This window comes from Crocodylus siamensis, chromosome 13, assembly GCF_052110815.1.
Source record: "Crocodylus siamensis isolate JL-2025a chromosome 13, ASM5211081v1, whole genome shotgun sequence".
In the NCBI taxonomy this organism is placed as follows: domain Eukaryota; kingdom Metazoa; phylum Chordata; order Crocodylia; family Crocodylidae; genus Crocodylus; species Crocodylus siamensis.
The window spans coordinates 7,091,845-7,162,246 of NC_143407.1; the positions used below are offsets into that span (position 1 = coordinate 7,091,845).

Consider the following 70,402-nt stretch of genomic DNA (forward strand, 5'->3'; position numbering starts at 1 on the left):
AACTCTGCCTGATCAGATGGAAAACATAACAAAAACATTGCAAAACCGTTTTCGAAAGCAATTAACCCACCCTCGTTAGCCCACACCCTCCTATGCAATCACCCCCTAGGAAGAGCCTGCTTTAAGCCACCCAACGGTGGCAGTAAAATGGGAAATTTAGGGATGTGTTGAAACATGTTATCGTGGTGGTTTTTATCGGGCGTTTTAGGACATGCCGTGTCAGAACCCACTGGCAGATTATAGGCTATGATCATGCTGGGACATGCTAGGGCCTAATGAGGTTAAGACATGAGTCACCAGATTGCTCAATGGGAGGACGTGCCAAATTTTAGATCATGTTGGCTTAGAGTAGGCTAGAGCGTGTCAGATTCGGGTAGAGTATTTTTGAACAAGTTGGAACGTGCCACGACATGGCACAACTTGTCGGGGAGCGTTGCATCAAGGTCGAACGTGCTCGGACATATGAGCTGATGTGAGGAGATGCCAAATTCAATGACCATAGGACAGTCCAGGCTTATCAGAGCTGGTGAGGGTGCAATGACTCGCAGTCCACCCTGGAGCAACGGTACTGATCTCACCAGAGTTTTGTCCACTTACACCCAGGCTGATTCATAGGGGTGTGTTTAGCCTGGCAGCACTGGCAAATCCCAGAAACAAGGCAACTGAGACACCTGAGACCAGCCCTGAGTATGCTGCTAATAAGTTCATCTGAGACTGAGGGTCTGAGATGCTTTGGCAATGTTGCCCTAATTTGGAGATCTGGTGCACGTGGATTGGGAGTGCACGGGTCATGCTTCTCGGCAGCGTAGACAACTCTGCGTATCTGAGATACTGGTCTCTCACTCAGCGTGCTATTTTTTATTCTTTTTTTGGCAGCTGGAGGAATAGTAAATGGGGTTTGAGGAAGCCAAGTTGAATGCGGGGGGGAGGAGCAGGGTGAAGGGAGACCGACTTTGAGAAGGTGTCTGTAGCCAGCAAAAGTAAACTTCCCAGATCCCATGGATGGGTGTGTTCAAAATACGCCTGAAGTCCTCCAGCGAATAGAAGTGCTGCCTGTGCTTTGTTTTTGCAGAGCAGACAGCCAAAGCAAACAGGCAGGTTTTCTGCCCTCAGGCCTGTTAGCAAGGGAAGGGGAACTGAGGAGCATTAATGCTGGATTTGCATTCAGTTTGGTGTGAAACTGCTCAGATATTGGAAGGCCTGGCATATACGTGCTTTAGGTGAGTCATTTTTATACAAGCTCAGGGTAATCTTAGCTTGAGAGAAATTCTGCTTGCACCAATATCTTTCTTAGGGCCTGTGCTGTGCTTCCTCATAATATTTCATCCGAGGTTTCCAAAGGCCTTAGCGACACATTAATGATCCTTTGACACTCACTGCACTATTATCCCCATTTTACAGAGGGTGAAGCTGAGGCGCAGAGAGGCAGGCATGGCTGTTTGTTTAAGCTCGCACAAAAGACTGCCTGATTCTCATCCCCGTGCTCCGAGTTACTATATCACTTCACTAGATCAACGCAAGCTTGGTGAGTGCTACAGTATTTACTGCCAAGTAGGTTAGATACTTGTCTAACCTGAAAGCCTAATAGTCAGGGATAACTCCTTTTTTCCTGGGATCAGCAACTATTAATAGTTCCAGCAGAACCTGAAGGCACCTTTCATTCTAGGTGCTGTATAAACTCTGCTGGAGCCTTTCCCTGGGTTTTAGAGCAGAACTGTGATGAAAGACAGGGTTTGGTTTAAGAGATGACCGAGGGAAAACAATTGGTCCCAGGTCCACGGCAGATTCAGGAACAGAATGTAGTCCCCTGAGTCCTATTCTAGTACTAGCCCCATCGACTCTCTAGGAAGGGAAACCCACTTTTTCAGAGGATACCCTGAGCTCAGAGGTGCCATTGCATTCATCTGTCTCCTCACCACATGTACTGAATGGGCACGTCTACACGTGCATTTACTGTGCAGTAGCTGACTTTTATGTCGGTGTCTACACATGCAGGTGTGACTGCATGGACTGACTTGGGACTAAAAAGCTAGTTCCAAGTCAGTCCACACAGTGTTGCTGCACAGTAACGTGTCTACACGTGACTCAGTACTCAGTAACTACTTGGGCGTAAATTTGCTACCTGCATTACGCAGGAAGAAATTTATGCCCAAATCGGCAGAAGTTGCCACAGTTACTGCACAGTACAGGCACGCACGTGTAGGTGGCATACCCGTACTGTGCAGTACTTTTCGGTTACTGTGCAGTAACGGTGCATGTGTAGCAAGGGAAAACCAAAACAATCCCCTGCATCTAAGCTCGCTCTCCTTTAGCCCATAAGCGGTGGGGGCAGAGGTTATCTTTGCTGTTGCGTATTGTACTGTCCTGAGCAAACCCTTGGGGCTAAACTAATAATAACAGGTGCTGGTTTGTGGGATGCTTCTTCCGCAGGGCCTGTTCTACAGGCCGAGGTTGTTGCAGGAGGAAGCGAAGCAAGAAAACAGACCTGGACGAGGAAGAGCGAACGGGGAAATAACAGAAGAGATCAAGGTGAGCCTACAGCTTTGCACGACAAACCGCCCTGGGAGGTGGTACTGGGATGCAGCTCGTTCTCTTGAGGTGACCGAACTCCAGTGGTGTCTGAGGATTTGGGATCCCTGTTACCCTTTTTGTCAGTATATAGCTGATCCCACAGTGTGATCCACCCACTTCCTCGTGCTGCCTCACCACAGTTGCAGGCTGGGTCTTCTGTCCTCTGCCATCTGGCTGAGAGGGTAAATGGAGGCTGACTCTCCTCCCCCGGCTTGGGACTCCCCGGTGAAAGGGAGGAGAGGAGATAAGCTGGGAGCATGGCAATTCAAGTGGAAGAGGGGAGCAAAGCCAATTTTTTGTTACCTCTTGAGAAAGGGGCCTGGATCCAGTCCCCACACCCAGGCACCCCGTGCCTTGGAGGGTGCCCGACCCGGGGCCGAGGGCGTGCAGCCTTGCTGTGGTTGACTCTTAGCCACATGCCGGCTGACTTCATGCCTCCTTCCTACAAGACAGACTCCCGCCTCAACGGGAGCCCTGCAGGCAGCCTGAGGCTTCCCTGACACAGAGTCCGCCTGGCACAGAGGAGCTGGGATCAAAGCTGCAGTGAATGATGTCCTGGGCGAGCCCCCGGGTGTTGTTTTAAGAGGAATAAACCTTGTTGGCTAGAAAGGGTCCATTAGCCGGGCTTGTGAAGGGAGGGCTGCTCGGGAGGAAGGGGCAAGTCTGCAGGATGCACCACACCGGGGCGCGTCTAACGGCACAGGCAGAAGGCAGCTCCTGTGTCCAGGGTCTCCACGATCACTGATTTCTTTCTGTCCCCGTGCCCTTTCCCCTCCTCTTGCTCCCCAGGCCTTGGTCTTGGGGCTGTTCTGTGTCTTAGCACAGCACGAGAGCACTCGAGGGCTTTCCTCCATGACGAACCCCCTGTCCTGAAGAATCAAAGTCCGTCTAGACTGCGGGACTGGGAGATGACTAGTCTGAGGTCCTCCATCAAACTAGGCCCTGCCCTCCAGACTAGTGGGGGCGAAGCTTTTTGGCTGACGTGCCACAAATTACCCTCCCCAAGTGTTACTCCTCTGCCTGCTCTGCTTTCTGCTCCCTGCTCTGTGCTCCCTGCTTCATCTTCTGCTCTGCTTTCTGCTTCCTGCCCTATCCACCGCTGTGCTGCCCGCCTCCTCCTTGACCTGCCACGTGCCATACACAGGGGTCGCTCGTAGCAGTCGTGCCCCAGGTTGGCCCCCCTCGCGCCAGACCATGCTGCCCCCTCATCGAGCGGGACGCCAGGTGGTCTCCCTATCTCCCCATGCTGCAAGCTGTTCTTGGTTGACTTTCTCCATGAGGCTGTTCTCCTTTACAATAAGGGGCTGGATACTCAAAGCGGGGCCTGTCGCTCTGGGCTGATTACCATTTCTTGTTCCTTGGGAAGAGCATCGTAACCCTTGGGAAAGGCTCCTTCCGAAAGTACCACGCTCTTTGGAGCAACAGCAGGGGTTATCTTCCAGAGGCCGCATGCAAAGGTTAAGTTTTAGGCAATATCATTACAATAATCATAATGCAGCAGGGAAGACCTGGCATTGAATCCACTGAATTGCATGGTTTGAACTACTCTGCTTGTGAGTCACTCGAGCATCTTAAACTGATGCTTGGCTATAATTGCAAGACCTTTTGAATCTCTGGTTTTCTTTTGGGGCAAAACTTTGAGGCGAGGGCTGAGACGATGCCAGTTTGGGTTCCCTGACCTTGCCTGTCTGCTGATCTTTTTCTCTCCAAGGTCTGATAGGAAGGGGAGCTGTGCTTAGTGGCTAGTCAAGGGCTGGGACCTGGTTACAGAAGTTTAATAAACCTATTTAACCTAAATCAGTTAAGTCTTATACTACATGCATCCAGGTTTATCTTAAACTGGTTTCAGCCATGTTGAAAATGGTTTATGTGCATTGAACTTCTGTTGAGTTACAGATTTGAACTGGTTTCTGATCACGTATACGGTTTATGTGTAACTTCTGTCTCTAGCCTGGGAGCTCTGTGCCTCGCTTTGCGGCAGGCTGCCATCTGACCCTTAGCAACTCATTGAATCGGTCTATGTGCCCCATTTTCCCAGCTATAAATTGGTGATAATACTTCCCTGGTTCCCAGAGAGATTATGAGTCTTAATTCCTTGTTTGTCAGCTGCTTTGAGATCCTCGGGGAGAAGGGGCCCGGAGAGACACCATTTAACAAGGGGTGAGAGTTTCCATCCTCTCTACAATTTGCTTCACTTGCATTGGAGAAGGGGCCTTCCTGTAGCTTTTGTCTGGTGCATTTTAGGGTGCTGGAGTTGGAACAAGTGCCTGGGAGAAACCCTGGTGTGTGCGTGTTGTGTGTGCTTTAGCACCTCTGCTTGTAGCAGAGACAAAAGGACCGGGGAGTGTCCTTTCTCCAGCTGCCCCCTCCTCCTGAACTCTGCGAGCCTGGCAGATGTTAGCTGGACCCCGTCTCCAGGGGAGACCCTCGCACATACACACACATGCTTGCAGCCAGCGGGGTTCCCCCCCACCCCACACACTCTGAATACGGTTCTCATGCAGCGGGACGGTAGCGGGGCTCGCATTATGGAGAGGACAAAACCCCAGCCGCCCACGCCGGGGCAGGGCCGCGGGTGTGCTGATCCCCTTCTTCTGGTGTCAGACTGAAAAACTGCCAGGTCCGGCGGAGGGAAGAATGAAAAGCAAAGCCCTGTCCAGCAGACTCCTGACCTGGTGAGAAGCCAGCCTGCGGAAAAACCGGCGCAAGCCTCGCAGGCAGCGCCAGCGCCCCGTGCCTTTATGTGCGGCGGTCCCTACTGCGGAGCTGCGGCACAGCTCAGTAGCGAGGGGACGACATGTCTTTTGAGGCAGAAACAAAGCCTGTCTTGATATTTATGGCATGCGCTGTTCCCGCATAATGCCGTGTGGCGCGCTGGGCCGCGAGACAGATGGCGAATTAAACAAAAGCGGGGAGACGAGAATAAGAGCCAAACAGATTGGGAATTTCCTGCCGCCTCCTCCTCCATGTCCCCCTGCACCCTAAAAATACTCCTGGATTTCTTTTCTCAGCGGCGGGGAGGCAGGGGGAGAGCGCCCGGCGTGTTCTTAAAATGCTCTGGGGAGATCCCGTCGCCTCGCGGCAGGACACGCTGAGTCAGGCCTTGGCAGGGAAGACAGCGAGGTACAGTGGTTAGAGCAAAAACTAGGAGGGGAGGGGAATGCGAGCTTTTGAGTAAGCCAGCAGTGCAGCTGACCTTCTGAGGGCGCAGTGCAAAGGGTCGGTTGTGGGCCCCTGTTGCTGACCAGACAACCGTACCAAAGCATAATCGCACCGCGACAAGGCTTGAAGCCCTGAGCGACTGCAGTTTGCACTGCCTTGATGGGACAAGGAATCACTTCTGCTCCCAATTTGGGCTAGTTGACCTGGCATAAATCATTTAACTGCTCCGTGCCTCAGTATCCCCTTCTGCAGAAGGCAGGGGGTAGCATTTTATTACTTCACAGAAATGCTGTGAGAATGAAGCGGACTTTGCTAGAGACCGTCGAGGTCCTTAAATCAAAGGCGCTTCAGTGCACAGCGCTTATGATTTATTTGCTTGCGAGGACGTGAAGCCCTCCGTGCTCTTTGTTACCTCTTTCCAGAAGCATGGCAGCTGCTAGCACCCCAACGTCACTCTGCTGAGTTGCAGCTTACGCTGATCATAAAACTATTTATGCTTTGGTCTTCACTAGTACCCTCTTCCGGAAGATCCCAACGAACTCTGCAGTATTGATGTGACAGAGGTTTTCTCTTCCTGATCTGCTGGTGGCGGGCATACGTGCAAGTTTGCACCTTAGTTACATGTGCAAGTCCAAAGCAAAAGTGCTGCAGAGAGTCTCTCCGAATTAACACGGATGTAACGGGAAGCAGAATTTGGCTTTTAATAGTGAACATGAACTATGCACCCTACTGTAGCCCCTTCACCACTTATTTCCAAGTCTTTCAGTACGCTCCAGTAATCTGAAGGGAGCACACCGCAGAAAAGAAAAGCAGAAAGCACGAGGCACCTCTGCGTGCATGGGTGTGTGCGTGCCTCTGTGTGTGTACATTGCCTTTTGTCGTGACTCTCATTCAGATTCTGCAAGCACTTACTCACATGGTTAACTTTAGGCATGTGAGGAGTCCCACAATAAGCGTTTGTCAGATCTCACGGCCTTGGGCTAGTCATCTATTTCTGCCTGGCATTGTTCTGTGCCAGCCCTAGGGTTAATCATTTTACTAGATGAAACGCTCGTTGCCTCGTCTACTTCTTGTTATTTGTTCTTTTTCTTGGGAAAAATCATTTGCGGGGCTTGTTTCTAAACACAAAGCTGGTGCTTCCCGGACAATAAAACAGAACGGACGCCAGCAATGTTGGGAAGCGTTTTAGGTCGTGATGGAGGGATGTTAGACAAGGCAGTGGGGAAGATCTAGGTCAGGATGCTCCAAAGAAACCGCTGATTTCTAGAAGCCCAGCTTTGAAGGTGCTGGGGGACAGCACGGGGCTCGGGGTACAAGTGAAATCCTAAGGGCCGTGTCTACATGAGACGCTGCCTGTGCAGCTGTTACTGTGCAGCCATTTAATACTTGCATAGCCGAGTACTAAATGACCGCGCAGTAAGTGGCATTACTGCGCAGTCGTGTCCCTGCACGGCTGAGTAGCGATGTACGACCGCATGGTTCATGCCCCGTGATGCTACCGCACAGAAATAGCGAGCTGCAGCGCAGTAAGCGTCTCGTGTAGGCGCGCCCAAGGTGTTGGGACATCCTGCCCGTTTGGGCTGCCCTTGGGGGTTGAGTGGTTTTGAAAACCCGGGACTTTTGGAGGAGCCCAGTTCCTCTGGCAGTTTCCCTTGGGCGGCGGGTCACCTAATAGGGCACCCCAGAAAATCCAGTGTTTGGGGGTGATTTGCAGGGCCGGATCGGCGTCACAGGCGAGGCGGGAGGCGGCCGCGGGGGCTGGCCCGTCTGCAGCAGGAGCCCCGTGGCACATCGCACCCTTCCTGGAGGGGAAAGGGACTGGATGTTACGGGTGTGTCGAAGGAAGCAGACAAAGCCCAGGGCTGCCTCCTTGCATCCCCACGGCCCTCGAGGGCAGCCTCCTGCACCAGCTGGGGCCTTCCCGCCAGACTCTGCCTCCTGCTCCCAGCAACAGGCTGAGGCTGAGCTTCCCCGGCTGCCCCCCCGCTCCCCGCAGCCTGGCTCCACCTTGCCAACAGGCCTGTGATTGGGCTGCGGGGGAGGCCGGCAGACCAATGCAGGCTTCCTCTTTTCGGGGGGATAAAAGCCGGAGGGGGGAGGCGCGACTCCGGCCATGCTGGGGCTGGTGCCCGCTGCAGGGCCAGCACGGTGGAGAAAGGCCCCTTAGAAATCAACAGGCCTTGAAGCCGCCGTGGCCTTTGGGGACGGGGAAGGGGGGGCTGGCAGCTGCCTGTTATCACCCGCGCGGTGCAGTCGGCGCTTTCTGCTTGCAGCCTGGTTTCCCAGCGCCGACCCGCTTTGCAAGCCCGGACTTTGTTTTGTGAAGGGAGCCGTGCACTAAAGCCCCGTTGCCAGCCTTGCTGACGCAGCTGGATTAGGCAGGACAGGAGGCGTCCTCCCCCCTTTCCCTGGGGGGCTGTTTTTTCTTTAATCGCCAGACAAATGTACCAGGAGGGATCTGTGGCCGACTCAGGAACAGGCCATGCTGGGGGGAGGCGCGGCAAAGAAAAGGGCCCTTGCCTCTTCCCCGAACTCTTTGGAAGCTAAATATGAACCGGCTGATATAAACTGGCTTTGCTCCATGCGGATTCAAGGGGCCAGGATCCTTGCTTGGGCAAATCTAAAAAAAATCCTATTTGTGGGGGGGCTTTCCACCGTATAACTGTGCCACGGTACCTCGGCCCGGGACCCGGTCCGAAAAAGCGAATTCAGAAAGGGCTGATCCAACGTCAGAGCCGCCCATTCGCCCGCCCGGACCCACAGCAAAACCCAGGGCATCTTTTCACCTTTCTTTCCCCCCCACTTCTTTTTCAATCTGAGTCAAAGGGGGTACAGGATGGGTCAGCGGTCCGAGGCCTGCAGCACAAACATCTCGGGGTGCCCGGCGCTCCTGTCCACCAGTGTTGTTTTTGGAAGGGGAGCTCGTTGCGTTCAGGCAAAAATCTGACCGGGGAACAAAGAGCGGTGTGTCCAGGGCACTTCGGCAGCTTCCGAGCACAGGAAGGGGAGGGTGGCGCAGGGCGGCTGGAAGGGAAGGAATTTACAGCCCTCGTTGAAACGGGAAAGTTATCCTGCAAACACACGCTCCCCCTTCCCTCCAAAGCAGGGCTCCCTGCACTGCTTCAGGGTTCCTGTCTCCCATTCCTATCCCAACTGGCCTGCTTTGATCTGGATGAATGGGCGCTATTATGGAGGAGGGAGGACAGGCAGTGAGCCTTGTTGGATGGTTACACGCTGGGCTCAGAGGGGGGTTGCCACTTGCAAAATGGCTGGAGCAGATATGGGCAGCCTAGAGCATGCTGTTCGTCCCTGGGTAGGACTGCAGCCCAACTGGAGCAAGAGGCAGTCTCTTGCATCCCACGGTCTCAGGCTGAGCCTGATCCCTTCTGCAGAGAAGCAGTCTCTGAACCTCTGGCATGCAAGGGCAGGATTTGGGGGGTTTGGTTAGTCCCAAGCAGCCCCGACCTGTTCACTAAAACAGACGTTTCTGAGCATCGGTACCCTAGCAAAGCTAGGCAGGCAGGCCCTGCTGTCTGCTGCTGTGGGAAGCTAATCCTGAGGGTGCAGAGGACTGCCTGCAAGCTACCGAGTGTCGGCACGGTGCTCTGTGCTGGCTTTTGTGGCAGAGACTGTTTCTAGCAGCGTGCTGTACACTCAATATGCTGGAGATGGACAAACTTCCTATAACTCCGCTCAGAGCAGCTACTGAAATCCCTGCGTTAGGCTCCTGCTGCTTCAGTTCACCGTGCTCCAGAGCCTAGCACAAATCCGTAATGCCAGGGGATATATGGTAGGACATATCTGCTCCCATCACGTGCTGGGGAGTAGCAGCTTAGACCCCTCTCCAAGCCCCAGAGAGGGGAGGGAGGTATGCTACCCCAGCATCTGAGGTGTGCATGGTTGGGTAGGTGGTCACAGTCTGCTGAAATTTTCTCCTTGGACATACTGGCTTTGTCTTTGCTATAGAGACTTCACGTAATGTCAGGTTTAGTGGCAGAGGGCTCCCGGGCAGGGTGGGCGAAGGAGCAGATGCTCGCTGAGATACAGGGGCAGGTCACATGTCTCTCACAGCTATGGCTGCAAGCTGCCTGCAGATGCAGGCAGACAATGCTGCTTTGGTTACACCTGCTTCATAGTTCCAGGATTTCCTCTGCAATCAGAAGGGCTAAAAACTGTCCTGTAATGAAAACAGTGCTTCTGACATGCATATTGCTGGTTCTGGGGCTCTAGGCCAGAGATGCTACTGTTGGTGCTGTCACGCATTTCTGACTGGCGCAGTAGTACAATGGCCGATGAGAGGCCTGGAAGTGTTTGGAAATTAGACAGACAGAAATAAGAGCTGGACTCTGACATTAGCGGCCCCAAATTTCCTGTATACATGATTAACCTATTTTCTTGACCCCACTCCCTCCAGATCCTGCCCAGCTGTGCTGCACTGGTCCTGCAGATTCAGGCACTGGCCTGGGTGATGACGCATCTCGTTTTCTGGGTCAGGTTGCAAGCTGATCTCCTTGTCCTGGGCCATGGGGTGTCCGTTGTCAGCACCACTTGTGTGGGCTGCCACGAGACAGGCTTTGCCAATCTCTCCCACTTCCTGTTGTGTCGCCTGGGCTCTGCGCACCTGTGTCGAGACAACTGGGTCAGGGCTGGCTGTAACTGCCTTTCCTCTGCTGTTCCCGTTTGCTCTCTGGCTCAGCTGACCTGACTCTCCAGTCGCCAGCAGGTCAAGAGCGGCCACCCTGCCGTGCAGATGAGCACCTGCAGGGCCTCCCGACGAGGGGCCGAGGACCGCGGCTCCCCGGGCTGGCCTCGAACCATTGCTCTTCTGGCTGTGACCCAGATGGCACAGACCAGGGATTCTCTCGGGGGCCGTGACCGCTGGGCTCGTATTGTGCGTGGTCAATATTCCCACTGATGCTTCTACCTCGTGTCTCCGCTCCTGACACCGTCCACCTCCAGGGACCTCCATTCTTCCCCCCAGGGGGCTTCTACAGGGGTGAGCTGCAAGTGCTAGTAGTTGTCACCACCAGAGCTGGGGGGGGCACGGGCTCTTGGGCCTCTTCGGCAGGGCACGCTGAGCAGCCAGGGCAAGAGATAACGTGAGCCTGGCATTGCTTGGTCCTGGAGACAGCTTGGCTGGAGGATTCTCAGCTGAAGGCAATGTGATAACGGGTTTGTGAAGACATCAGGCCTGGAGACAGGTGGCCCAGGTAGCGGTGCTGTAGCACCCCCAAACACGGTCAAAGTAAGGCAACCCACCTGGAGATCTCTGACTCCATGGTGGCGATTGATCTCTCTTTTCTCTCCTAAGAAGAACCTAGTCTTAGGAAGAAGTCCTGCATGTAAAGCACATTCATCCTGTCCCTTCAGCTTCCCCTCTAAAGAGAGGTGCTCCTTGGACTCCTTGTCTCCTGCTTTGCTCAAGTGTTTTCAGCTCGTAGCTGGTTTCTGATCTATTCCCACCTTCCCTGACCTGGGATCCTTTCTCATCAGAAGCCACTTATACCCTATTTGCCAACATTTGCCACTTATACCCTATTTGCCAACATTTGCCACTTATACCCTTATTTGCCAGCATACTCTATCTTGCTGTCCCACAGGGCAGGGGCAGATTGGGTCCAGATGGGGGTATTTGAGGTGACCTTGGAGCCAGATTCATCCTCGATTTGAGTCTTCCAGATGCAATGCTCTTCCTGGGAGTGCGAGCTCCTTGCCCAGTTTCAGGCCTGCCCGTTCCTCCTGAGCAAACAGCCAGCAGCTAGGTTTCATGTCCATCGCTCACTGCTCAGCTGTGACTCTGTGTTGACTCAGAGGCATCTGTGGCTGCAGAGGCCAGTTCTCAGGGATCGGCCCTTGTTCTGCCGGTGGGGTGTGGGGGCCCTTGTCACTTTTCAAAGGCCTGGTGTTCTTTGTAGTAGAGGCTAATGTTTAGGGGCACAGGGCATTATGGGGTATTTGAGGCTGAATGATGGGCTTTTCCCAGCTCAGGCTCTATAAAAAGAGCAAACAAATGCATGTGATGTGCAATGCTGTCACCTAGCGTCAGAATACGGCAGCAAGCAGAAAGCAATGATTCCTCATCATCATAAATGTGCATGTAGCATAGAGGTGGATCCTGGCTACATCACCGGATGAGGGTTTGGGGATGATCACTGCATGCGGCTGCAAACTCTGGGAGATACCACGATGATGGTTTCAGGGCCGGCAAGAGAGAGTCCTTTCTTTTTGGCCTTGAATGACTGGTGTCACTGCGAATGGAGACCTATCCACTGCACTGCAGGTGAGCACCCCGGTGAGAGTCTCCTATAGCTTCCCACTGTGAGGATCTCGGCAATTTATGGTGACAGGGGATTGCTCTCAGGCTCTCCCTCTAGCTTGTTCCTTCAGCCTTTTGGCTAGGGGTAAATGACATTAGTGGGTTTCTGAACTCAAGATCTCTGGACTTGAGGTCTGCACGTAGGATGCCTGCCATGGATTTGGGAACATCTGAAGCTCCAGACTAAAGTCTGGCAGGTAGGATGCTTGCCTGTGGCAGTGCTGCACAGATTTGAATGACTGAGCTCTGCTCACCTGATAGACTTCGGAACTGATTTGGCTGGAGCCACAAAATATATATATATGTATATACACACACGCACCTCATATATATACACACCTCTGGGAGTCAGAGGTATATCTATAAAGACCTGACTCCCAGTACTTGGGAAAGTTTGCATTTGGGCCCAAAACTTCAGTGGAGATTTATGCCAGCTTAGTGTATGGCTATACTCACCTGTGACAGATTTGTGTGCGTCTTGTGGTAGGCCTGAGGAGCCCCCAGTCTTGGATCTTGACTTCTTTGTGCTAGGGGCTGTACAAATACAGACATTAAGGCACAGATTGAGCTTTCAATGGTGGCCTCTGGGCTTTTGGTGCCCACCTGGATGCCATTGTAGAGTTTGATATCCAGAGGTGTTGAGCACCTTAAGCGTAATTGAAGCCAAAAGGAACTGAAGGGGCTTAGTGCCAGAGCAGATTAGGCCATGCTTACCAAAATCATAATTAGTGATTTGTTTGATCTGGGTCAGAAAGCTGTTTCTGAGGACAAAGGACCTGAAATTTTTGAGCAATTCTATAATAATTAAGTCTATTGCTGTCTCAGAACAGGTCAACCCTTGGATCCCTCATAGCCGCAGTCCTGGCAAGCAACCTGGGAAGGTGACTATAGCGTTAAAATTTAAATCTAAAATTTTGGGGCAAAGTCATGGCAGTTGATTTTGAAACTTTGGCAAGGGCCCTTCTGATAGACTTATTTCAGGGAGTTATTCAGAGCTTTTCTTCTCCTGGGCTCTGCTGGACAGCTGCTCTCAAAGCAGCTTCCACTATAACAGCCTTTGGTGCCAATCTTGTCTCCCTTCATCCCATTGTAGTATATTGGGTTATTTGGGTGACAGTTTCTACCCTGTGCACTCCAAGGATAAGAATGAATGACAGAGGGGACACTAGAGTGAATAAAAGCAGCACACTCTGACCCAAAGTGGATTTCATAATAACACGTATTTCTTCCATTGCACTTTTTCCCATTGTGTCCAAAAATGCTTTCCAAAGGGCCTATGGATCACTGTATCCCCTTCTGCCAGTGGGTAACAATAGTGCAGAGACGTGAAATACTTTGCCCAGGGTCAAAGAGTAGGAGAACCAGAGCCAGACCCTCGTTCTCAGGGCTGGACTATTGCAAGCCACTGTCTCCAGCCAAAGCTGCCAGCATGTTTAGCAGTATCTGGGGAGGGGTCACTCAAATGAAATTATGACCCACCAACCAGGCCAGTCAGAAACACCATCAGCCGTAGCAGGCTGCCTCTTTCCCCCACTCCTCAAACCTTCCTAGCCTTATTCCTGTTCCTGTTGATCTGATCTATCTATCTATCGATCTATCTATCTATCTATCTACTGTCAACATTTCAGCTGGTAAAATAAAGCTACGGAATGGCAGCTTGGACAATGAGATTGTCTGAATACTTCTGGATTTATATAATTGCTGTCCATATGAATTTTTATAGCATCTACTAGCTTAACTATTAACCCCCGCCCGCCCCCAACAAAAACCAGCCTGAAAAGCAGGGCATATACCAGGACATGAAGTACTTAAGAGTGCTCCAGGAAACGTAGACTTAAATTACCTTTCCAGTTTGACTGCCATACCCTTTTTCCCTCCCTGGCAACTGGCAGTCGATTTTTAACATATATATATTTATTTATATATATATTTTTCCCTTTAGCTGAGGTACACCAATATTTATAGGAGCCAACACGTGGACAGTATTTGAATGGCAGCTGGGCTACTTAGAAAGCGGGGGAAAGCCACGTAGACTTGTGCAGTATCAGGTCTGGGCCACTAGTGGGCAAAACTAGCCTGGGTTGTATTTGCAGGAAGATCAGGGCTTAGCAGAGCTGGTGGGGAACAGGAGCCCTGCGGCAAGAGTGGCTGTTATGGTTCCCGGCATGTGTCTGAAGTCATTTTGATTCGTTTCCTCCCCTGGGGGGTAGCATGTACGCAGGGTAGCGGAGCTTGAGGGAATTTGTTTCGTACTGACATCATGGGATGCACCCACTGAGATATGACCCCATGGGGTCTGCATGTGATGATGAGAGACGGCTGGTATCCTAAGAAGTGTAAAATCTAAATAGACAAAGGGTCAGAAGAGAGGCACGGAGAAGGGAAGGGACTTGGCCGAGGTCACCCAGCAGGCCAGTGGCAGAGCCAGGAATAGCATCAGAGGTTTCTGGCTCCCTGTCCTCTGAGTCAGTGCCTGAAAGCAGCACCCTGACCCCTGGCTCTTGCAAGGCTTGCAGGCATGTTTAGCATTATCTAGAGAAGGTGACTTTCTGCCCCTAATAGAGCCTGTAAATTCTCTGGAGCTGGGACTGTTAGCTACGTGGTTTGAGGGAGAACACAGTGAGGCCTGATGCACAGCTGGGGCCTCTGGGGTGCTGTGAAGTTAAGAAAAAATAATGGAGCTATTTGCAGGCGGCTGTTTAGCAGCGTGCCGTCCTTGGCTCGTTTTTCAGGCAAGTCAGCGGAGCTGGGGCAATCTGCATCAGTTGCAAAGATACCCCAGCCAGTTCGGGCTCCTTTAAGGCATCTTGGGCTCGGGACCCAAACCTGCTAATCGTTTTTAGCCTTAGATTCTGAGAATATTTGTTTCAGGCTCATCTCCGGTCACCGCCCAGATATGCAGACCCTGGCTTTTGCATGTTTTCATTCCACGAACACGTATCATGCAATTATAGAAAGGGTTTTATTGCTCAGTATGATAATTACAGCTCATGCTTTGATGATAGTACAGGTTTATTTTATATTGTTAGCATGCAGTTTAAATGCAGAAGGTTTTGATGACTTCCCTTTAATGAGCTTCCCATGTTCCCCTGGAAGCTCCCCAACCCCTTGTTCTCTCACTAACATGTCCAGTAAACCGTGCCTGGCACTTCAAATTCACCGCCACAAGTCCTTTTGCAATGAGACCCCAGTTCTCTCCGCGGAGGGAAAAGGAGTTTTGAACCAAAGACTAGGGGTGCTTAGATCTGCCTGTCTGCCCTGGGGGATTTCTCAGGAGAAATTCAGAGCGAACAACGATACAGCCAGACAGGCACTGCAGTACTTAACGAATGCACATCACCACCATGGGAAGGAACAGGGGGAATTTGCAATAAGGACAAGTTCAGGCAGCTCCTTTCATTTAGTTGCTGCATCTGAATGGGTAGACCCAGAGGCCTGACACTCCCAGCTTCAGAGCGTCAGTCTGTCTGAGTGGTAAAATCTCGACTTCGTTGAATTACAGTGAGTCCCTCCTGGCATTCTCGTGTCAAAGCAGGTGGCTTTCTAGTTGGAACTGGCTCTGAAGGCTGCTCCCATGAACTGTGCCGTTCTTTACCTGCAGCCAAGTGACAGCTGGAAACAAGAATGTGATGCATGTGCTAAAAGTGGTGATTAGTAAAGCTGGAGTCCGCTGGAGCAGAAAGTAATGAGAAACCATCTCCTTGCCAGTGAGAACCACAGCACTGTCTCCTCCTGTTACCAGCTAATATGTTGAATGGAGGTGATGTGGAAAAGGCCGCTTATGGAATGATGCTTCCAGCCAGCGCCTGCCTAAGTTCTGCCATCTTGCTGCCTCGATTGCAGGAGCCTGTTATATTGAGCCAGAAGCCTCTGACTCGGTGCAACTGGAAACGCACACTTCTGCGGCCTCACACTTCCTCTCTGCCCCGGGGGAAGGGGAAAAATCTCTTCTGATTTATCCTATAAACATCCCTTGCAGGACAAGGTGGGATGTGAAAGATGTGGACCCACATGCGCCCCCGAGTCCCTGGCTAATGCTGTTTCAAGCATCCATAACTTTTTTCCATCTACTCAGTCTAATAAAAGATAGCACATCTGCTCAAAAAACCTTCCCTGCCTATGTCCTTAGACCAACACAGCTACAACCAAAAAGCAAGCATCCATAGAGGCAGCCCAACACAGCTGTTTAGCCACGTCCACTTCTTCTGCCCTTCCCTCCAAAGGTGTTTGCATCTGTGCATCAAATGTTAGTACAGGAGATGAAGGGCTGATTTCCCATGGTGGCAGAAACAGGCAGATGCTGGGGTGATGGGCGTTATCAAATGCAGTAGGGCAAGATGATGGGGGCCATTCAATAGGAAGGATTATAACAGATCAGCCGAGCGTTTCCATCCAATTCTGTGTCCTGCTTCTGATCAAGGCCAGCACTAGCTGCTTCAAGAAGATGAAAGAAACCTCCATGGGCAAGTCTTGTGTGACCTATCTCTAAGGGTAGTTTTTTTTCCCCAGACCAAGCAGTTAAATCACTGGCCTGTGTGTAGAAGCAGGAAGGTTTTATAATCCTACGAGTTTCACCATGGTGGGGAGCAGGGGTTACTGATTTTGCACCACTGTCACTGAGATCAGGAGTGGTGACTGGGCCTGGATCGTTAAAAAGTGGGGATGATTTTCACTTGCAGTTGATGGGGTTATACTTGCTTTAGGGCCACTTCATGCTGTTCTTGTGGTTCAAAGAGGCCGTAACATAAAAGAGGATCTTAAGAGGATCCATTAAGCTCCATTAAGGATCAAAAGAGGAGCTTAATGGATCTCCAGCTTGCAATCCAGCTGGCAACACCTGAATGGTAGATATTGCCGTGAGGATATCATCTACCAATAGGCCCTCTTGGTTTAGCAGTGTTTTGAGGGTGGATGAAAAAGACGGGGCTCAAAAATGTACCAAGGAAACATGTTGCTCTGTTTTGGGCTCTCAAATTCTCTTCCCCGTTTCCCACGAGGGCAATTCACCATCCAGCATCACCCCCTCCATCTTGCCAGCTACGTGGAAGCCTGCAGTGCACTTTCGGGACAGTGTAACCCAACAATTTAGCTGCCTTAAGCAGAGGGAACCAAAATATGAGAATTAAAGAATAAGTCCCTCGACGGGTGTGAATGCGCCCGACTCCGCTGATATCAAAGCAGCGACAGCCCTGTACAGTGGGGAGGTTCTGGCCCATCTGGTTTTCTGTTAGATTTTTTTTCTCCCTCCCTCCTTCTCTTTTTGTCTTTCAATCTCTCTGTGGGTGCCTCTTGCTTCCCTGTTCTGCTTTTCTGCACTACTCCTTTTCTTAAAATTGGGTTTAATCCTATCCTCTCGGAGTCCCTCCTGTGCAGAGCATAAGCGCCAAAGCCGTCCCAGCTGGAGCCCAACTTTCCAGAGTGTGTTGAAGTGGGCCACCAGGAATCCTGCTCCACCCAGCCCAGTTGTGCCAGTGGGAGACAGGTGCAGACAGACAAGGTTGAGAAGGAAGAGAACTGATTGTTCAGTTAGTGAGAGAACCACTGGGGTTTTGCAGGACGAAGCGGAGACCTCGTCCCATGCTGGTGGAGCCCAGTTAGACTAGAAGGGGCAGCACCTAGTGAGCGCAGTCAATGAATCAACCCTCCAGAGCAGGCGAGGAACCCCTGCGTAGGCTGCTATTGACACCCATATTATGCTATTGCAGAAGCCAAATCAAACCATCAAGCAGCGTTAAAATGAGACTGAAGGCCTTCGCCCAGCATGGGTCACTGGATCTGGGGTGGCATTGCCCTGAGGACAGGGGGAGAGGCCAGGGATCCAGGGCTTGGGGTTAAATCTCAATGACACTAGCCCGCCGCAGGCAGAGTGGTGCATCGGGGGGCATCGCGTTGCGCTGGATCTCGTTCCCATCCAGTCGTAAGACCTGGAGCCTGGAATAGTTCATGACATCCACGACTGTGCAGAAGCTGCTGATGGAGAATTCTGTGGGGAGAGAAGAAGACGGAGAGCTGAGACAGCCGGAGCCCAGATCCATCTAGCAGGTTGTCTTAGCTAGATTCATACCATTGGTAATAAGCCGTAACGTGCATTTATTAGTATGGTGCATGCTACTGCCTAGAGCCAACTGCTAAGAACCACTCACGCACAGCACATTCACTTGGGTCACAGGCAGGGCTTGCGTGCAGATTGTTTTCAACAAAGTCACTGTCCTCAAAAATGCATAATGATTTTGGGGGGCTTGAGAACTGGATTTCAGAGTGCTGAGCCCAAACCCTGTGAAAATCAGACCCCTTTCAACTAGGGCAACCAGTATCACAGGTCATTGCAGAAAATCCTGACCATAAGTCCTTACCCCTTGAGCAAAAGAAGTAATTCTTCTAGCTCATATCAATAATAAGCTTTTTTGTGGACCAGGCATGAGATGGGGACAACTCTCACTTTTTCTGGCGTGCTTTAGGAGTAGCCCTGCTGATGTCAATGGAGCATGACTGCTATCACAGAGGAGTGATTCAGACCCCCTGTTTGTATTAATGGGGTGAAACCAGATGTATCGGAGGTCACAGCTGGGTCTATCTCCTTGTCTTCAGCAAGATCCCTCTGAGGACAGTTACGGGTGCTGTGCTCCCAGCTCAGCTATTATAAAGTATTTGGCAACCCTGACAAGCCCCAGGTGGGTCACGGGGAGGTGGGGGGGTGCATGTTTCAGAGGAGGGTGGGAGATTAGGTTGTAGCCGTGTTGCTCTAAGGACATAGGCGGACAAGGTTCTTTGGCTAGAGGTGATATCTTACACCGAGTAGCTGGAAAAAATGTTCTTTGCAAGCTTTCGGGCACAGGGGAAGGTGGCAGGGCCCGGCTTCCTCTGCAGGCTCTGGGACAGGAGTGAGCAGCCAGGGGGCAGCAACACTCCAGGACTTGGGAGACGTGCAAGAAATACCTGGGGGAGGAGGAGAACAAAGAGAACTCCTTAGCACAGCTTTTCCCTGTGCAAAGCTGGAGGGGCAGGGAGGTGATGGCTGTTCAGAGGTAAATTCCAGCAGTACAGTGAGAGTCAGGAGGCAGGTGGAGGGAATGGGCCTGGAATCTCCTGCCAGCACTTCCAGTGCTAATAGAAACTCATATGTGGATTTGCTAAAGCATTGCCCAGTGGTTAGAGCCAGGGACCTGGGACACAGGATTCATGCATGCTCTTCCTGCCTCTGCTACTGTTTCACTGTGCAACTTGGTCAAATCACTTTGCCCCTCTCTTGCCCAGGTGCAACACCAGGAAAGTAATACAGCCCTACCCTATTGCTTCTAATACGGTGGTGCCCTGATGTCCTGGGTTCTGTACATACCTGTAATAAGAGAGATTCCTGCCTCAAACGCCTCTCAGGCTGAGCAGACTGGACAAAGGCTGAGACAGGAAATTCAGGGGGAATGACCTGCCCCAGGCCGCACAAGGCAGAGCCAAGATTCAAGCCACAATCCGTATCTTCCCAGTTCTGTTTCCTGTCGGCTGGGCCACGTTACCTCGATTTAAATTATTGGCTTTGTAAAGTTGTTTGTGATCCCCGGATGAAAAGGCAGCAGACAAAGACCCAATATTATTCTTCAACTGAGGTGTGGTATAGGGAAGACTTTGACAGCCTCGGAGGGACCACCACCACTATCGTAAAGCCTCAGCAGAGGCCAGATATGTATGTATTACAAACCCTGAACACTGATTCCCTTGATCCGCTGCGTCCCTTGCTCACTACAGGGGGCAAGAAGGAAGAAGCAGGGGCTTTCTGCACAACTCGTTAAACTTGAAAGGTCAAATGCAAAACCTGCAGTAAAAATGAATGAATAAGCAGAGCAGCTTGAGATCCAGAACAATTTAATGGCATCTGTGGACACATTTAGCAAGTGCATTTTTTTTTTTTAAGCAAACATTTGGAAACTGGCTCCTGTCTCAGCTATCCATCACTTCCCCAGCGTGGGGCTGCGTGTCTCCTCTGCCACAGCTGACGGCATCACTAACACTTAATTAAAAGAGTGCACACAATGTAGCGAGCTGCTCACAGTCCTGTGACACCACCGCTGCTTAACGAAGATCGTGACCTCGGGGCTTGATGGGTGAGCAAAGTGGGAATGGATTTTTCCAGCTGTTTCGGGTTTTTTTGAAAAAAAAAAAAGAGTCTGTTCTGTTTTGTTTTCTCATTTGAGAGAATATAGGTCCTGGAAGAAGATGCCACATGGCAGTTTCTGGAGCTAAAACTGTGGAGCGCAGGAAATGGTGCCGCAAGCTTTTTTGCTAGTGGTGTCACTAGCAGTAACCTGGAGGGACTTTTTCTAGTGTCTATCCTAAGATGGTCCCCGTTACAGAAGTGTCCGAGCCCCTCGCTGTCCTTGTAGAATACCAGGGGGAGGTCAGTGCTCCTATCCCCACGTCACGAGTGACTGATCAAGGTCAGACAAAAAGTCGGTCGTGTAGGTAGCAATTTGTCCGGACAACCTGGCTCCGAGTCATCAGCAGCCTCAGAAGAAGCCATCTCAGAGACTGGGTACAGAAATGGGAGGCTGTACACTGGGACACAAGAGATCTGGTTTTAATCCCAGCTCAGCCACCCTCTCCTTTGCCTGCCTTGTCTATTTGGACTGGAAACTCTTCGAGAGAGAGTCTGTACAGCCCATCCCCCAACTGGGTCCCAATCTTTGTGGGGACCTTTAGGCAAGGGAATAAGATGAAAACCTTGAGTCTGCCGAGCATCCTCCAGGAGAAAGCTTGCTCAGCGACTGACTCAGGTTGGTTTCTAAAGGTCACCGCAAACTGAAAGGTTCCCTGTTCCCTACCAGCCATTTTTACAGCCTGCACGTACATGCCATTAATAATTCTGGGATCTCCCTTGCAATGTTTCCATTCTCTTTTGAGAGGGGACCAATGTCTGAGCAGGAGAGTTGCTCCTGTGTGCAGAATGTCTTACAGAGCAATCTAGACGCTGACCTAAGACTTTCCAATGTGCCAGCATCCTCCCATTACATTACTTCGGATAATTCAAAGTTGAAGAATAAATCAGCCAAAGGCTGCACTCCCAAATGATGCCAAGCTGGAGAAATTTCAAGAGCTATGGATGCAAGAAGTTCGGTGCATCCCAGTAAACATGGGAAGAGAGAGAAAGGCATGTCTTTCTTCTTCCCATATGTCCTTTTGGTTGGGCCTTTCTAAAGAGAGCCATCGATGATGCCAGAAACTTTTGTGTCCTAGTTTTAGGGCCCTGCAGTGTGGGTCAGACGCTGCCTTGGGCTAAAGACTCTTCTTCCAGGAGCTTTGCTAGTAACTAGCCAGTGCCAGCCACAGCTCAGGGTTGCAGTCTCCCGTCTCAGCCCCCATGCGCAGCTTCCACTGATGAAAGCTGGTTCCTGGCCAGTCAGTGCCTCTATGAGCCAAAGACACATCAGTCACGGAGACTTTTGAACCAGACAGTGCTGCCTCCGCAGGTGTCACTAGCAGCAAACAGAAGTCCTGCCCGGTAAAGGGGCCATGTCAAACTCACAGGCGACAGGCGGGAGGGAATGACCTGACCGGGACTCGCACGGCTCCTGGGGTCTCGTCAGATGTGCTAAGCGATGGCTCTAGAAGCAGGCTCCTTGGCTCTGCTTTCCTCCTCGTGTCGCCAGTGTGACGGAGCCTGGCATTAACGAAGAGGAAGCAGAGAGACGCCTGCCGTCAAGGTAGGACCGAGCAAGCCCGCAGCATCCATTACAACCCCCGGAAGATCCCCGAAGTGGGGAACTGCGGATAGGGAGCCACTGGCTGGAGGACTGTTTGGACTGGGAACGGATGGCTCGGGGCCTGCTCCACATGGCAATCATTTGCTGATCACTCCAAACGGAGCAGACACATGGAGTTACCAGCAAGTGATCCTCTCATAGCGCAGCCACTGGTACCTGCAGTCTGGGGGGGCCCCCACCCTGTCTGACCCCATCAGAGATCCTGCTACCCCAGCGGGAGGGAGCCGCCTCCTTCTCAGACGCTTGCTCAGGTTTTATTGTCGCTATCCCGCAGGACGCCCCAGATCAGCCCACGCCGGTGTCGGAGCTAGTGTAAATGGATGCAGTTCCTCTGCCAAGGAGACTGCCAGGAGGGGCAGGCAGCAGCTCTGATCAGCGGGCTGTAACAGTGATGTGTGCTGGCAGCGCCAGGCTGTGGAGGAGGGGAGCGGTGGCTCTCCAGCACCCCAGGACCCGGGAGCATCACTGTTTTGACACCCCTGCCAGCAATGTCAAGCAGCGAGGGAGCCATACAGGGACAGATACATGAGACATGAGAGTAGGCAGAAACTCAGATGAGACAGATGCGCCCCCCGCCCTGCCCCCCCCGGTGCCAAATGCATCCGGGCATCACGGAGTGCAGTTCCTATGGATGTAAATGATGGCCTGTGCTAGAAGATGGGGGTACACAGAAAGCTCATACTGACTTGACCTTTCCCTGGGCACATAGGCACTTCAGTGCACCAACACTATGCTCCATGCTCCCGGGGCCAAATATAGTCCTGCTGGGAGCAGACACCCAGCAGGTGTCAATGCCAGGTGTGACTTGCACCGCTTACACCTTCTTCCCTAGCAAAGTTGCAGCCAGCGGGTCTGTTGGCACTTATCCATGCCACTGACTTCAGTGGAGTCACTCCTGATTGATACCCACGTCTGTGGGGACAGAATTGGGCCCGGCATTTCACTTTCACCATCACTTATATCCTTGCGTAGGGAATTAAATGAACATCCCTGGGGTTACTGTCTTATACACCACCGTAAGGAGAAGCAGAATATTGTCTCTCACCTGCCGTAAGAAAAGCGACTTTCTTTCTGTTGAAGCTTCCTTAAATAGCTACACTAATACAAAGGAACCAAATGGGTCCAAATAAAAGTGTTTACTAACTATATTCAAATACACCAGGCGTAGCTACTCGTGTACGACTCTTCTGATTAGCTTCCATAATGTCGAGTACAAGTGCCATTACAACAGCACCATTCAGCCAAGGATCTCCAAGCACTTTATGAAGATATCATCACAGATGGAAGAAACGGAGGCACAGGGAGGGGAAGTGATTGCCAAAGGCCACCCAAGAACTCCGTGGCAGCGACAGGACCGAAATCCCAGGCTCTAAATCCCAGTCTCCATGCTCAAACCAGCCTCTGGCGGCCAGCAAAGGCACCTGACTCATCGCCCTCCCGTTTCCTGCCCTTACACTGAGCACTGGATCATGCACTACCCTGTCTGCGTCGCAAGTTCAATGCCAGGGTGGTACTCACCATTGATTTGGTTGCCTTGAAGGTAGAGGTTCTCGAGCTGGGTGCTAACCCGGGGGATCTTCTGGAACCTGTTGTAAGACAGATCCAGCTCAAGAATGCTGCTGCTGTTGAAGGCGTTGGAAGCGAGTCCCTCGTTCGTCAGGGTGTTGTGGGCCAGGCGGACATAGAGCAGCTTGGGGGACACCTTGAAATACTCATCTGGGATCGTGTTGATGTAGTTATGTTCTAGGTAGAGCTGTTCCAGGGCGATCGGGAGACCATCTGGGACCTTCCTGAGGTGGTTGTAGCTCAAATCAACCAGGATCAAGGACTTTAACCCCTTGAAGGATGCTGCTATTTCATAGATCTGGTTGTGACTAAGGTACAGGGCGGTGAGGTTCTCCAAGCCTTCCAGAGCGTTGGCTGGGATCTTGGTGATCTGATTGTAATCCAGGTGGAGCTCTCTCAGGGACCTAGGCAGGGGGCCGGGCATCTTGGTCAGGTTGTTGTTGTTCAGATACAACCTCTCCAGGTTCTTGAGCTTGGCAAAGATCTTCTTGCCCATCTTCTCGTTGCTGATCTGGTTGCCGTGCAGCGCGATCCATTCCAGGTTTGTGGCATTGTCAAATGCTGCCTCTTGGATGGAGGTGATCTGGTTGTTCTGGAAGTAGACATACTTCATCCTGGAAGGCACGAAGGGCAGATACCTCAGGTTGCGACTGTCACAGTACATCGCGGAGGAGAGGTTGGGCGGACACTCGCATTCCTGGGGGCACTGCCTGGAAACGGGCTGCACAGACTCAGGGGCGGGTTCTGCTACGGACATTTCCCCTGGAGCATAATAGTACGGGGGGCCTTCATCCTCGTAGTAGGGCACGTAGTTGTAAGAAGGTATCCGGGCTTGCCGAAGTACATACTGCATCCATAGATCTTCATCGTAATAATCCTGGGCCTGTGAGACCCTGCAGATCCCAGCCACTATCAGGATAGCAACCCAGTGCATTGTGTTGAACCTCAAGGAATCTGTATGGAAGGAGAAAGGGGCGGGGGCGGGGGAACAGGAGCATTTATTAGGTCAGGCACAAGTAAAATAGGAAGCTGATGGGAGGTTGTGGAGCTGAATGGACAGAGCAGTGGGCAGACTGAGATCTTCACCTGGTCTTCTGGGTGAGTGGGGGCCAACCAGACCCCCTCACTTTATCTCAGTGTTTCTATCTGTAAAATGGGCCACCATGGTAAAGCATTTTGAGATGTACTGGTAAATAAAGGGCTATTTAAGAGCTGGAAGTTATTATCAGATCACTGAGGATCTAGTGCTACTGCAACAGATAGGATTAATCCAGCTTTCCAAGAATGTGTCTGTAAACATTTGCTCTAGTAACAGCTGCCAATTCTCAACCCTTTAGTTTGCCGTGCACGAACATACCTTCCAGTGAAATTTTTAATGCAGGATTTTTACGGTGTAGGATGCAGGGGCGCCAACTGAGATTTGGATCTTTGGTGCTAGCTGCAGCATGTATTAAGAGACAAACTCCTTGCCCTAAAGAGCTTACAGGGCATTTAGACGAGGTGCACAAAAGAAGAGGAAACAGAGGTGGGAAGGGATTTGCACACAGTCACCCAGTGGGGAGCAAAGCCTAGGACTCATGACTCCCAGTCCGATGCCTGGCACACTGCAAATGGAGCTTTGTACGGCTTTGTACCAGGAGCCTCTTCGCATGTGCATCCTGGAAGCTGTTTGAGAGTCATCCACTAAGGCAGCAGAAAAAATGCAATGTGATTTTATTTTATTTTTTAAAATAGCCAGCTGGGTATTGCAGAGGACACTCTGTGAATAGCAAGTGCTTGAAGCGACTTGTCTGTAATAGGAGTTAATCTTTAGGAGAAGGCTCAAGAGACCAAATTGACCGCACTCAATTAGTTTGCCGTGGCTGATTACAATCTTAATCGATACAGCTCTCCATTACCAATCCAAAAGGAGCCGTGTGGCAGCTGCAGGATGGATTGCGCTCAACAGACTCGTCAGTCCTACTCATTTACAACACACATTCCTGCAGCATTTCACCAGCTCACTTTTGCTCATCTCATCAGCAGAAAAATGGAGCGTTCCGACTGTTTGCAACGCGTGTGGAATCAGACTCAACAAGTTCAAGCTTATTTTTAATGAGCACACGTTGAAAAGCCTGGGTGCTGCAAAGTTCAGCTTGCACAATTCATATGAGTACTCAAGAATTAGGGGGATCTCGTTCAGGCGTGCTAATAGGCGAGCACAACAACTGGGGGGAAGACAGTCAATGTGGAACCCAGAAATTAACATTAAGCATAGATCTATGAATTGGAAACCCAATAGAAAAAGATTAACACCTGTTCGTGGATAACTTGCAAACAGAAAATGAAGGAGAATAAATGAATGGGATGAAACAGTTTGCCGGGATTATTTCAAATCATCATATGCAGAGACCCATAGGTATGGTTCAGTGGAACAGGAGATATTTTGACTAGAAGAGTAGGTACGACTGAGAGAATAGGGTTTTAGACTGGGGCTCTGCAAACCTTGATTTTATTCCTGCATCTGTCACAGATTTCTTTTAAGTGACTTGTTTGCGGTGACACCATCTAGCCTGTGCCTCAGCCTATAAAATGGGATTAAGCTTCCCACCTCTCTGAGAAGGTAAGTAGGTAAATCCTGTTTGTGACAGTGATTCATACAGGGTCCTAGATGATGGCTTTTCTTCCTTCATTAACACTTATTAACCTGGTGTAGAATAGCAGGCAAAGATGAGCTCTATCCAGGTGATGGTCTTTGCTGCTCTGAATGGGGGATGAGAAGGGATTCTGCTTCCCTGCTGACCTCTCCATCCAAGGTTGGACATTCAGAGCCACAGAGTCACTTCTGTGACTCTGGTGTTCACAAGCAGAAGTGGTGGCCTGTGCAATAGGTGCACCTAGTCCCCGCTGAAGATGGATCACCCATACTGCAGCAAAGGGTTTCCCTCCTTTCACTGTGGGGTGGGAGGAGAGTCTGGGGAGTCTCTTAATTAAGGTTATCCTTACTGCCGCTCTGCACTCTGGAACTACATGCAACACGATGTCAAGCAAGAAGGTTCCCTGCCCTGGTCCCCTTTGCTGTGGCGTGAAGCTCTGGCCTCCTGCCAGCCCCGAGGTCTGTGTGATATACATACCTGGGGCTGGCTGAAATCAATGCACGCTGCAACCTGGAGCCCATGCACACGTATGGCCGCCAGGACTGGCTTGTGGGGAGGTTTCTGTCTACAGAAGGGTATCGGAGCAAACCAGAAAGAACCCAGTGCCAGTTGCATGTCTCAGAGGCATTCCCAGTCTGCCCCGCTGTCATTTTCACTTATGGCAGGACTTTGGGACGTAAGTCCCCTGAACTCCCGCTAGGAAGGCCTGGGCTGCACGTTGCGATGCGTATGTGGGCTCACTCGCTCTGTGCTGACTGCACCAAACCTGGAAGCGAGGTGGCGAAGCCACGCGGAGGAGGCACCTCCCACTGCGGCCCTGGAGGTCTCCATCTCCAACATCCTTGAGAGCAGTGGTGGAGGCATCCCCAGGGCAGCTTCACCATCTCCTTTCTGAGTCTGATGCTTGTGGAAAGGGAGCAGGTGAGCAGGGCTGCGCTTCTTAATCTCTCCCGGTGTCCCTATCTTTCACTTACGCATCTTGAGGGGCAATAATACTATGTCCTGTCCTTTTTGGTCTTAAACTCTCAGCTGTTAGAGGCAGGAATGGTCTCTCATTAGCTGTATGTGCAGCCCAATGGGCCTCCAGTCTTGGCTGGTGCTGCTGAACTAGAAGCAATAAAGAGGCCTCCAGACACACAAGCAAGTGGGGAAGTTGGTGCCCCATGCACCCTTTGGATTCGGTGCCTGGAGTAGGACCCCACCAACCCAGGTCTGCTGTCTCTGCAGTGCAGATACCCCACCACCAAGGATCCAGATGGAGTGGGCTGTCTTCAGACTCATCAGTTACCATGGGGCGCCCCTGAATTGCTAGCACTGGGCCTAACTGTCCCAGACTCAGAGAGATGCACACCAGCTAAAACTGTAGCAGGGGATGGGTATGTATAGCTGCAACACTAAATGTGAATCTCAGCAGTCCAGACAAAGAGGGTACAGTGCTGCTCTGATCCCGACTGCCCTGCCCCGAGCTGGCTAGCTGGCACACGGCTCATGCAGGAAGAAAAGAGGGATTGAAACCTCTGTGGTCAGACTCTTTATATTTTTTTTCTATCCCACTTTTTCCATACGCATGGGAGTGCCGGCAGCTGATGGAGCAGATGGAACAGGGTGCATTAGAGGCTCTGAGTGTGCTGTGAGATGTTGGCGCACACGGGCTGCTTCGGGGATCGGTGCTTCCCCTGCTCCCATTCCAGGGGCACCTTGCCTGGTAAAATACGGCTCCCGGCTTCTGTGCCAGCTCTGCCTGGCACGCAGGCATCCTCCACCCATGCTGAAATTCTCTTTCCCCCGTGCAACGCCGATCGAAGGACACCTCTCTACCCTGTGCAGCACTGTTCCTTAAGGAAAGTCTCCGTTACACAGAATGGCACCTAGGGGCTCTTTCATCCATATGCAATGCCTTCCTGGATGGTCTCTGTCTTGATTCCTCGACATACACCACCTTTTCCCTCTCTTTCCGGGGCTTCTCTTCCATCTTCTGAACCCTTGCTGTCGGTGTATTTCCACCACCCAACTCCTTTTCTATGGTGGTATCTGAGTTCCTTCCAGATATAGGTTTTTATATATATACACATACACACTGAAACTCTGTCTCCATCAGCCTGACCAAGCCTGTTTCACTTTCTAATTGGGATTGACACCCTGTACCCGCATGAGATTTATCCAGCCCTTATCATTTGCACCTTCTGACCATCGCACCCTAGGTGTGCTAGAACCGAGTGTGGATGGGACACTGACACCACAGCCAGGTACCTGTCCTGGGAGAAAGGGCACTCAGGTGGAGGTTGCAGCATGGAGACTGGCACAAATCTCATCTCCTTTCTCCCTTCCAGGAACTTCACAAATTGCCAAAGGGGGAAAAGGGTTAGTAAGGATGATTGCTTTCCCCACTGCTCCCACACCAGCCATTCAAACAGCCGTCCAGGCTCAGCCCTGTGCCACCCGTGTTGCTGGCATGTGATGCACATGCCACCCTGCTTCAGCGTCGTGCTGGCAGCGTGGCGAGCGGGGTTGCTTTCCCTCTGCCGCACAGGTAGGCAAATAAACGGAGCTAGAGACAATCCAAATAAATGCAGAAAGGAACTTACCCGGCTAAGAGGGTCTTTTCCAAAGCCTCAGCACTCTTCTGCCTGATCTCCTTGTGTTAAAGAGCATGTGTGTGCATCTCAGTTTGCCAGGGTTGGTGCCCGCCCCAGATCCCTAATCAAATATTGTGCTTGCAGGTCACAGGCTCAGCAGGGTGGTATTTCTTTCTCTCTTTTTTTTTTTTGGTCAGTGACCTCCTAACAGCAGACAGTTTGCAGAGGAGAGTGAAGAGACCCTAACGCTGCCTGACGTTATAAATAACCTGCTTTTTCTCTCCTCTCTCCCTCTCTCTCTCGCTCGTCTCTCCTTGCCGAAGCGTTGGCAGTTTCCAGGCTCTCTGTTTAACGAGTTAGTGGAATTGTGGATGTTGTTTTTAACAGAGTCTCGCTAGGTCTCCTGTGTTTCTCATCAGGAAAAGCTGATGAGGCAGGAGGCCAGGTTAAAAAAAAAAAAAAAGAATAAAAAAGTATCAAACCTTTGAGGGACGATGATGAGCTCGTCAGAGATGGAGCCGCTCTGACCTGTGTGCCGGCAGGATGAGATAGATCAGAGCTGCCCTGAGGGTGCAAGCCCTTGCCTGTAGGTCATCAGCCAATCTCAGCATGCAGATATATTGCAGAAATATTTCTCTTTGGTATTTACTAGCAACATCCAAGGTACAGAAGTTACATACCGAAGATCTCATACAACACTAAGAATTTGTCTTCACCTCTTGGTGAGAGGAGTCAGATTGGCGGCCCTGGGAGCTGAAGTCCTTTGCCCAGTTGCAGGGAGGGAACAGTTTGGTGCTTAGCTACTGTGGTGAAGGATGCCATAGAGAAACCAAGGCAAAGGTAGAAGCCCGGGTGCCAATCTGCACTCTCTCTCTCTCTGTGGCCTCCCTTACTATAGCCTCTGGATAGCTCATAAGCTTTAACATGGGCATCGTCCAAAAACTCCTGTCATAGGGGAAAGTGTTGATGATCTTGGTTTTAGAAACGGGGTGTGGAGGCAGAAGAAGACAAATGCTGCCCTGTATGACCTTAGACAAGTCACTATTTTGAGCTCCAGGCTAACCCCCCCACCACTAGACTCTCCTTCCTTTCTGGAAGGGGAGTCCAATTCCTCCACTCAAATCCTCTGCAACTACAAAGAGCTCCCTCCTCTGTGCGCCAGCTTTGTCCACCGGTGACATGAGGATAATGCTGTGAAGGCAGCTTTGAAGTCTGTGGGGGAAATACGCTTACACTGGAGCTAGCCAAGTCTTATCGATCCACGGCACAGGAACAGGCAATCCAGGCTGCTCCCACCTTGTAGAGCCTTCTCTGCCAGATAGCCACGGATTCGGTGCTCCAGGGCTTTGCCTTCCCCTGGGTTTCAAGTCACGTGCTGTTTTGAAAAATTCAGGACACAATACTTATTATTCAAACATTTCCTCTCCCTCCTACAAAAAAGAAAGAAAGAAAAACACAGTCCAGCTGGTAATATATCCCTAGCTGCAGCAGCAAGCTGGATTCTGACTAAGGTTTTCAAAGGAACATGGATTTAGTTGCATTTAGTTAGGTGCCAAGCTCCCTTAGGCTTGTCTTCACTCATTTTCCTTTGAAAATCTCAGTTGAAGCGAATCCCTTCTTTTTGGTGTTCTTGCCATGGCCCTAAGAATCCATGAAGAGCCCAAAACAAACTGTTCATTGTAGCAAGAAAGAATATTATATTTGCCCATGGAGCTTCGAATCATTGAAAATGAGGGTTGGCAGGGAGCTCAGGAGGTCACATCTAGTCTAACGCCCTGCTCAGAGCAGGACCAGCCCCAACTATCATCTTCCCAGCCAAGGCTTTGTCTAGCTGGGTCTTAAAAACCTCCAAGGATGGAGATCCCACCACCTCTTCAGGTAGCCTGTTCCAGTGTTTGACTACCCTCCTAGTGAGAGAGTTTTTCCTGATATCCAACCTAAACTTGCCTTGCTGCAGCTTGAGCCCATTGCTCCGTGTTCTGTCATCTGCCCCCCTGAGAACAGGCCAGCTCCGTCCTCTTTGCAGCCGCCCTGCAGGGAGCTGAAGGCTGCTGTTAAATCCCCTCTCAGTCTTCTCTTCTGCAGACTAAATAAGCCAGTTCCCTCAGCTTCTCCTAAGTCCTGTCCCCCAGCCCCTGAACCATTTTCGTTGCCCTCCACTGGACTCTACGGTTTGTCCACATCCTTTCTGTAGTGGGGGGCCCAAAACTGGACACAGGACTCCAGATGCGGCCTCACCAGTGCTGAATAGAGGGGCAGAATCAATGCTCCAACCAGTCTGCCGTTAGCCTTCTTGGCAGCAAGGGCACGCTGCCGGCTCCTGTTCAGCTTCTTGTCCACTGTCACCCCCAGGTCCGTTTCTGCAGAGCTGCTGCCCAGCCAGTCACCCCCCCAGCCTGTATTGGTGCACAGCTGGGGGGGTGACTAGTCCAATGTCCTGCTCATCTTGGTCTAAACTATCCCAGCCAAGCGTTTGGCTACCCTGCTCTTAAAAACTGCCAAGGCTGGAGATTGCACGGCCTCTCTGGGGAGCCTGTTCTGTCATCTAGACCAAGTAGTCCCAGTTCTTCCATTTTTTTCCTCATATTTCATGATTCCTTGAGCTCTTATCCTTTTTTGTTGCTCTTCACTCAACTCTTCCCAATTTGTTCACATGGTTTATGAAGCGCGATGCCCCCAAACGGGACACACTATGACAGTTCACCAGTGCTAAGTAGGGCAGAAGATCCTAAGTCACTTTTCTATTTTAGCGTCGCGTTATTTGCGTCTTTAAATTTCTGCAAATCCCCAGTTCCTCTGACGTCAGGTTTAACACTGGAGACATGAACTTTGTTTCATTGGTGTTATCCTCTATCTTAAAGCTATTAGAAATAAATCGGAGTATGAATCCACAGAATTTTTCAGCAGACACTTACTACATTGACACCATTTGATACCATCCCAATGGAAGAGGGATAACGGGGACTTGTTTATCTGTAATATCTTGCATTACAGTTATTTTGAGGAAACAAGAATTTATGCTCCAGAATGAGTACATCGTTTTTTCCCCATCTGCATAAAAAAACCTAATACCTAATAGTTTGCTGCAGATGGCCAGTATTTCCTGTGCCACCAGTGAGCTCTTTTGCCTGACTTGGCCTTTGTTTTTGGCATGTGAGACAAGCCTTAATACATTCTTCAGTGTTGCTGACAAACAAAACTCATGTGCTAGAGGCGATATCTTTTATTAGACCAACTAAATAGTAGCCAAAAAAAAAAAAAAAACTTTGCAAGCTTTTGGGTCTAAACCAGGTTGAGGAGAATTCAAAGATTGTAAAAGATCTCCCAGGTAGAAAAGAAACTTCACGATGCACAGGGGAGGTAGAGGGTGGAAGTTTTGCCCCCTGGGGTCCTCGCAGTCCTTTTGTGAGAGCGTTGCTCTGTGATATATGGAGTCGGCAGGCTTCTTCCCTGGAAGTGTCTGAACATTTCTTTTTTCATGGTTAGCAATGAAGTTTGCATTTCCAAACAGCTAAATACAATATTTTCCATGTTTCAGGGACATATGCTGTAGCCAGGTTGGTCTAAGAAATAGAGGCAAACAAAACTCTCGAAAGAAAAAAAAATTGCTACTATTTAGTTGGTCTAATAAAAGATATTGCCTCTAGCTCAAGGGTTTTGTCTCCATTTCTTAGACCAACACGGCTATGGCATATATCAGTGTTGCTGTTCATTTTTAAAGCCAGCGTGCTGACCTTTATGCAGTCTTTTTAACATACTTTTCTGCATCATCATTTGGTTCACTCTCTGAATACCTTGAAACAAAATCCCATTTAGAACTGAGAGCTCTCTCTGAATCGGTGGCAAAGCCTAGGAACAGGCTGTCCTGGTCATCCTGTGCCAATAATCTTAATCACTTTCTGCCTATTCTCATCCTGAAGTGTTACTTTAGCAGTTGCCGTCCGCATTTCTTTGGAGGCCAGGAAGATTTTCTAATCCAACTGACATGTAAAACATCTAGCTTTGGACTTTGAAACAAAGTGCATTTGTCAGATGCTCTGGAGCATGTCTACTGCTTCTGGTTCTTTCTGGGGGTTGAAAATTTGCAGATAATATGTTGGTAACTGAATACAATAATCCGTCACCCTGAAGTAGGGAGGTGTCTTTTTAACGTCCTGTTTTTTTGAGTAATAGCTATGAGTGGTCTACAGTAAGCTTCAGCTAATGCGTACCTCGCTTAAATAAAGACATGAAGCTTTTTGCTCTTTTCTCTTAGGCCGGGGGCGGGTAATTATTTTGGGCAGAGGGCCACTGACTGAGGTTTGGCAAGCCATCCAGGGCCACATGACGGGCAGCCCAGGGCAGATAAATATTAATTTGCTAAATTTTTGGGGGGCCCCACAGGCCGGATAGAATGGCCTGGCAGGCTGCATCCAGCCCCCCGGGCCACATTTTCCCCACCCCTGTCTTAGGCAAAGCTTCCTTTGCCTGTGTTAACCAAGAATTACTGAACACATCACACCCTGCTACTTTCAGAGATAGGGCTACTTTCTGATTTTCTTCCTTTTCAGCCATTGCTTACACGTACAGAGTGAAGCCTCTTCCTATTGTCGTCCACGTGCCCAGGGAGTTTCAGCTCTGGTAGAGGTTTTAGCAGCTCCATTCCTTCTCCTTTAATCTTCTTTGGGCTTCTGCTCCTGTGTGGTGTTCAGGAATCATTCTGGGCTCAATATGTGCTTGAAAACGATGCCGTGACTCCATTGCACTCTGGCATTATGTTCAGGAGCTGTGCACGAGTGCCCCTTGCAGGTGTGGCTCTCACAGCTGCTGTTGGAGAGAGGGGGGTGGTCTACTTGGTTTCCTGGCAATCCTCCTTTCTTTCCCTTCCAAAGATGCCCCAAATTTTGCAGTCACCAAACTGAAGCCTCATGCCTGATGGCTCTGACAGCGTGAGCAAGAAGGACTTTGTTGCCGGGCCTCTTCCCTTTCTCTTTCAAGGGGGTCCCTTTAGCGTAGTGCATCTGAGGATCAGGCACACCTCTGCAACCTCCATTAGCCCTGCCGGGGGACATGGCAGCTGGGATGGCATCCCCTTAGCTATGTTTTAAAGAAGAAGGCGAGGCAGTATGCCATGTAATGTCTCCAGCACTGCTGGCCCTAGCAGTACTTGGATGGGAGCGTACTTGAGGAGGTGCTGCTGGTGAACCAAGAAGCATTGCCCTGAGTTGGTACAAAACCAGTCAGATGCTATGAACTTCCAACTAACATGGCTAACTACCTCGCTACTTATATTTTAATGGGGAGAATCGAAAATCGAGGATTCAGGGCCTGCTTCTTACCTGCATACACTTTTCCTGCAGCACAGAGAAGGCCTGAGCCTGAGATAAACGCCCAGGCAGACAGAGCACGTACAGCTAGGGGGGAAAAGGAGACAAGAGTCAGAGCAAGAGGAGGAGAGACAGCCCTTAGCCACATCCAGACTCTGCAGTGGAGCCCAGCAGGATTTGTGGATGTCAGGTTGAATAGCAACTGCCTGGCATGTCTGAGTGTTTGCCTTCACGCAGGCTGTCCCTTGCCAGCTCTGCCTTCACTGTCCTCTTTGAAATTCAGAAACTATTCTGGTGTTGACACTGGCAAGCAATGCCCTCTTTCCAAATAAATCAGCAGTGCATGCACGCTCCCTCTTGCCCCTCCCCACACATTTTTCTTCCATCTGGAGAAGGCAGCTAACAGCAGAGGGTAGTCACCGGGTCTGTAAGAGATAGTCGAGCTCCCCAAGAGATCTGCATTCTTGTAAGGGTGTTGACTCGAGACACGCCAGCCACGAGCTGCGCTCTCAAGGAAGAGGCAAGGAGAGGTGGATTCAAAGAGCATGAGGAACATAAATCAGCCCTCTGGATGGGCATGCTCCTGACATGCCGTAACGTCTCCAGCACTGTTGGCCTTAGCTGTGCTTGGATGGGAGAGCTCCCGTGAGAAGCCGGCGTGCCTGAGGAGGTAGCATTGCCCTGAGCTGGTACGAAACCCTCGCAAGCCCTGCATTGGCGCAGCCGGATGAGATGCAAAACCCCAGGGTGCTGCCCACTCGTGATTGCTTTCCCGTGTGAAACACAGGTCTGAGCACCAGGGCAAGAGGCACAGGCTTGCGGCCAGCCCTAGTGTAAGCCAGGGGAATGTTTCATTCCTTAAAGCATGCTATGAATCAGGGAGCCTGTGCTTATGAAATGCTTCTGGCTATCCCGTAGCTAGAAAAGGCTTCATAACTTTCGGGGTAGGCAGAGGACAGTCTGCCGGCCTGCAGCACTCTACCTCTTATAAAAACGCCCTCCTGAAAATAAAGCCCTTCTGGATTGCTTCAGTAATAGCTTCCCCCAGAGAAGCAGGGTGGCTGGAGTACCTGCATGACTTGGGGGGCTATTTAGAAATAGCAAAGTACACAAAGCAAATGCCTGTGACACTTGGCTCGGATGTGCCTTCCTATTGATCTGCCTCGTCGGTCAAGACTTATCCTTTGCAGCAACGATTGCATCTGATTATAGGTGTGTGCAGGACCTAACGCAATACAAGCTTGACCTAGATAGGGGTGGTAGATGGTCGGAAAGCACAGCTGTGGATGCTGCAGGTCAAGGCTGCGAGAGCAGGGAGAAGGCCACGGCTGGCAGAGCAGGAATCGGGTGGCGGGAGAGTTATTAGGAAGCCGACGAGTGGCGTGGAGGGGCACTAGCAGAGAGGTGTGGAGGAGAGAGGGTGGCAGCTGGGTTGGTTATTGGGTGATATTGCAGATAAGAGCTGAAAAACCTTAGTTCAGTTGTGCATGAAAAACTGACTTGACCCTCGCTTGACAGCTACACTCTGGCTGCAACCTGTGGCTATTCTCCGACTTCCAAAAAATCCAAAGGTCAGCACAAGGCAGGGCTATTTCCCACTGGACCTCCTCTCTCATCCATCGTGTCTTTTTTAGCGGCAGAGTTTTCCACCCAAACAGCATTCTTGAATCAAGACTTGAGAGGCCGAAGAGGCAGACGGTCACCCAGACAATGTGGCTGTGGAGAGCAGCTCCAGCTCCTCTCTTGGAAACTCTGAGTCCAAGGAGCGTTGTTGGGTTGATGTTGTATAAACTCTTCCTGTGTTTCAGTGGAAAGTCTCCGATGCTTTGGCTCCCTGGCTTCCTTGGGTCAGACAGTTTCCATGGGAGATTCTTTGAATGCCTTTCCTCCAGTGAAATGCATAAGGGACTGTATGTTTTTGGTGTGGAGTTTCCTAGAGCAAGAGTGGGGTATCTCATCCACATCTTTTAGCTCGGGTGAAACTTTATCGTCCCATGAGCTGTGATGTCCATGGCTTGGCCAACTGACCTCACTCCAGAGATGCACTGGCTGGCTAGGGAGCTGCTAACTCATCTTTGCCTCAGGAAGTGCAGCCCCAGCCCACCCATTTTTACTTGAACACCTCAGATTTCCTTACCCTGTGGAAATTCGTTGCAGCCACCATTGGGTATTCACCATGGGATGGAGGTGCTCCTATCACCCGTGCCCCTGGAGGCATTGCTTTCTGCAGGGCTTCATTTTTAATCGGGTTTCTTGTAAGGCCCAGGGGCCAGGGGAAAACAAGCCAAGTAGGTTATAAGGCAGGCTGCCTGCAGCCTCTGGGGGGTACAAGCAAGAATAACACCTGACTTGAACACAGCAGCACTCGGCAGTAGATCTGACAGTGCATCCCGGAAGAGATGAGGATAACTGCCCTCGTTATACTGGCAGGGAAACTGAGGCAGGGAGTGGTAAGCTCACCAGCTCAAGCAGGTGGGTGCTGGGGAAGGGAACAGAACCCAGGTCTGTGACTTCCCCAGTGAGCTCTGCAATGCTGTGTCCTGCCCTGTGCTTTTTGTGCCAGGTACAGTCTGGGGTGAGTTTACATCGGTGCTTTTGCTTCCTTTGAACTGTCTTGAAGCCCCAGCAGAGTAAAGACGTAGTGTCGACAGATTATGCTCCCTGCTTAGCCCGCCTTGACAAGTGCTGCCTGAGCTTTCTCTCCACGTGTCCATCCTCTGCCTTGACATCACACATCGCATGCCCCATCTGAACATCTCCAGCTGCTGCCCTGCCTGTGCCCCATGCAAGCCTTTGTGCCCTCCCTGGTGGGGTCATATTATCCCTGCACCCCCTGCTTGGATCCTCCTCCTCCCTTCTCAGTGAAGACCCCTCTCATTACAATCCGGCAGCGAGTGGGGACTAGGATCTCAGTAGCCGCAAACAGCTTCTAATTGACTCCAAATCACTTCTGGGGAGGTGGGGTGGGGAAACAAAACCCCGATTCCCCATTACCACCCACCACTCTGCTTCCAGCTGCTGACTCGGCGAGGCTGCGGCACTGGGAAATGGTAGCTTGCTGGACCAGCCTCTCCATTGTCCCCGGGTAATTATAGCCTGAGCTTTGGACCCTGGAGCCTTATGTTATTAACTCTCCCTTCTCCTGGGAAGTTATGGGTTGATTATAGGTTGGGGACAACCTCTCCTCCAAGACCCGAATCTTGGCCTCCGTGAGAAGATTTAGGAGAGGCGGCTTCTTCTGCTTTCCGTGGGCTCAACCCATTCAGAGCCTTTTGAGGGATTTCCAAGTGGCCCCTTCATGACTCACAGTCCCATTGCTCCCTACCTTATCCTGCCTGCTGCTTGGAGGCGTATAAGGAGCTCAAGCTAAGGTTGTCACTTGGTAGGTAGGAAACTTTGGGCAAGAAGGTTTCTCATCAGAAAATGTTAATTTACCAAAACTGAATCTTTCTGGGGGGGAATACACCATTTTAAGGCAGGAGCAAGGTGCAGCTCCCCACAGCCCCCACACAGGCTGTGACCAGGAGCCCATCCCAAACAGCATCAAAGAGACTGGGAGTTCCCAGTAGGGTTTGCATCCTACCTTAGGGCTTATCTCTTGCAGACGTTAGCTTACAGTAAGCACAGGTGTGAATTCACGGTGCACTAGCTGCTCTGCACTAACTCCCATGTTCTTAGGAGAAGGACATAGAAGCAATTTTCTGCTTTACTCTATAATCAGGTGCTTAGTGGGAACTGCCTGTGTGCGTGCTCACATCTCATGGTAAAATGAGTTAGACCTTGGTAACTTCACCTTCAGCCAAAGAGGGGAAAAATCAAGTCATTAGTTAACACCGCTAAGAGAGTGCATACGGGAGGGCACATTGAACCTCCAGCCTTTTTAGTGTCGAGGTCAATTTCTCATAGGAATTCCTCTTTTATGAAAGAGCTCAAAACTAGGAGGGGTTTTTCCAATGCCTGTCAGGGGGCAGCGTGAGCGAGCCTGTAGGTGCACTGCACAATTCAAGCGCCTAAAGAGCTCACAGGAGGCTCAGTTACTGGAGAAATAAAACCAAGAGCCTCCAGGGTTGCAGAAGAGCCAAGAGAGCTGTTTCCACAACATTAGCTGAGTGCAAATCCATTCAGGGGGACCTAAGTGAATTGCCAGTTGTGATTATTCCTGGGAGGTGTCCAGGTTTTTCTTTGCTACCCAAAGTATTACCAAGATTAGTGCAGCTGCTGCTTTATCTGGGGCACTCACTTTTCCTGCCGGGGTTTAGGCCATCTCTGTTGATCATGCTGCATGGATGAGGTCTCCTTATAGGACTTGGCAGGCCTGGTTCTTGGTGACTTGTGTACTTGCGGCAGGATAGGTGGGTAGCTGTCATGTCAAGGTGCATATCCTGTACCCTAGGGCTGTATAATACATATACCTGGCTCCTGGTGGGTTAGAGTTGCCCAGAGGCTACTCTGATTTCAGCTGTAGGAATAAGTGGCTCCCAGCTAGGCAACCTGGAGCAGAGCTTGGAGAAGATGTCCACACGGCCTGTACCCGGGTCTGTTTCTATTTACTTTATAGCCTCTTTTTTCTCCCGAGTCGGCATAGAGAGGCTCTAATAGAACTGTGACTTGGGTCCAAGCCTTTCTGTAATCCATGATACAGTCTGAAAGGGATTTTTGCCTTCTCCCATCCCTGTTTTCCGGGTCTGACGTCACGAGGGCCCTACTGTTCTGTGATCTGGTCAGAGCTCTGTTCAGAGCCATCACCCTGGGCCTGCAAACACTTGAATGAGGCTTGAAAAGTCCATAAACCATAGGCTGGAGCTCATAAACTTTCCTCATGCTGCTCAGACATCCCCCAGCTGGAAGGGAAACTCCTCTTTGCCATCTGACCTGAGGACCTCTGAGTACTAGTGAGCTACACTGCTCTTCATACACCAGGAAATCTGTTATGGACCATCATCCTCTCCAGCTGTCTTTTATGGTACTTGGGTATCATGGTGATGGGGGGCTGGACAAATGTCTCTGGGGACAGTTGGGGGAAAGCTGAGGCAATCAAGTGTACAAAGGTGGTATTTTTCTGCATGATAGTTAGGTTTTCCAAGGGGCTCAGTGCTACTGCCTGACCTGTTCTCAGGCTATGAGAATCATGGGAATGAAGCTGGACCAAATGTAGGATAACATGCTTCCCAGTTTGCGCCTCTGCAGATACTAAGATCCCGTAAGGCTCTTGACGATACCTGCTGCACCTCGTTTCAGTCTTGGGGGCTGAGGCAGGCACCAAGATGCCCGCAGATCCCAGGGTGGCAGCAACCTGCAGATGGTGAGAGCTGGAATTATTCTTATTTTAATCCCCCTTCTTGGCAAGCTGGCTTTTGGCAGGAGGTTTGTAATGCTATGGGGGGCATTTAAAAGATGGCAGTGAAATAGCACCATGCAGTGTCACCAGCCCTGCTGCTCCGCAGTGCCAGGTGGTTGCTACAGCTTGGATCCAGTTTCCTAGGGCAGGTATTTGCTTATGCTGGGATGTGAAACAGTTTAGGGGTGTAAGGCCAGCTTTCCTCTATATGTGCCCCCTTTCCTTTTCCAGGGGGGACTCAGCAGCACTACCAAACAGTCCAGGGAAGCACAGGGAGGACAGGGGCACGCATGGAAAACCAGTTTGCTTTTCGCTGCTCTGCCTCCCCAGTTCAAAGTATGCGAAGCTGGCTAGGAAACTGCATCTGTGCCAGTGCCACGTGCCATGTGGTGAAGTCCACGAGCCTGGCTAGAAACCCAAAAGGATTCCATGTGGTCAAAGCCTCAGGCCATGGGGCATTGGCAGAGTGAAGAGGGGTGTGGAGGGAGGCCAAGATCCCAGGGCGGGTGCCCACACCGACCGTGCAAAGATCACGTCCTTGAGGAACCCCCGCCATGCCTCGAGGCTGATTGAGGCTCCTTCTTTCTGGGTTGTTGCTACTGACTCAGGATGGGCCATGTGTTTCGTCGGGTTTTGTGGACTGAGGAAAGCAGAGCCCATGCATTTAGCAGTGCCGAGGCACCTCCTGCTCTGCATAAATCAGATACCTGCATAAATGGTATTTACAGTACTATATGGGATCCCCATTTGCCTCTTGTTCCTAAAGCCAGGAGAGCAGGTAGCACTTCTCCCACTCAGATGTGGGGGGTCCTCCACTGCCTCTCCCCTTCCGGGGCAGAACCCAGATACCACGTTACAAGAGGCACATTTGAAATGGCAAATCACAAGACAGAGGCCGGGCACATTTGGCTATTTCTGCTTTCTGGTACCACATGGTTGGCATAAAGCACCATATTAGTAGCAACCTTCTCTCTTCTTGCCTTTCAGTGGCATCAAGGCTGTGCTGTAGGCTGCCAGCAACAGCTGTCTGCAGCTGTCCAAGGATCCAAGGGAAAAAAAAGTTGCATTTTTTTCATCACAGCTTTAAATGTATGTTCTCAGAGCCCCTTTGAATGCTCGGCCCTTCTGAGTCCTGGAGTCTTCCTAAGCAAACAGGAAAATGGAAACAGGTCCTTTCCACCCCATGGACAGCAAGTTGCCATTCATGGATGGCAAAGACAGCTGAGCAATGTCTCTTCTCACGTTACCTCCATCCTGTGAGCCTCTGATCCTCTCCTACCAGGGGCTGAGCCCAAGGGACCCCCGTCGGTTTAGACTTCAAAGGAACCAGTCCAGATTTACTTTCCTGATGGCAACATTTGATCTCCAAATCTTGCCGAAGACTTGGTTACAGACTCCTCAGGAGACACATTATAAATAAACTTGAGCCTAATAAATCATGACCAACCCCTTGAAGCGCACCAAGAAGCCATCGGATAGACCTGCAGAGCACCGTGCCGTGGGGTAGTGTGTTCACAGCTGCCTTGCTGAATGCAAGTTTCTATGTGCCTTTCAGGGCACGGCCCCTCTACCAGGACACTTCATAAATAAAAAAGAAACAGAAAATGAAAAGGCATGAGAGGCTTTAAGAGTGATACATTTTTGGACCGAGAAAATAAAACCTCTTCACTCGCTGCTGAAATGCAGCCACCTCTGGGGTGGGTGGCAGGAAGTGTTTGCTACCGCACGGCAACAGCGTAAGGCAGGAGGCTGAATTATAAATGCCTAATCATAGGCACAGAACACTATTACCCTAGAAGAATAATCAGCTGTCTTAGTGCTTCCACGTGTCTGGGCTGGAAGCCAAACCCTGTGGGGCCAGAGGCTCCACTGCGACCGGTCACCTCCTTTCCAGCAGGCTAACGCAGGCAGAGTTAGCTCAGGCAGAGCTGCAGGTGGCTCTCTCGAAGACGTAGCAGTGAGCACCCAAGGCTGAGTGCCCTGAAGGGCACACAGAGCTCCTCTCCGAGACGGGGTGCACGGTGCTTTTTTTTCCACCCCCCGCCCAAGCATTTGAAATATGAAATGAAGGAAAACATCAGCTGCCTGGAAAAGCCATTAGGATTCCATTGGGCTGGATCCCAGCACCTGGCTTCCTCTCGCAGCAAAGGCCCAGCCTCGGAGACTCAATTTGCACTGGCCTTGACCACTCCATTTCTCACCGCATTTTGCTTGCGTTCTCTCCCTGCTGCCAGCGTCCTCTGCAAAATGAGCCGGAGGGTCCTGCCTTTCCTCCCTTGAATCCTTTCTCAGGTCTGCTTTGCTGTACAGGAGTCCCATGGCTTCCAGAGACTGCATAATTTCCAACGCAGTTGCTGAAACCAGCACAAAAGGCCGTGTGGGTGTTCTTGGCTTGTTGCCTTTTAGCTTAACTATGCTCCTGTGGACCCCCACCAGCTTGCTAGGAGCTGGGTTTTATTGATCGGGAGGGTGTCCACGCTGCTTCTTCCACCAGAGACCAGCATTGCATAATAGGTCTGCAACACCCTTACTGTAGTGAGGGGCTCCTGCCATGCAGATTAAAACACCCACTTGTTCCACGATGCATCCAGAAAGTTGGCAAGATTGATAACAAAGAGATTGAGGAGCAGCTGGGTAGGTTTGATCTGTGCTTGTTTAATTTAAAATAAATAGCGAGTGCGTCTGGGAGCCGGCGGTGGCTAATGGATTAGGAGTCAGCAGACCTGGGTTCGGTTTCTAGCGTTGTCTCTGACAAATCAGTCCTCACTTCTGTGCCTTCATTTCTCCCCCCTGCATTTGTCTCCACGGCCCACAGACACTCAAGGCGGGGCCTGTTTCTGCGTGTTTGTACAGTCCCTAGCACACTGGGTCCCTAATCTTGATCTAAACTGCACTGCAGTAGAATCCAGAATAACAGCACATATACGTGAGCTGTATCCCCTCAATGCATTTGGGGGGGAGGGCTGTGGTTATGCTGATGAGAGCCTCCGTCGGTACCTGTATGTTCTGAGACAAGGGGAAGGGGAGGAGGTAGCGTCTAGCACAGTGATGGGGTTGTCAGGATTCAAGAATAAATAATGATCAAAACTGCTTGTGCATTATAATCATGAATATTTATATATGGAAATCCCAGCTGGATTGTTCAAATCAACAAAAAATGTGCTCATGTCTGGGGTCTGCTTGGAGAAGCACAAGCACAAGCTCCAACTGTAGCAAACCGCTCTCTTTGGGCTTGACCAGCTGGGCAAGGTCCCCGGGGTTCCCCAATAAAGCCCTTCCCAGGGGCATTGCTGTTTGGGAAGAAGCCTGGCTCAGTGGTTAGAGCCCAGGCCTAGAAGCAGGGGCACGTGGCTTCGTCTTCCAGCTCAGGCACCAGCTGTGCATCATTTCCTCCCATCTGTTAAACCAAATGAGGATTGTAATGATTAAAAAAAAATATAACAGTTGATGTTTGTAAACTTTTCTGAGGTCCTTGGAGGAAAGGAACTGGAGCGCGGCAACAGTGTAATGCAATGGTGGTCACAATACCGGTCGCCGTTTAGCATCAGATCCAGCGAGTTATTTAGGTTTCTAACCTCCTGTTGATATCACATAGGAATTAGGTACCTAAAGACCTTTGAAGACCTGGCAGATCACAGTCACTCGGGGATCCTCCTGCTTTCAGTTCGGGTTCCCCTGCCGGTTGGCTTGAAGGAAAATCTCTGTCTAGGACGAGGACACAGCTGGGACAATTCTGATTTCCCCTAGCAGAGGGCAGTGGTGTGCAGACACTCGCTAACTTGCTGCAGGAGCCTGCAGATGTCCATCACGTGCCCAAGCCGTGGGCCCTCTGCTTTCCAAGCCCTATATTTTGCATTTTTCAAGTGCTGCCAAAGATTTGCATTCGGGAAGCTGGATGCAAAGTAAGTCATTATTGATACATGTGGTTTCACAGGATCTTGCAGTCATTTTCCTTGGCAGATGTTCTCCAAGGCTGGAGCGTACGTGCCAATCTCCGGGGTCGGGCAGGAACCCGTTCAACCCACGGCATCATCTTTGAGGTGGGGCTCCAAAGACTTCTGCAGAGACTGGGGGTATTTGTTAGCAGGATAAACTGCCTTTTACTGACACCTACTTTCATGGATATTGCTTTGGTAACTAAAACATCTCTAGCCTCAGACCCATTCGTGCTTTAAAACAAGCACAGTCATTGCAAACCTCTGCCTGATTCCACCCTGATTTCCCTTAAGCTCCCTCTCTCTACCTGTGTGGTGAACTGAGGAACTATCTCGTCCCCTAAATGCTTCCCCAGTGATTGCAAGCCTTTGCTCTTTCACCCTATAGCTCACCCCACCCCACCCCAATCCCTAAGAAAACTCCCTCCACACCCGCATGATGCACAGAGAAGACGAAGCAATGAAATGTGTTGGGTTTGACACCTCTGGGAGCTCCCCCTGAGCTGCGGGGATGAGTTATAGCATTGCCTTCAAAGGAGAGAAATAGAAGCTGAGTTGGCACAATGGGAAGGACTTCATCTACGCCCGAGGGGCTCTGCTGCCTGTCAGGCATTTGCGGTGGGGGGCTCTGTGTAGCGGGGATATGGCTGGGCTGTGATCCCAAAGCTGGGTTCAGTCAGAGACCACTGCTGCTCTCCTGTAGCTGCGGGCATTGAGAGGGAAAACCAGATAATAGAGCATGGACCCTTGCCTTGAAAGATCTCCGAGTCATTTGAAGTGCTAAGCACTGTGAGGGGGGGCAGATCATTTCGTGGCAGTGGTGGGCTGCCTGGGGCCAGCGTTTTCAAACATCAGGAGGGATTTTGGCGACCAGTGCCTGGAGGGGCCCAACCTGAGCTGCCCTTTTGATTTTCAGCAGGAGCTGAGCACTCGTGGATTCACCCTTTTTCTCTCGAAACCCTTGGTTGTGCCCGGCAAGCAAAGAGCCCAGGAGTTCCTATCGCAGCCACATGTTGGAGATCTTCCATGAGGGAAATATCCCCTGCGCTCTGAAGCATTGCCTGGGGGAAATAACACATTGTAGGCCACATGCCCTGCGCTCTCTGCAGGAGAGTCCCCTCTCCGTCACTCCCAAAATGTTGCTCGCAGGCACTGGTGCAGTTGCTCTGACTTTGCACTGTGCCACTCGCGGGAAGGGGCAGCAAACTTCTGGGTCCCAGGACAAACCTAGGAGACGATGCCATGATTCACCGGTGCTTGCAGCTGAGTCCCAGAGCTGTGGGCCCTGCTGGGCTGCGAATATGCTGGTCTCTACCCTGCCTAGTCTGAGGGGGAAGCAGAGAAGGGGGTGGATTTAGAAAGAGGTTACAGGGGCTGTGTACACAGAGCTGTGTGGGGCAGAGGGAACATCACAGCTGGTAGCCCCTGGGGGTACCGCTGCGAGCCCTGCACAGCCCTGGGGGCAGCGTGGATCTGCATGGCATCAGCAGCATGTGCCACCTTCTCTCCCACTCTGCTCACCCACATGCGTGGAGTCGAACCCCCAGCCTTTTGCAAGGGCAGCTCCACTGCCTATTGGGCCCGAAGCACTGAGGATTCCCGGATTGCTGTCGCTGCACAGATGGCAAGCACGTGGGCCCAGGGAAGCATGCACCCGCCATGGCCTGGCCTGCCTGCCTGCATAGGAAGCCATCACTAGATTCACTGGGATCTCACCACCCCAAGGCCCCATCTGAGGCCAGGGTGAAGAACTGATTGGGAAGGGGAGCTGCCCCCATTTCGGCTCCCCTCCCCCAGCTCCTTGGAGCGCATCTCCACTCTCCCGGTGATCAGTAGGATTCCTCACTGCCGTGATACTTTCTGTCCCTGAGACCGCGAGCCAGCACTTAGCAAGTGACATTGGACCCAACGCCAACTCCTCCGGGGGGAAGGAAAAACGCTCACTTTTCCACAGACCACAAACCCTCTGGCTTGGAAGAAGGCAGATCTAGCCCCAGGCACGAAACACCTCTCCTCACAGATGTGGAGTCCCCCTAACACAGCTGCGTCTCCTCTCCACTGATTGCTTGGCTTAGTAGCTCTCAACGCCTTGAACACCTGTGCTTCTTGCACCCCCAGAGAGCTCCTCTCATGCTGGATGCTGCAGGGGAGGGGTTCCTTTTATGCCTGCAAATCATTTTTAGATCCCTTCCTCCCCCCATCCTAATGAAAGCCAGCTCTACTCTGATCCGGGCACAGCTGCTGGATTGCAAGGAAGGGGTGGGGCGGGGAGGAGTATTAGGCATGTGATTTTTCTTTTTTCCCTGCAAGACTGAGAAAGATGCTGATGTGTAAGCTCTGGGTCTCCTTGGCTCCCTAGGTTCTCTATGGTTGGTAATAAAAACCACGTTGCACAGAAAAGCAGCCAGGAAGCCGTTTTCTATAGAGCTGGGCTATATTCTTTCAGGCTCTCACACACACACACGTTTCCGTTACGCTCACTTCTGGCTGCTTTGCACCAGACCGAGAGGGAAAGTGTCCCTGAGGCCTAAACAGCATGACTGGGCTCTAAAGGTTAGCACACGCCGCTCAGTGAAAGTGCAGTTCTTGCTGGCAGAGGCCAGGGCTTTGGACCTCCAAGCATCTCCTCAGCTGAGTGATCTCCAAGGGGCTGAAGGAAGCTGATCTCATCAGCCTGGGGAGCAGGCACATGATGGCGTAAGGCTGGGAGAGAGAGACATGGGCCCACTCACGCATGCATGCACATGTGCGTGCACACCCACACACACACACGCACACAGAAGGGACTGCTCTGGGTGACACAGTCACCTGGGAGACACCCAAAGGACCTGTACCAGACGCTTCGCTCAACTGGAGTAGGCAGCTGGGATGCTGTGAGTGAGATTGGGCTCTGCAAAGGTGGGCTGGAGCTCCTGCTGGAAGGCAGGCGACTTGGACAAGAAGTTGTCCATGCAGCTTAACGTTAGGATGACAGTGAGGCACTGGATCCCAGAGATCTGGGTTCAACTCCAGCCCTGCCGCAGTCCTTCTGTGTCCCCTTGGGCAAGTCACTTAATGTCTTTGGGCTTCAGTTACCCCTCTATAAAATGGGAACAGTGGTGTCTCCTGTTGCCCACCCTGTTGTCCATCCTGCCTATTTAACTAGTATGGTGCAAGCACTATCTTTTAGAATATTTATATGCAGCACCCACGACAGCGGTGTTGTGCTAGATTAATACAGCCCCTAGCACATGGGGCTCCTGGTCTGTGGCTAGGACTCCCAGACACCAATGCAATCTAGATAATCGGCAATGGGCTTTGCTATGTCTGTGCTATTGAAGGAATGCCTCCAAGGGAGTGTAAGGCAGTCAGGAGTTCGTATGACACTGGATTGGGGCTCGATGAGCTCAGGGCCTCTGGGAGAAATGAATGGCCTCTGTCTCCCTTGCTGGAAATGGGAAATAGAGAGTGATTGGGTTTTGGGGACCTGGTACCACTGCACTCTCATTCCCTGCTTTCACAGGACCTAGGTAATTTGCTCTGTGAATAGCCAGCTAAAAACAACCGACCAACTCTTTGCTTCTATGGGGTATGGCCTTTTCATTAATAAGCAAATGCTTCTATTTAGTGAATGAATCCATTATCAAGCCCAGCCCTGCTTTAAGGTGCTTTTGTGTAACTGCCACTGTAAAATGATTATCACACACAGCATCCTCAGGAGGCAGGGGGTGAAGTATCATCTCCAATTTACACTGTCAGCCAGGTCCTGATGCTGCCTGGGCAGCACAGGAAAAGTGACAGGCTTCAAAGCAGCATTTCCCAAGAGCAGAGTCATGCTTGTTCCTTGCTATTCTCTAGGTAACTGTATTAGTACGTTGCCAGGCTGGGAATTCCCTCTGAACCCTCCTGGAGGCATTTTCAAGAGGAAAACGTCCACCTCAAGTAGAGACAGCAGGAAATCCCAATTGTCTCCTTTCTCTTGATGAGTGCAGCCTCTAGGAAGCGGCATCAAAACTTTCCTTCTCTGGCTGCTGGTGGTGGTAAATGCTAAAGAAAGGCTTCCCAGTGGGACACTGCCAATAGAAATTCCTATGCAAACACTCGCATTCTGGGCTGTTACCTATAGGAAAGCCCATGAAAACCTGCCTCCTCTCACTGGGGATGTCAGAGCAGTTGATGTTTTAATTCCTTACTTTGCTATTTTAAGACAGCACCCTCAAACACATTTTAAAAACCATCCGATCACACACAAAAGGATGTTATGACATCCTCCCCATCCTCAGAGGCTGTAGCACTCCAAAAGGAAGCTCCTGTCTCCTGAGCTGTTTCATAGCAAAGGGTTTTTTGTGTGTGGCTTTTTTTTTTTTTAAAGAAATGCTTCATGTTCCCAGCCAAATCAAGTCCAAATCCATGAGTCAGTCCAGAATCATCCAGCAAACAGCCTTCATACCCATCATGGGCTTCAGATATTTCCAACATTTTTTGGCAGGCATCCTTCGTGCAGTCCCAAGCCTGGGGACATTGGGTTCAGATATCCCCAAGTTTTGCCTGCCCTCAGCCATATGGCACAGGAGCAAGCTAGTGAGGATCCTCCTATTCCCATAAATTGGGCATTAAGTCCTAACACCTCCGCGGGTACTAAACCACACCAGAAGAACAGTTATCCTCCAGGTGCTTAAGGAAAACTGCCTTCATGGACCCAGATATGTAGCAAAGTTCAGCAGCCAAACAGCTCAGGCCCGTCTGGCTGCAGAGGCCGAGGCTGCTAGTCTGTATTCAGCCGCGCCTGCCCACTCCCTCCCTGGCGTGGGAGAGGAAGCGCGCCGAGGTTAACTCGTCACATCAACTCACACAAGAGTCCAGCCTGCTGTCCCTTCTGAGCTAACACCCATCCTGGATTTCCATTGCAAGCCCCTTTTGATTAGGCTGTAGATGAAATGGATACATAGCACAGGATAGTAGGGAGTAAAACTGACTGGGCAACCAGGAGAGAGATCCCTTTCATGGTCAGATGGTTGGGTACTTGCAGCTGCACACAGCCAGGGGCTGTCGAGCCTGCCAGCCAGGAACGGAGAGTCAGTCCTGGTGGGGAAGGCAGGAGGTTTGGAGCTTCTTGGGTGCAGAGGACTTGGATGGGTGGCTCCCGGCAGTGAGAAGTCTTCTGAACAAGGCCAGCGTTGAGGCTGAGCTGGTGGCCAGGCACACCACCCAAAAGAGCCTTTAAGGTGGCTTATTTGACCTGCAATATACCACTGAATGGCCCTGAGGTATTTCTGGAGGTTTTTGAAAGAGTCTCTAGAGACATCTGATGGGATGGGAACTCATGGCTAGCTGCAGCTTGCTGGTGAAGCTCAGGCAGTTTACAGGTCTCCAAACCAGCAGAGCTTGGCCATAAAGAAGGGGACGCTAGTGCTTAGTTACCAGTAATTAGGAGGCATTCCCAAAGTGAAAGCCCATGTGATGTCCAGCTGTAACCACTAGCCCTCGTTCAGACACTGAGCAGTCTGGCTATGCAGTGGCTCATGTATGGGCATCAACAGAGATCATGGAGCTAACAGTTCCTCCGTGACCTGAACAGAAATGGTCAAGACCAGGTTGGAGACACCAATCCAAGACATTGGAAGAGGGTATCTGCCTTGCCGAAGATGATATTGAAGCTGTGCTAGAGGTCTGCACTAGTTACCAGCCCTGTTTTCTGACTTCCACCCAAATCAGGAATGTTTTCTACAGCAAAGCCTGGCATGGAAGCATAGGCGGTGCTAAGGGAACAAAATTAGGCAACTGTATTCCTTCATTTCCCCTATATTTAGAAAGGGTAGACTTCCCAGCGTGTTTGAACTCCTTTGCATTAAAGATGCCATTCTCTCTCGTTCTTTCCCCTAGGCTCACAAAGCATCTTTATTTGGCTGGTTGGGAATAGTCGGCTGTTTTGGCTGCATTTAGGAAAACACCGTTTCCTATTGACTCGCCTGCTCCCAATGGTGCTGCCGAACATGGGTGACTAGTGACCTTACCAGCTTCCTACATGTTTGTCCTCTTCCTCCCTCTGCTCCCCCAGACAGACTTTGCCAGGAATTCACACTGGACCCTAGCCAAAGCTCTTTTGAAGTCAGAGGAGGGAGTCTTTTGATTGACTGCCTGGGGCTGTGGATTGGGCCCTTGAGTTTTGTTTCAAAGGCTTTTCATCATGAGGCTGCTGTTCTGAAGGAGGCTGCATCAAATAGCAGAGCTAAGAGAGTAATTTGCAATGCGTCGAACCTCGTGGATTATTCACAAGCAGGCTCTTGCATCCCCTGACTGCTGCCTTGCGTTCGTTGAAACGGCTTGATGAACTTCATATCGTGCTTCCTTAAGAGAGTTCGTGGTCCAGACTGCGTCACCAGGTTGTGACTGGTCCAGCGAGTCGCCTAGTACAGCTTGCTTCCCTGATTGGACAGGGCAAACAACTTTGGGCCAATCGCTTACTCCCTCTGCCTCACCATTCCCTTCAGTGTAATGGGAATAATGTCATATTGCTTTGCTCCTGTGCTTTGCCTGTCTCCGTTTCTCCATGTGGGTACTAACCTTGGCATTCAGTGGCTGTGTTGGGTTAGGTACCATGCATAAGCTTAGTGAGAGAGGATCCTGACTCCACAGTGCTTCTAAGGAAGGGGAGAGGGGAAGTGCCTTCCCCACCGTCCCTTGGGAAGTCTATGGCTGCGTGAGGGACTCTCCCCTGAGTCTCCATTCAGTGCCCGGCCATATGTAGTCCTCTCAGACTTGATTTTGACGCCTTGTCTCTGAGACTAATCAGCAGAAGTGATGGATGAGTTTTAAAGGAGAGAGTCGTGAGCCAGTGCTTGAAGCACGTAGAGCGCTTCCCCTTGAAAAGCGGGCTGGGGCGTGCTATCAGAGCCGAGCCGATCTGCCTGACATGCTGCCGCTCTTGGTGGAGAGGCTACTGCAGGCTGACTTAATTAACGAGCAGCAAAACAACACCTGTTGGGGATTACATTCGCCCTCCTCCAGGCAGCACAAAAACCAGCTGCACACTTATGCTGCAGACGTGCAGCGAGCAGCCAGGACTTCCCGTCCTCCGGCAGTGCCTTTGCTGGCCGGTCCCTCCATCTACTTTGGGGGTTTGCTCACGAGTCGTTGCCCCGGAGTAGTGATTCTCACCCAGGGTGCTGCAGGGCACCGTGATATTCTTGCGAGGGTTCCTCCGGGTGCCACACAGCCAGGTGTGCTGTCTGCCGTGGTCTTTCTGAGTTCCTTGCAACAGAAGAATTGCTCTAGTATTGTTCCATACGCCAGAAATGAAGTATTGTTCCATAGCTTTCATTCATTTTTTGACTATGGAATAATTTGACTAAGAGCCAGCTTTGCCCAAAGCAGGCCTTGAGTCTAATATGTGGGGCCTGGAGTCCAAAAAAGGTAGAGAACCACCATCTGAAGGCATAGGCGGACCTAGAATTTGGAAAAAGAGGTGCAACAGATGGTGAGGTGCATCGCCAAATGTAAAAACAACACATGCTTTTTTTTTCTCTAGTTAAAAATAAACTAGAAGTTTCACTGATACACTCAGGGCTGTAGGCTTCTGTTTAAGATTGCAGCAAAAAGCAATACAACGCCCCTGGAATGAGTTAAAGGCAATCTGCAGGGCTGTGAAATAGGAGCTTCATTACCAGGAGCAGGGAAAAGACAGCAGAAGGGCAGAACAAGGGCTAGCCGGATGGGTGGAACATCAGGACCATTTAAAAAATGGTTAACACGGGTGGAAGGAGGAGTTTAGAAGGGATCAGGCAGGTGATATTAAGCCAAGAAGTCAATAATTCCCTCAGCACGGTCTGACTAGAAATGCTGCCGTCGCAGCCAGGCAGGGGGTTTTACACTGGGTGGAGCAGGAATGGGGGGGGGGTCCAGTGCCCCAGCACACACCTCCGAGATCTGCCCCTGCCTTGAAGCATACCCAGAGCCCTGAAGCCCACCCAGCTGTGGCCACTGCACTATCACTGCCTCCATTAACGTGCCTCAGCGGTGTGGCCTGCTCGCTCAGCATGGCCTTGGGGCCGCTGTCAAAGTCGGGGGGCACGGGGCTGAGGCTGGGGTCTCCTTTCTAGTGCAAAAGAGCCACATGAAGGAACGCTGCGTTCTCCGACTGGCTCTCTCGACAGCGACCAGCAACTGAGAACAGATGTGGAGGCTCAACCTCTGGCGGCAGCAATTCGTGGCTGCAGCGCAGGCGCTGGGGGAGGCCGACTGCACTGAGGATGTGGGAAAGCACCGCTGGGAGAGGCCCGGGGCAGCTGGGGGAGCGCTGGTGCTGAGCGGCCCCATGACAACACATACAGCCCATTCCCCCAGCTCCTGCCCCGGCCTGTGTGCACAGAGACATTGATGCAGCCAGGTAAGCAGGGCTGCAGCCGACTCAGCCTGTAAAACCTAGTATTGGGACAGCAAAGCAGAGAGAGAGGGGAATGACCTGCCTGAGGTTTCTACGGCAAGCCAGCAGCAAGGCTGGGAATACAGCCCAGAGGTCCTGATTCCCTTCCACGCTGCAGAGAGGTGCTGTAGAAACGGATCAGGCACTAAAAGAATTAAATGCTTCCTGGGGGGCAAACAGGAGTTTAAAGCATAAATCAGCATTGCTCCGTGACAGGCAAGGAAGTGCTGCTGGTTTACACCCGCTATGGATCTGGCCCCAGTGCCTCCCTGCCTCTCCAACCTGGCGTGCAGAGTTTCAGCGAGTGCAATGAAAAATAAACACGTCTCCTTATAGCGCCACATATAAAAATGTTACTATTGGCTGGATCTGAGGGGCCCGGAGCACAGGGACTGAAGGAGCTTTTGTTGGGGTAAAACAGCTGCAGAATGGATTTCAGTACACTTTTCCTTTTCCCTTTTTTTCTTTTTTAACCCAGTCGCCTCGCAGCCCCCTTCCAGAACACGGATTCCCTGGCAGGTTGTTACTGCACTCCAGGTGCAATGAGACATCTCGGCCGGGTTATGGTGATGCTTGGTGCTGCCACTGCATCACAGCTCTGCTACTTTGCTCTCTGTCTAAGAGATCAATGCACCCTGTAAAGCCCAGTGCATCTAGCTGGGGACTTATATAGGGGCAGTGGATGAGATCCCTCTGCCTAAGGAGTTTGTGCAGGGCTTGCTCGGCTCCAGGATGTATTAGTGCCCCTGGTCCTAACCCAGCATCTCTGCGGCAGGTTGGCAAAATTGGAGGACGCACTCCTGCCTTTCCACAGCCCCGCTCCAGCCTGGCTACCTAGTGCTGCAAATGCAGCACAGGGGCTGTGCCCCCCACCTCCCAAATCTTGAATGTCAGTGGAGGTGCCCAGGACCTGCTGCAGGGGTGAGGATTGGCCCGGCAGTGTCGTCTGTGCCTGACAGTGCCTGAGCCCTGTCTCCAGCTTCCAGCACAGCGTGTGCCAGGGGAGAGTGGTGAGTCCAGGGTTGATCCCCTGCTGCTCTGTGCACATAACTCCCAAGAAGACAGCATCTCATTCACCAAGGAAGATGGATGACAAAGTGCCCCTGCTAGTTTCCCTTGCACGTGCTTCCCTCTCCAGGCTGCAGAAGCACAGTCTGTCGGCGCTCCGGAGAGACAGCTCTGCTGCCAAGTCTCCGAGGGATGAGGATGCTCTACAAACAATAACGCACGTGCACTCTGGCTCCAGGTCCCTTCCTTCTGCACTTCAGCTCCGGTGCCTTCCCTCTCCTTCCTCCCCCACAAACCCTTCAATTAGACGAGGGCTGAACAAGCCTCTCTTGAAGTGCCTGCGGCTTCAGGGCTCCCCAGCAGGTTGCCTTTGAGGAGCATTTTCAAAGGGCTTAGCAGTCCTCAGTTACCAACTCCCTGCGCTCCCTTTTGAAGCTCATTTAACTCAGCAGTGGTGGCTGCCTTGGTAGCAGCAGCAGGAGCTGGGCTGCACGGAGGGTTTCGCCCAGAGCCAGGACACCATACCCCTGCCATCCAGCCCATGCACCCGTACGGTGTGTGCTACAGCTTGACTCTGCAGGCTCTGGCATTTGTCTAAGGCCCGCCCCGAATGTCATCGGCGTCGGGGCGCGGCAGGAAGCACGAGATGCTCAGCTGGAGCCGGATCTTGCTGGATTAGGTACAGATCCCCCAGAGAGTCCAGTTGTGAACAGTGCATAGGAACAGAAGAGGGTCAGGAGCAGGGACAGAGGGCTTGGAAAGCCATCAGCCCCCGAGGAAGCACGCTGAGCTGCCTCTCCCTTCTCCCTGCAGGCTTAATGTGATGGAGCAAACTGGAATCGCTCCTGCTGGAAAATGAACGACAGGCTCCAGAAGGCAGTGGGACAAGCTGGAGCTCAGAGTAGTCACGAAGGAGTGAGATTTATAAAGCTTTGGCATCATGGCCAGAAACCGCATGACAATATCTCCGAAGCCAGTCAACTAGAAGACTCTCAGGAGGCCGGAGACACCGCGGATATCCCGCTGAGGTCGGCAGCCGCCCTTCCAGTGGCCTCTGTGAAGCGAATCTGGGGAGCTGCTCCGTACATCCTGCTTACAGCGGCCCTTAATCTAGCCCTCAATACCGCAGCATTGGCACCCCTTCACCTCTTCATCCTCACGACATCCCCGTGCTGCAGGAAAGTGCTGCTATGGAGAGCAGATGTCCAGAGAGACTAAGGTCCTGATCCTCGAAGGAATAATGGTACCCGTTGAGGAGCGTAGTAGGGATCAAGCAACTGAATATATCTGTGATTGAGGATCCGAGCCTAAATGTCTTGCCTGGGGTCCCAGGCAGCCCCTTTGGCAGCTGGAACATGCCCCCTCTGTAGCAGAGGTGTTTGCTGCCCAGCTGACCGGCAGGAGACACGTAGGGCTTTGTCTCCCTCCAGTGGCTGCTCATCAGAGGAGGTTGAGAAGGGAGGTCCTGCTCCTAACTAACTTGAGGGCTTACTTAGTCCTTGAGTTCTCAGGGTGGAAGTCACTCTGGTAGTGCAGGGGACTGAGCAGACAGAAACCTAGCCAGGTTTGGGACTGAGTGTTTGACCACTGCTGGGTCCTCAAAGCTATGGGCTGTTTGGAGCCAGGTGGTCGGCCCCTTGGGCAACTAGGATTCAGGGCAGGTCTAGATTTCCACATCCTGGCTGCTGGGGGCTGCGTGGATTCAGACCCATCTCAGTCTGGCACCTTCACGGGCTGCTCAAAGGAAGAGTAACCCACGTGTGACTCCCGAGGTGTGCACAAATCAGCAGCCGCAGCCATTTCCCCTGGCTAGAAGAGCCCCTCATCCTCAGGCAGTAAGGCCCTCTTTCCTTCGTGCCCAGTTGCTGTTGGTACTAGAGGCGTTAAGCCAGTCCCACTGCAATGCGACCCCCCTTCAAGACTCCACACTTTGACCAGGGTAAGTCTGGTTAAAGCCGCTCCCACGACGGGTTCTTCCTTGGGGACAGACTACCATGCCTGTGATATATAACCTCCTTGCTTGAGCCACGTGCAAGCCCTGTTGCCCTGGCTGTGTATTTGCTATGCTGCCACTGCTGGAAGAGGGGCTGACAGCTGCTAGTCCCTCGCTCTTCAGCTTTGGGCCCTAGACTCGGCTGCTTCACCCACTAGCAGGGACTTGTTGTCAAAAGCCCCCAGGATAGCGTTGTCACACCTAGTTACTGCCAGTTTTCTTCAAGGGATGGCTGGGCTGTCTACTCTCCTGCCACCAGCACATGCTCTTCCTAGGCCAAAATACTCTTCTGCCCTATTCTAGCATCGCGAGGCCACTTCTGCCCGGGGCACCCGCTGACCTGCCTCTTTCAAACTCAAGATTTCCTTCAGTGCTTATGTCTGAGGGTGGTGCCGCCAAATCTCTTCCTCCATTTCTCTGAGAACGTTTAGAGACTTGGCATCCTGCCTAGGGCCCCACCTCTGGCTTCTCCCTGTAGATCAGTATCGGAGATAATGAATTGGCATGCATCTTGGTTTATTGAAGCAGGTGGGTGTGGAATAGCCTGGAAGCACTTCACCTCTGATGAGAACAACGGAAAACCAAAGCCCGAGGGAGCTCCAGGGAATCTGCAATGCCTGCTCTGGAATAATGGCCGGAGCTTTGGAGCAGCCAAAGCAGCGATCAACCCCAGGTTTAGCACAAAGCCCATGTCCCAATCGGTGCAATATTGTCATTAAGCCGCTAGATGGCTCTGTGGGCTGCTCAGATTCCCGGACTGGGTGTGGGGCTTGGTAAACAGGAGAGACAAGCTGGAGCTCAAGCAGTGTGGAAGCTCATTTGTGTCAGCAGTTTGCTCAGTTGTCTTTACTAGTCCCCCGAAGCTACGGATCGTGGCAGTGCACGATGGGAAAGGAATCGGAGAGTTTTGCCAGTATGGCGTGGATACTCGAGCAGTGCAGCCTGGACCGGGGAAAAAAAAATTAGTTAAGTACCTTTCTGTCCTAACTCAGTGCTTTGCTGAAGATGCCAGTAACCTAGGAAACAATTCCATTATGTGAGTTTTGAATGAGACGGATTGCGCGTGGTGGCAGGGCACTTGGCAGTGTGCATTATTTTCCAGGCTGGCAATTAGCTGAGGTCGCTATAGAGGAGCTAAGGGAGGAGACTGTCAGTGAGCACCGGAGCAGTTTTCACGTGCAGAGCACTAGCATTCAGGGCTAGCTTTTCAGATGCACTCAACTCCCATTTTAAGCTCCTGGGTAGAGGCTGCACTGTCAGAAGCAGCTCTGATAGTGATGTGTGATGGTGAGATTTCCCCAAGAACTTGGCTTCCAGTGGGTTGGGATCAAATCCCACCCCATATTTAGGTGTCTAAATGGAGGCTGAGTGGCCACAACCAATCTGGCTGAGCACAGGGGAAGCTCTGTCCTTGGTGCATTGAAGGACACAGGAGTGATATGTGGTAATAACCATGCTCTACTGCTGTCCAGGATGGATAAGAACAAGTGCTCCCCAGTGCAGTTTCCAGATGTGCATTTCATTCCAATTTAATAAGACATTTATTGTGTGCGCACAAAACCATGAACTGTCCTAAATGCATTCCCATGTCTAGTCCGCAGGGCCTGTCCTCTTCTGCAACCATCCATCTTCCGTCAGCGCGATTAAAGGCCTTAACAAATATTTGGCAGACAAGGTTCTTTGGGTACATCTGATATCTTTTATTAGACCAACTCAAATAGTTAGAAAAATTCTTCTTAGCAAGCTTTTGGGTATTTCGTCGGGCTGAGGAAGCATCTGTGGTTGGTGTGTGTGCTCTTCCTGGATGGAACTATTTAATTTTGTCCTGTAACAAATGCAAATACATTTTGAACTATTAACTGCTGTCTGATTGCACAATAAAAGTCTTGGATCCCAATAAACTGTGCAGCTGGAAGCTCTCCTCCCTAGGATTCTCCTGGTTTTTGTTAGGATTTCTTTGCCTTTTATTAAGCACAGGATGTTCTAGTTTCAGAAGGATAATGCACATTGTGCCTACCATGTTGTGATGCCCACTCTATTATGGTACATGCTCACCCATCCAGCTCTGATGCTGTCTCACAGGTTGCAACACTGCAACATAATAGCCTGTGCTACTGAACTCTAGTTTACAGTATCAGGAGGTCTGCTTTTAAGAGGATTGGGTCTTTGACCGGTGAAATAAAGTTCAGTCAATTGGCCTGTCAACTATCAGTCAAACATTGTAAAAAAAATTACCAAGAGGTCCAAATAATACACAGAAAAAGCTCAAATTTTCCAGTAAGAAATGTGCCAAAAAAAAAAAAATTAAAATAATATTTTTGTAAGAAAATTACGGAAAAATGTAGGGTTTTTTGTCTTTTTTTATATAAAATTGCTATAATATCCGATCAATTGACCGGTCCATTGACAATATTTGACCAGCCAGTCTGACCGGCTTGCCAGCCCCATTTTTTAACCATGCATGCTGCATAGAGGGGGACCTGACCAGGATATACCACACTGGTGCACTCCAGCCTCAGGCTATATCCCATACACTGATATAATCCAGTAAAGATCTTAGTGGGGGCAGATGACAGAACAAGGAGCAATGGTCTCAAGTTGCAGCAAGGGAAGTTCAGGTTGGATGTTAGGAAAAACTTTTTCACTGGGAGGGTAGTGAAACACTGGAACAGGTTACCCAGAGAGGTGGTGGAGGCTCCATCCTTGGAGGCTTTTAAGGCCTGGCTTGCCTGGAATGATCTAGTTGGGGATGGTCCTGTTCTGGATTAAATGACCTCCTGACATCCCTTCCAACTCTAGTTTTCTATGATTTCTAAGATGCCTGTACCACCTCCTTTAGATAGGTAGCATGGTCCAGCCTCGACCAGCATGTGCCAGCATTGGTGTGTGCTGTAGTGGGTGTATTGTTATGCATCGGTGTGAGAAGGTGCACAGTGCATTTGAAACGTGCTCTATTGGTACGCCGCACGTTCGTAATGCCAAAGCAGCATCTGGATCAATGTTCTGTGATGTAGCGATAGATGCAGAGTCCACGCAGATGCTGCCATGTCATAGTGCGTGTTGACTTGTATAGCCATAGCTTTAGGGAGGCACGCATGAAAAGTAGCACAGTGGTTTGCTAACTATAACCTCCGAGCCAGATGACCGGACAGAGGACTGCTGTTGGGCCCTCCATCTTCAATGATGTAAGAGCAGAATCACTCAAGTGTCCTCCTCACCAGAGCACAAAAAATAAAGAGCACCTTTGACCAGGGGAGATGGGCTCAGCCATCCATAGCCATGTTCACTGGGGCTTCAAAACCACTGAGGCCTATGCTGTGATTATATGAAGCAGGAGCATGAGTGAGAGCTCGCCTCTGGCAAGTCCACGTTTGTGTAGAAATTCATGTCAAGCACCAGGCTGGCATGGCTCATTGCAGCTCGCCCAGGGTTTCTCCACCTTTCTGCTCTTCCAGTGACGGCAATTTGCCCCTTACATTCTGGACTTATTCACGGCTCATCGCAAACTCATCAGCATCTCGTGCTGCTGCTGCTTGATTTGTGTCCGTTAGAGAAAACTGGCTCTTTTCAGGACACAGCTCAGAAGAGAGCAAATTGGGGCAATCTCTCAACGGTACTCAGCAAGCTAACATCCCGTTGTGGGGGGACCTTTGCAAGCACCTCGGTGCACAGAGCAGATAAATTGAAAGCCAGTCTTTTCCGTGCCAGCCTCCCTTGGAGCTATAAAGTCATCAGGGATGTTAACATAGGGGCCTCAGAGGTTCAGCAAACTCTTTAGCGTTTACTAGCTCTGTCCAGCTACTTTAAGAAACCAAAAGCAGCCTACGTTCCACCGTCTATAACGACACCTAAAGCCATCGTGCCAGTTGCGTGCAAACAGCTGCCGCTGGCTCCAACCAAAGCAGTTCACACAGCACTGCTGAGGAGGTGCATCCCATTCATCTAGCGCGTTTCCCCCTGCATCCCCAGGGCGATACTGTAGCTGGACCAGAGCTGTAAGCGGGTGTTGCTCCTTCAGCAGCCGCAGAACGACGTCCGCTGACGGAGACGGGGCAGCTGCCCCCTTCGGTCGAGCTCTGCTCAGGTTGATATCCCGTGCAATTAAATGGAGTGAGGCCCAGCGTAAGTCTGGCCCTATCTCTACATGGATGATCTCATGGATCCCTGGCTGCAGCCAGCTGTGGTGCTGGGATCAAAGCATTCCTGCCTAGGGACCAGACTCGGGGGAGGAAAGGCAGGATACACCCGCACCCCTCAACTAGGGGAGCAGCAAGCGGGAAGAAGGGGGCAATAAAGGGAAGGGGAAGGAGCGGAGAGAGGAACCTGGGGCAGGAGAGATGGCTCGACTGCTCCGGGGAGTACTGGCAGGGGCTGGGCTGCTGGCGAGACGCAGCTGGATGGCTGGATTATTTTTTTTCCAGGCCCGTGTCTCAGTTTCTCTTTATGTGTTTTTATTTCCTATTAAAAGCTCGCTGTCTCATTTCCTCCATGAAAAACAAGGCTCTTTCAGGTGGATGAATTCCTCCAGCTCCAGAAAAATCCTAGCCTGCACTGAAAAATAAACAGCTTGCCTTGGGTGCAGCCTCTCTCTCCCGGTGCCTGTCTTTAAGACCCATGCCGTGCTCCGGCCCCTCCTCCCACAGCCTGCGGTTATCCCAGTGTTATTGCGGTGAATTATGGACATCGGGGATGCTGAATCATGGAAGTGAGGCTATAGAAAATGCTGCTGCTTCAGACATCAATCCAGCTTTGTTTGCCGCCCGGTACCACTCGCTTTCTTCTCAGGGTGCTGCATTTGCGGCCTTGTGCTGGGTGCAGGATTTAGGTAAAGGCTACAGGGCTGTACCCTCCTCATGTAGGCTGCACCCTCCTTGCTGTGCACTCAGAGGGTCCCACTAGGGTCTCCTCTTCTCCTTATACGTGCTCCATTCCCCTGGGCTATTGGAACGGTATGCGCCTCTGGCTTCGTGATGCATGCAGCTTTGAATTCAGACCTTTTAACAGAGATGTGCATAGCTGGGAAGCAGGGAGAGCTCCAGAATCATGGAGGATAGGGCTAGAAAGGGCCTCAGGAGGTCCCCCCACCTCCCCCTGCACCTGCTCACAGCAGTGTCATTCCCATCTAAACCGTTTCAAACCAGCTGTTAAAAACCTCCAAGGATGGCGCTTCACAGCCTCTCTGGCTTGGGATCCAAGTGCCCTGGCCAAGCTGTGGGGAGCCCAGGACTGGCATGGCAGGACAACTCTGCAGGTCAGGGCGGAGGGGCATTGGATTTGCACGGTAGGAGCCCGCGACGGGAAGAGCGGGCGAGCTGCAGAGAGCGCGGCGGTGCAGACGCAGACCCGCGCACAGGAAACTTCCAGAGCGTTTCGCCCCTGCATACCGGGCTGTGGCCTAGAGCGTTCCCCCTGCCTTTGCACAGCCATGGCCGGCAACCCAGATAGCTTGGAACTGCGCTCCCTCTCTGCGCCAGCTTTTCCACCCGACAAAAATAAGCAAAACGGGTTTGTTTGGTTTTGAGCAGTGAGTCACGGCTTCGCAGCGTCCACCCGAGCTGGCCTGCACGTTCCCACTCCTGCTGCCCTTCTGGCTACCGAACACAAGCGTATGCATGCCTACATGAGGGCCCCTGCCATATGTGGCTGCAGGGTGGGGGAGTCTGGCATGTGCTCATTTCTATAGAGGAATTCCTTCAGCTGGGAAGCTAGGTGGGTGGAGAGGGCTTCCCCTGGGGCACAGCCCTCCTGTCCGGTAGCCATATCCTTTGCTCATGGAGCATTCAGAAAAAAAGCCCAGCTGCTCTCCCATGAGAGACCCGTGTGCCTCGTGTCTTTGAGGCAGCTGCTTGCATAGCCCAGCACTGGCGTCATTCAGGAGCTGGTGAGGCCACTCCTAAATAAAACCCGAGTCTGTAACGAGCTCCCTATAAGTCCCGGTGCCCCCCCAGCTGGAGAAATTCCTGATGACCTTGAGCCAGCTCTCCTAGCAGAAGCTGAGGTGAAGACACATCTGCATCTCAGAGCGGGGGATGCCGGATTGAAAGAGCTGGTGGACCAGACCCTGCGGCCTCCTCTGCGCTACAAGGCGGGGGAGTGCAAGGGAACAGGCAAGGGTCACAAATTCAGGTTTCCTCTATCCAGAAGAGCGAGGGTTTTAAATGCTGGACAATGCACGACTCTCTCATGCAGCTTTTTGCTTACACCAGACAGTGGGGGGGTTTCTAACCTCTCTCGTGGCACTGTGAGACTTTTGGTCCTTGCTGCAGCCAGGACCAAATGGAAAATGGAGGTACAAAAGGGAAGGAAAGCTAGCTAGGCCTTTCAGCAATGGTTTAGTTGTAAGACCCCAACAAAATCTCTGGTGCCACGGCTTGTACGACACGCCTGTTGTTACTAGAGCAGGACAGATGTGCTGGACCCCCTTGGCTCTGGAACACAACAGGAGCTCTGGGTCCTGCTCCTTCTAGGGAGCCCTGGAAAAGGCTCCATCCATTGTAAGACATGACCAGGGCACACAGCACCCTTTGTTTCTCAAGCATGACCGGCTCGGGAACCCATTGGAAAAAAAGAGAAAATGCTCCAGAGCCAATTGATTCTAGAGCACAGCAAAGATACTGCAGCCCATTTGCCTGGAGTTATCTGAGCCAGCGTCATATAAGCCCATTCTAGAAACTAAAGGGTAGGTGTCTGCATGGTAGCTGTGCTTTTCCCCTTGCATCTGGCCTTCAGGGACACATAGTTTGGGCCCCTGGCATGGGGCCTGATGTTCACCGGTGCCCTGGAATCTCACCTCACCGCTGCCATAATAAAGAGCAATACCAGAAATATGTGATGTGGTTGCAGGGAGCACGCAGCTTGTTCCATGAAGGGGTCTTGCAGAAGATAAGTCTTGGGGGCCATTGCCAGGGGAACTGGAGTGGTGCACGTATCCCAGCCAGCAGAGCTGGAGTTTGGATGCTCTTCCCCTCTCCGAGTGTGTCTCTGGCACGGGCAGCCAGCGTATCGCAGACAATGCAACAGACGGACACAACCAGTAACGAACTGATGGGCCCTTGGCTCCTGGATGGGAATCGCTGATGAAGTCACCTCCAAGACAGCTTTGTGGTAGCCCTGAAGTCTCCAGGCAATGGGTGCAGGAGCTTAGCAAACTGAGACTTGTCCAAAGAGAGCTGCAGTGGTGTCTGGAGTGAAATCCTCTTGCATTACCAGACAATGCGGGGTGGAGGGCACGAGCCCACCCTTGCTCTCGGGGAGAGCGAGGTCTCTGAGGAAGCTACTACCAAGGAGAGATCTTACCCAGAGGGTCTCTCCAGAGGCCTTCCTCTAGGACCCGCTAGCCTCAACCTTGCCCCCCAGAGCTGCCTGTTCTTTGCACGGGGCTGGCTGCTGCCCTGACCCTCGCTCCAGCGGCCCACAACAAGCACAGCCGTGGGCTCAGCCAGAGCAATTGGAGTTTCTGGACTATATTCTGGGAATGCTCCTGACAGCTGGTTTTATGCCTTGGCAGCTAATCCCCACCTCCCATCCCTGTTTGGATCAAAATAAATGTGCAAAATTAAAATATCAAATCCCAGAGCCCAAGTGCAGGAAGACAGAGAGAGGTTTATTTTCCAGCCATGTAATATCTATTTCTTAATAAATATTGGTGCTTCCAGAGGCAAAAGGATTGGCAGGGCATGAGTGCAGCCCGTCTCGCTTGCCAGCGAGGGTGCAATCTTCAAGAAAGGTCACGGCGTACCAACTGTACTAGCTACTTGGGGGAGAGGAATCGTTCAGTGAATCGTTCTGGCTGCCCGTGCCAGAGATGGGAAGGGGCCTCCAGGGATGTGGGGAGAACCAGGGATGGCAGGGTCAGGAGGTAACTCTTCCTGCCGTGGGAACATTTTCACGATTGCAAGAAACTGGAATCTCAAATTGTTGTGCATTGCAACCCCACCAAATCCCAGAGGTCCAGGTCAATCAAAATGTCTTGTGCAGGGAAGTTTGAAAGGTTTGGTTTTGTTGGTGGCTTCTGGGGTGGATTGGGCTTTTTGACAGTGCAGCTCCTCTTGGAGCCACACCTGCTCCGTGTTACCGCCATGGGAAGTTCAGATGCCACCTGGCCAGGAACTACAAGGTCACGGTGGATTTCTAGGACAGGTGGAAGTCCCGGCAGCACTTAAGTGGCACCTGATCTGCCACCCTTTGGTGGCTCCCAAGCAAGCCTGGGGTTTCCAGTGATGCTGGCTCAAGCCACTCTGAGAAGAAAAGCATGAAAGCTGCAGCCTTGAGTCCCAACTGCAGATTGCCTCTGCACTGACCTGGCCCTCAGTTACCTGATGAAAGGTTTAGAGAAATCTGGGCCACTACTCAGTGTATCCACAGGGGCCAGGAAGGAGGGGGAAGCTAAAGGGAAAGTCCAGGAGCAAACCAAAGCTAGTGAGCTACACCCGGGGGCTCACCTTTTGTCTTCAGTTGTTTCTGGTCTTCATTATCTTGCTAAATTCAAAGTGATGTGATGACAGAAAAAGGTGGTCTTCAGCTTGCAACACAAAAGCACTTGGAGTTTTGCATGTGTCTACCGGCATTAGCTGGCTTTCCTGACAAATGCCATTGCCAAATAGGGACTGACATGTTAATTGAAATGGGGAAACCTCCAGCTCTGTGCAGAAGGGCTGAGCTATTAAAATGATTTTAATACAAACTGCAGCCAGTTTACACAACAGCCCTCTTAATACCGAACACGTTTCGCCTGAATTTGCAGTGCCTTTGGCCTAAAGCTGGACAAAGTTGCACAAATGAATATTTGTGGTGCATCAAGCTAGATAGCAGATTAATCAAAACGGTTGTTTATAAAGAAGGCTTAATAGTGCTACAACAAAGGCAAGCAGAGCTCTGAGTGGCTTGCAAAATCACTCTCTAAATACATTCAGTTGGAGTTGGTTATTGAGGGAATGCTGTGCATTTAATGCAGGGCGCAGCAGTGAGTGAAAGTGGTGGTGAAGGTCTAGTGGGTTTCTGGAGGGTCTGGCTTTATTTAACATCTTCACAAGTGATCTGGAAGAGGCGGGAAAGAGCTTGTTTGTGATAGTCTCAGAAGATGTACAATCGGGAGGCTGTGCAAACACCAGCAAGCTCCAAGAAATAATACAAAAGGACTTAGCGAGGGTAGAAACAGGCAGGAAATTAAAAGGCACAGTTTGGAAACTGCAGGGCCCTAATCCATCTGGAGCAAGAGAATCCAAAACTCCCCAGGGGCAGGAAGACACCTGGAAAGGGATCTTTGGCTGGACTGGGAAGGTTGCAAATTAAAAATGAGTGTTCAAACTTTTTTGGGTAAGGACTGGCTTTTTTGCTCTAGAGTGCCTGGCACACTGGGTTCCCAGTTCTTGACCAGTGCTCCTAGACGCACAGCCATAACACAAATAAATAATAAGGTGCTATGTCACACCAGAGGCCAAGGACAGGTTTTGGCTGGATGTACCAGAAGTATCACATCACGGAGCAGGGAAGTAATAGACTTTTTCTGTTCAGCCTGCGTGCACCTGGAGTCCCTACCCTGGACAAAAATATATCGATTGACAAAAAGGAGTCCAACAACTGGCAACAAATATGATTTGGGGCAGGGGTCCAATAAAAGAGGAATGTGTGATGGAGAGACAGCCAGATATTGCAACAACAGGCTGGTATCAGACAGGAGCAGCTAGTAGGAGGCAGGGGAAGTGAGGGTCTCTGTCTTGCCCTGTTAAAATCTCCCGATGGTGAGATCTCTGGCTGCTGGGTAACCTCTCCTGGGGGGTGAAGAAACCCTCACTTGGGACATTTAAGCAGCCAGGTGACTCACTGCTGCCTGGGATCCTTCACTGAGCTCAGGAGTGTGAAGCACACATCCCTAGGGCAGTTTTCCATCTGAAACAACTCTACTGAGATGGAGCATGCATTGAGATGCTCCCAAGTCTTCTGTAGCAGATGCCACCACTACCCTGCTTCCAGAGAGCTCAAATCCTCACGGCACACGTTGGAGGCTGAGCTCTCTAGCAATGCGGACCAGCAGCATCACGACAGCTGGGGCCTGCGTCCGCTGCCTGTTGCACCGAACAGCACTGCCTTTGCCACCTTGTGCTCCCCTGCCTGTGTCCACCCGTTGTCTCTTGCCTTATGCTTGCACTGTCATTTTGGGGGACCTGGCATCAGCCAGGTTTGGGCAGCATCCCGCCCAGTGGGCTCATCACTTAGAATTGGGGCTCCCAGGATGACCACAACCCAAATGAATAATTACAGGAGTGGGACCCTACTGACTAACCCCCACGCCCTTGGAAAAATGGCTTACTCTTATCCTTGTAGCTGCAGATGTATCCGTTGTCTTTGAACTGTTTGGAAGTGTGAGGCCGCCGGAGACCCACCCGACGTGAACCGGAAAGGAGCAGCAAAAGAGCTGCATGGAAAGAATTCGACAGCTTGGCTGCATGCGTTGCTCTCGCTCGGTAGCAGAAGTCCCATTCGCTTCTGGGTGTGAAGGATCAAGCTCCATAAATCTCCGCTCTCGTGGTTTATGATGTCACCCTTTACAGTGAATTATGAATCACCCGGCCTCAGTGTGCCTCAGACCGTTTTGCAGATGGGGACACTGGGGCATGTGGGGTCCGTGGGGTTGGGGAGGAGGGTGATAAATTGCCCACGTTGCCCAGCACAGCAGTGGTAGATCCCAGGAGTCCCGACGCTCCTTCAAGCGCCCTATTTGCCAGACCTCTCTGCCTACCAGTGACATACAAGTTCTTGCTGCCAGATTTGTGTCACGGTGCTGTAGGCTGAGGAGGGCTGGAGGTGAAGTGCGGAGATGGTGGCACAGTTAAGAGCTCACTGTACCATGACTATTTACTCGGGATTGCTTTGTGTCCCTTTGATCCAGCAAAATCAGTTCCACAGTATAAAGCACCAGATAATTAGTGCAGGGAGCTGAGGGGCCTGGGAGCAATCGTGGGGCTGAATAGCTGCTAGTTTCACTGCAGCCCGTTGTGTCTGCAGGCAGCAGGGTGTGTGGGCCTGCCGGTTCTCAGCTGGGCAGGCCCCTTTCCTTTGACGGCAAGACTTGGCTTAAAGGAAGGAAACCCAACCAGGCGCTTTGAGCTTCTCCAGGACACTGGGCCAGGGCTCCAGAGGGGATACTGGAGGGGCTGGGGAGAGGGGAGGGATGTGCAGTGCTCCACCAGGGCTAGGGACAGAAATTGCCCGTAAGCTGGTATAAGTGATCGGAAACCGGTTCAAATCTGTAACACAACAGAGGTTTCAGTGCACATGAACCGGTTTCAAAATGCGTGAAACTGGTTTGAAATAAACCTGGATGGATGTAGTCTCAGATTTAACTGATTTAGATTAAATCAGTTTATTGAACTTCTGTTCCAAATCCCCTCCATATTCAAGTTAACTCACAGTCCCCAGGATGTTTTGCCCTTCCTCCACAACCCCCCCTACAGTCTTGCAGGCCCACACAATTTGGCCTCAGTCTTTTTGCCTGTCCATACTTAGTCCAGCTGTCCATGCTGTAAGGGCAGCCTGAGCCTGGGGAGATCCAAGAGGCCCCTTTGGGCAGGAATGAGCCCTACAGACCCATGCTGAGGGCACTGGAGTCCCCAGACTGGGTTAGCAGGGGGCTTGGGAGCACCTGGTGCAGGGGGTCTTGGAAGGGAAGCCAGCACCTCCCCTCAAGCTTATTATGAGGTCGAGTCCAATGCACACAGCTGCCAAGCAGGAAGAGAGAGAGGTAGTTCACTGTGTTAGTCTGGAGTCACGCAGAAGCCAGGAGAGACTTTCACCTTACAGACTAACTGAATCAGAGCTGCATAAGCAGTGCTGTGCTTGTGCACCCGTTCTGCCATGGGCAGGGTCATCCTTTTGGATGGGGGAGATCCAGGAGTCTTTATCCTGTCAGAGCAGGTGGAGCTGAGAGTCAAGCACCAGGCACCTCTTCCCCCTCCCACCCCTCTTCCCTGATGGTACAAAAGCCTTCTCCTTTGTCAGCTTCTCGACCTGCCACCACCACCGTAAAGATATTCTCTCCTTCCCTGCAGTTCCCAGGCCCGGTTTGCATAGGAGGCGCTGCCTATAAGAGCACAGCAATTGTGCTTTATATGATAATACATGCTCCTGCCCGGTGCATGGAAGAGATGCTATGAGGGTCCATAGCGAATGCAACCAGGGAGGGGCCTGGTCTACAGGATCAGTGACTGAAGACCTCTGGTTGCATGTTCTCTGACCTGGCCCCAGCCCACTACAATCTCAGTTAGATTTGTCGGTGGGAGGAAGGGCGTCGGAGTGACGCTCAGGCTAAGTAGTGATTAAAAGCAGATTGATTGCACTGTGATAGCTCTGTAATAAATTCCTGCTGCAAACAAGTCTCAAAGCGGGCCATGAAATCCCAACTGCTTCCAGTGCTCTCTTGCTCATGAAATAACACAACGCAATGCATTTTATTAAAGCCAGGGAACTATTTTTGGCTGCCCCCACGCTTCACTGTTACTTTAGTAACAACCGCGGATTATTAAAAACATTATTTGAGAGACAATGAGCCCACAGTAGGCGTTGCTAATTATGCGGTGGTTAAATTGTAATTATTATGATAATTTGCTATTTGTATTGAGGCAGTGCTAATGCCCTGTCAGGCATAGACAACCCTGCGGGGCCAGTCCTCACCCCTGCAGCGGGTCCTGGGCACATCCACTGACATTCAGCACTAACGAGACCTGGCTCACGTTATATGCCATGGGCTGGATAGGTGCAGAATAAGAGGTGGTCCTTATACAAACCAGTGCAACAGTTTCCATGATTAGCGCTTAAATGACCTGGAACTCACAACTAAATTATTTTCTCCATTAGGACATGGGATTTAAATGCTATTATCAAACAGAGTGACGTCATCCTCGCTAGTCAAGCCATGCCAGGGGAAAGTGCTAGGTGCTATATACGTGTAAAGCAAGAGGCAGTCTCTGCACCAAAGAGCTTAAGTCAAAGTACAAGAGACAGAAATGGGGCGCGGATGAATTAAATGACTTGCCTAAAGTCTGGAAGTGAATCTGTGGCAGAACCGAAAGTTGACCCCAGGTCGCCTGAGTTACAGTCTAATGCCCGGTCTCACCGTTAGTTCAGCTTCTCACAAAGCCTGTGCTTCTGCAGACAGAAAAAGCCACGTTTTGATTTCTCTGATTTTGCGGTACCAACTGTATTGGAAATTGTTCCAAAAATCCCACTCAGCCCCACCGAGGCCCTCGTATAACCAAGAAGAAAATGATCTGAACAGGGCCTGGGCATTGAATGACACCAGCTGAAGAGGAGGATGGCACCAGAAGAGTTAGATCGCTTGTGTACCATGCGTATTGTTTAGACACGTGTTATGAAACGTGTAGAAACTGTTTCTAACTGGATACCTTCTAAGGGCTCTGCTGAGACAGAGTCACGGTCTCAGCCCTATCCAAAAGCACCGCACCTGTGTCCAGCTTCGTAAACCTCCACTCGGAGGAAGGCTGGTGGCAGCTGAGGACTGAAATGCTCTGGCAGTGCCCCGAACAGCACAAGCAGTGTCCTGGGGCAGGCTGAAGTGGGGCTAATCTCAGCTGGGCCTGCAATGTGTTGGCCAGGGGGCTCTGGACTGGAACAGCAGGGCCCGCGGAGCTGAAGTGCGTCTGAGCTTTCTCGCCGAGGGGTGCATGCGTGGAGCGAGGGGGGATAGATTAGGGCTGAGGAGCATTTGAGAAGTGCTGCTGGGACCTGTTTCTGCTGTTCTTTCACTGTTCACCACCTGGTTCATCCAGAAAGGCCCCAAACTAACCTCTTAGCAGTGGTCACGTCTGTGGGTCCTGAGTGTGAGATGCTGCAGGGCCCAGCGGGGATCAAAAGGGGCGACGAGTAGCAAGCTCCTTGCACTGCCAGCAGCTGTGATTTTTATTTGGAGACATTCTTAGGCCCAGTGATTAAAACCTAGGCAACACTTGTTGTGTGTTTGGCTGGGTGAGGGGGGTTGGGGAGCAAAGGCAGCCACGTTTACACAGTTCATGGGCTCATGATGCACTTTCTCCAAACACAAAGCGATGCCAGCAAGATGCAAAGCACAGCCAGCAGATCAGTGATTAGCAGACTGCTGCCTGGCTAGTGCTGAGAAGGGATGGGTCACAAAAAGCTGTTCTTGTCCTGAACCCTTTTTTAGTTCCCCTGGACTCAACGAAGCCAGAAACTGGAGGCTTTGAAACGCAGTAAATGCCAACACGCTAATCCCCTTTGCATTAAGTTCTGCCTCTTCACCCAGTAACAAAAGCTGCTTTCCCCTGGTGTCTGGCAGGACCGGAGCAGCAGCAGTGCCTGTGCAATAGTTCTGCTTGCAAGCCTGGCACTCCTTCGCCCTTCCTCCAAGCTGTTTGGAGCTGATATGGCATCAGGACAAATACACACACAAGCCGAGAGGATCAAATCGCTGAAGACCACAGGGGCAGAACCCACACAGACTCTGAACTCCAAGCCTCTGCTCAGGGACAGGTCAAAAGGAGGGTGCCTTGGGGAGAAATACAAGCAGCGTTTTGCCCTCCTGTCCAAAACACTCCATGCTTTGAGGCCGATTAGTTCCCTCTTGAGGCTGGAGCTCAGCACTGATTGTGGAAGAGGCTGTATAAGTACCTGTAAAGATACGGGGGTGATAAGAATTCACCTAATTCAGAGGGTGGGGAAACTGAGGCACAAAGGCAAAGATGTTCTTAAAAATAGAGGCCTAAGTTTCATTAGGCACCTAAGTGAGGGGGTGGGTTTTCTAATGTACCTGCAGGAGCAGCTAGAAGTTTAATCCCTTGGAGAACCCAGTGGCCTACTTAGGGGCTTTGGTTTAAGCATCTTGGCTTACGTGATTTGACAAAAGTCATGTCCAGAGTCTGTGGCAGAGCCGGGAATAGCTCCCACCTCTAATCTCGTGGTTTTAGCTATAATCCTTATGAAGAGAGAGGGAGCAAGAAAGGGATGTATCTGAAGGAGCATAACAGTGTAAGTTATTTCAGACTGTAAGTTTTTTGGGGCAGAGACCTTTTTTGTTGTCGTTCTGTGTTTGTACAGCGCCTAGCACACTGGGGTCCTGGTTGGTGAACAGTGTTCCTCCATGCCACAGAGATTCAGATTATGATACTACAGAGAATAGGCAAATGAAAAGATGAGGCAGGAAAAAGGAAGTTGGGGGTGGACAGAAAGAACGAGAGATGTGGAAAGAGAGGAGGACAGCATGACCTCCATTGGTACACACGTGAAATTATGCAGCTGCTTCAGTCTGAGTCGAGATGGCTGTGACTCACTCGCCTGGCCCCGCTACTGCCTTAACCCCCTGGAGCACTGGATCCAAGTCTGTGGTTTGAGGGTCACAGATGGGTTGCAGGGAGCAGGCTGGGAATGGGCACTGGCTCCTGGCCCTCGCTTCCAGCTGCTAACGTGCACTCAGAAATGCTCAGAAATGCCCACGTGGTCCTTTCTGGCTCTTGGCTTTCCATGAGCGCCATGGCTTTGATTGCTGCAGGGGCATCATGGAGGTGCAGTCCGTGGGACGCTCTGTGTATACCGGGGTTCCTCGCTAGGAAGAAGCTCAGACACCCACGAATGTGGCGAGTACTCTTGACCAGGCAGTGGGAAGCTGCTCCGTTCCAGCTGCATCTGGACCTCAGACTCGCTTTCACCTCTGCCTCCAGTTCTGCATCCCTCTCACCGCAGTACAGCACCCTCTGGCCTGGCCCCATCTCCCGGGGGGACGTGCCAGGGCAGTGTCCCCCCTAAACCATCCCTGCCTTGCTGCACCCTGCAAGCACTGCCCCATTGCCATCCCCCAAACTGAAGGAAGGGACCAA

The 70,402-nt window shown here is 51.3% G+C and overlaps 1 protein-coding gene and 1 long non-coding RNA gene across 4 annotated transcripts; one reads left to right on the plus strand and one right to left on the minus strand.

Moving 5' to 3' along the window:
• Positions 1–1,080: 1,080 nt before the first annotated feature.
• LOC149853800 (uncharacterized) lies at positions 1,081–42,735 on the plus strand. 3 transcript variants are annotated; one of them, XR_016438930.1, is made up of 4 exons: positions 1,081–1,220; positions 1,402–1,525; positions 2,431–2,529; positions 40,211–42,735. It is a non-coding gene; the product is annotated as an uncharacterized LOC149853800 (long non-coding RNA). The 3 variants fall into 3 exon arrangements; XR_016438932.1 differs by lacking the exon at positions 40,211–42,735 and adding an exon at positions 25,255–25,961; XR_016438931.1 differs by lacking the exon at positions 40,211–42,735 and adding an exon at positions 3,361–6,164.
• On the minus strand, positions 14,973–28,891 carry FMOD (fibromodulin). The gene is made up of 3 exons (XM_090025977.1): positions 28,589–28,891; positions 23,320–24,321; positions 14,973–18,032 (listed from the first exon to the last, which is right to left on the minus strand). The coding sequence occupies exons 2-3, from the start codon at positions 24,299–24,301 to the stop codon at positions 17,881–17,883; spliced, it is 1,134 nt and encodes a 377-aa protein (XP_089882103.1). The 5' UTR covers positions 24,302–24,321; positions 28,589–28,891; the 3' UTR covers positions 14,973–17,880.
• Positions 42,736–70,402: the final 27,667 nt, after the last annotated feature.

Excerpts from the sequence above, each read along its gene's own strand:
- FMOD (XM_090025977.1), bottom strand. The coding sequence starts at position 24,301 with ATGCACTGGGTTGCTATCCTGATAGTGGCTGGGATCTGCAGGGTCTCA. Across the intron at positions 18,033-23,319 it reads TCAAGGCAACCAAATCAATG|AATTCTCCATCAGCAGCTTC; the intron begins GTGAGTACCACC and ends CTCTCCCCACAG.